A 60948-nucleotide genomic window follows, 5' to 3' on the forward strand; every position below is an offset into this window, starting at 1 on the left:
TAAAATAAGGGCTCTGCGGTTTTGAGGTAACTCCACAAACAAACACATACACACACATATATACAAAATCCCACACCCATGGACACAGTCTGAATGTTGTTTGGCTCTGGTTGACCGTAGTAGAATAAATAACATTTTGATTTTTCTAAACCACATGAAACCAACATAATCATTTCAGAAAACTTCAGTCATAAATGCAGAAAAAGAACATCTGAAAACTGAACAAGAGATTTTGGAATGTTAATAGAATGCCATAGAAAAGAGCTTTAACTACAACCATGCATGTTTGGGTGCTGGAGTCATTGCTATGCAGACAGCAGGCATAGCGTGTGGTTTGTGGTACAGTATGCTCTGTTACTGTAGGCTCTGGCAGATGCTTGAATCAAACAACAACCTCCTCTGGCCACAGGGGAATAAACAATCACTGGAAAGAGGGACCTACCTGGCAACGCTCTGATCCGGAAAACACACCTTGTGCCTACACACACACACACACACACACACACACACACACACACACACACACACACACACACACACACACACACACACACACACACACACACACGCACGCTTGCACAAACACACTCCCACACACACTCTATAGGGGTCCCTCATGGAAAAAGCTTGTTTGTTCGCCATGGCGACAGGGGAAGTGGAAAAGGACATTTGACCTATATGTATAAGACAATACACACACACACATACACACACACACAGGTGTTTACACCTCATTTTCTCTGAAACATTGTGTCCCCCCGTATACGCTGTGACCTCATCTGTACCTCAACTGATACTGTTAGTGAAACACCCAGTCTTCTTCGCTAATCAACTTCTTTAAGATCTGTGTTTATGAAGAATAAGCTTGTAAATAAATTGGAAAAAGCTACAATTATTGGGAAATTGGTATGTCCAGACTCCCCACTGAGTTCAGTGCTTGACAACAACTCTGGACACACACCCTAGAGGACAGTCGGTAATGGGGCGCGATCTTAACATCATCCTTTCATCATCATTACTGCCGAAAGAGACCAAGAGAAGATCTGCAGTCCCAGCTGACTCCTCACACACACAGACACACACTCATGCACGCATACACACCTTTTCCCTCTCTCCATCTCTCTCGCTCTTTTCTTTCTCACTCTCTCCATCTCTCTTTTCTTTCTCACTCTCTCCATCTCTCTTTTCTTTCTCACTCTCTTTCAGGGAGTCTGTCTGGGATGGATCAGTCCCAGTCTTGTGACCAGCTGTCTATTATCATTATCAGGCCAAGCCTCATCCTCATACTCAGCTGTCGGCCAGTCTGGCTGGCTGATTGGACTGTGGATCATTAGGTGCCATTTCATCTTGGCCCATTGGTTAGTTAATGATTCCAGAACCATCCTCAGGGAAATACAGGCCACTTGGTTGGGTGTCTGTCAGCAACTCTGTCTGTGTACACACATGGATAGTGACATCAGCAACTTCTGTGTACACACTGTGGATTTAGCTCATTTTAATTAATGAACATAAAACTTAAAGCCTCACTCTGCGATAGGCTACTTACAGCCGTTTTCAAACCAAGCGGTAGGACTGTCGTTTTGCTGTTTTTCGAATCCTGGATTGTCTCAATAAAGGGCTATTTCACCCAGATTTCAAATGTCACCAGTCGTTAATCTGACTACTTAGCTTGGATGTGATCTGTACAGCAGGACACTGTTCACTTCCTTCAGGAAGGTGGAGTAGAGGGGATGAGAGCCATTACTGCATTAAGAGAAGAATTAAGTCTGAGCTGCTAACCTCTAATAATAATAATAATAATAATTAATAATAATAATCAATGTGGAAGTGGGAGGATACCCATATCATTTACTCAATCCTCTTACTGCTGCTGAGGTAAACGACAACAAAAGCTGCATCCTGGGTTTGAACTCAAATCTGCAACCACCAGAGTAGGTTTAAAGATTAGATCAGAAACACACACACACGCGGTCTCTCACACACACACACACACACACACACACACACACACACACACACACACACACACACACACACACACACACACACACACACACACACACACACACACACACACACACACACACACACACACACACACACACACACAGTTGTTGCTTACAAGCAAAGGTTTGCATTTTAAAGACAAGCTTTTACCTTGAAAAGGACATTGGATGGAAAAGTGGCCTCAACCCCAGTGGTACATCATAAACGCTTTCCAGCTTATACTGTAAACAAGGCTGTGTAAAGTGACATAAAATATAAAAACAACCACAAGGAACAAATCGATAGTTGACCCCTTAGTTGTTCAAGATTTTTCATTAAGTGTATGCTATTATTCTAGGTTGTAACTTGTTGTGTTGTTCTACGAGAGAGAGAGAGAGAGAGAGAGAGAGAGTGTGTGTGTGTGTGTGAGAGTGTGTGTGTGTGTGTGTGTGTGTGTGTGTGTGTGTGTGTGTGTGTGTGTGTGTGTGTGTGTGTGTGTGTGTGTGTGTGTGTGTGTGTGTGTGTGTGTGTGTGGTACATTGAGCCTCGGGTTCTGTCTGTGTGGTTGTGTGATTGAGGTCTGTGTAAATGTTACCCACCCTGACAAACTCAGACCTTGTGAAAATACTTTCCTGCCAACAATTGCTTTTCCTCTCCTGAGTCACATGGCAGGTAATTAGTTTGACTCCCAATCCACACAGACATCCGCAAACACATACACACACCTTCTTACATCACCTGGCTGGCCACATGCAGTATACACACCAGAGGAGGCTGTAGGAGTGCAGGTTCATTGTAATGGCTGGAATGGAATCAATGGAACGGAGTCAAAAGTGGTTTCCATATGTTTGATATTGTTCCATGTACAGTGGGAAGAAAAAGTATGTGAACCCTTTAGAATTACCTGGATTTCTGCATAAATTGGTCATAAAATGTTATATGTCACAACAATAGACAAGCACATTCTGCTTAAACTAATACCACACAAACAATTATACATTTTCATGTCTTTATTGTACACACCACGTAAACATTCACAGCGCAGGCTGGGAAAAGTATGTGAACCCTTGGATTTAATTACTGGTTGACCCTCCTTTGGCAGCAATAATCTCAACCAAACTTTTTCTGTAGTTGTGGATCAGGCCTGCACAATGGTCAGGAGGAATGTTTAACCAAAACTGTTTCAGTTCAGCAATATCCTTGGGATGTTTGGTGTGAACTTGAGGTCATGCCACAGCATCTCAATTGGGTTGAGGTCAGGACTGGGCCATTTTCTTCTGTTGAAGCCATTCTGTTGTTGATTTACTTCTGTGTTTTGGGTCGTTGTCCTGTTGCAATCACTCAATTTTTGTTGAGCTTCAATTGGAGGACAGATAGCCTTACATTCTCCTGCAAAATATCTTGATAAACTTGGGAATTAATTTTTCTGTCGATGACAGCAAGCTGTCCAGGCCCTGAGGCAGCAAAGCAGCTCCAAACCATGATGCTCCCTCCACCATACTTTACAGTTGGGGTGAGGTTTTGATGTTGGTGTACTGTGACTTTTTTTCCACACAGTGTTGAGTGTTCCTTCCAAACAACTCAACTTCAGTTTCATTTGTCCACATAGTATTTTGCCAGTAGCGCTGTGGAACATCCAGATGCTCTTTTGCAAACTTCAGATGTGCAGCAATGGTTTTTTTTTGGACAGCAGTGGCTTCTTCCGTGGTGTCCTCTCATGAACACTATTCTTGTTTAGTGTTTTACGTATCGTAGGCTCATCAACAGAGATGTTAGCGTGTTCCAGAGATTTCTGTAAGTCTTTTGCTGACACTCTCGGATTCTTCTTAATTAACCTAATTGAACATTCTGCTCTGTGCTCCTGCAGTCATCTTTGCAGAACGGCCACGCCTAGGGAGAGTAGCAACAGTGCTAAACTTTCTCCATTTTTACTGACAGTTAGTCTTACCGTGGACTGATGAACATCAAGGCTTTTTTTGTAACCCTTTCCAGTTTTATACAAGTTAACCATTTTTAATCTTGGGTCTTCTGAGATCTCTTTGGTTTTGAGGCATGGTTCCCATCAGGCAATACTTCTTTAAGCGCTGTGTTTGTCTGTTGTTGTGAATTAGATGAAGATCAGATCAAATGTTATGTCAAATTTATGCAGAAATCCAGGTAATTCCAAAGGGTTCACATACTTTTTCTTGTCATCGTATTCCATTCCAGCCATTACAATGAGCCTGTCCTCATATAGCTCCACCCACCAGCTTCCTCTGACACACACATTCTACTCTCTTGCTCTCAACATACAACCACTTGAATATTGTTTTTGCACTATGTCCATGTCAAAGAAACCACCTACAAATGCACTGAACAAGCCATATTCACTCACTGTATGAAATAGTTTGTCACTGCAAGCTAAACAACAATAGCCTGGTCCGAGATCAATTTGTGCTATCTTACTAAATGTGATAGTCATTATAGTTTACAGCAAGACAGCTGGAACCAGGCTAAAACAGTAATGCAACCACACAGCAAATTGGCCAGTGTTACCTAGTAATGATTTTTCAGTGTAACATTTCTAGTGTTACATTAACTCTGTAAGTATTAAATTAACAGTCATTGGTGTAAACAGTTTGTGTTGAGAATCCTTGTTAAACAAAAAAAAACAGCATACTCTATTGCAGGTCGATTTTTTTAAATTGTTTGTTTCAATATCTATGTTTTTGCATGTACATTGATTGATTAATTCATCTTATGCTACTCAAATTTAAATAACATAAATGTTTCTAAACTAATCCAATCTGTTACTTGGGTTTATTGCACCTGTTACTGAAATGGTTGTTCTAGTTTAGATGGTGTAGGTAGTCTCATTTCGTAGTCTTTCGTAGTCATTCTGAATTCAGGTTACAGGTGAATAAAAATTTGAATTGTTGTATATCCCAACTCTGGCTGGATTCCAATAGGAATTACACATCACTTTGCAAGCCATCATAATGTGACTTGCAGGCCTGAAAACCTTGTACTAGAGTAGAACTAGGGTTTTGAAATAATTGTTGTATTCTGTTAAAGAATTACAATATAATTCTACATTAGCTTAGGATCTTAATTGGTGAAGGCCACAGGAAATAAAATGGATGAATGCAACATTCATATCTCTGACACTGTAACACTGAAAAATGCTATAGACACTGGACCAGTGTCCAATTTGACACTGTCAGTAGCTAGGTTTCCATCCAATTTGGAACAGATTTTCATGCAAATATTCTAAAATATGCATAGAACAATATGCGCATTTTTCCACCAAAGATGTTTAAATCGAAATGACTTTTTAAGAATAAAATATTGCGTGATGACGTAGTGCACATAAAAATGGCTTTTGCCGTTTAAATTCCCATGTACCGAATGCAAAAAAACAAGTTAGATGTGTTTCCATTGCATTTTCAACTCTACTGATGGTTTTGTCACAAAAACAGTTGCATTATATAGCAAATGTGCCCACTCTGGTCTTGGAAAATGTGCTTTAGCCAACAGGTCGCAGATACAGTGTGGGTAGGTTACCTAGACTATGAGATTATTATGGATAAGAGCGATATTATTTGCATTTGTCAAACAGCAGCCAAGCATCAAATCATAATGTCACCAGAATAAGACCCTCGATACTTATTGGAAAGGAGCATCAAGCTCATCACCTTGCACTTTCACCACCCTGTGAGGTTCATCATAATTGATTTAATCTGTAGCCTAATAAACTGTATGCTTTCCAGAGTTGTAGTGGGAGGACCACACAACGTATAATCGCGTGACTCCAAGTTTACTTCGATATGATGGTTATTATATCAATATTTGTGCATAAAGGGGTTTCCACGGACATTTCTTGCATGACTCATTTTAAAGACATAAAAAGAAACCACCATGTCGAATGAAGAAATTGTCTGTCGGCATTTGTACCGGCATTCCGGCATTCCATGTTTCCATCAGCCTGGTCGTGACTTCTTTCATCCACATGAAATGGTTGGATGGAAACGTGGTTAGTGTTGAGTTAACACTGGAGAATTTTCTGTGCACCACCAACCAATTTTTCCAGCAACCCTTCACATATGGTTTCCTCCCAGCTCATTACCTCCATTGGAACACACTCAAAGACAGAGGTCCAAACAAGTGCTTTGGCTTGAAGTTCAAACAACGAACTTGATGCAATCACACAGGCCTTAGCCCCATAGGAACCCATCTCCATGGTGACAGGTGGGTCCTCACTTACTTCCTGGGCACATTCACAAACAGGGAGACACAAAAACACCACGGCCTGTATTCATAAAGCGGCTCAGAGGAGTAGGAGTGCTGATCTAGGATCAGGTTCCCCATGATCATATCATCTTATTCATTATTATCTGCAAGGCTAAACTGATCCTAGATCAGCACTCCTACTCCTCTGAGATGCTTTATGAACACAGGCCATTGAGGGAAAGCAGGAGTTCACCCACCCCATCTGGCTGTGGTTACCTAATTACACAGAAATATATTTACTAGAACAGACATTCCCATTTAAGTCAATGTTCTGTAATTCCGTTTCTATGCTTAATTAGGGTCTCTTTTTTAGTTTGGCTCAGCGGCCACGACTACACAAAGCATCAATAGCTAATGAACTTACTTTGGTCACCTTTGAATTCTAAAAAGAACCATAGATGATTCAAAAGAGAACCATATGCCATAGAACTAAGAGACTCCCAACTAGGAGCGGTGCTGCTGTAAGACTGGGCCAAACTCTCTTTGACCAAATGTTCTCAGAGTGGGTTTTGTCTTGTGTTTTTGACTGTTGAATGATCTCATTTCTGATTGAAGAAGAGAAAAGATCATTAGTGCATTCGTACTCTGAGGAGAGAAAATGCTAAGAGTGTAAAGAGAGAAAAAGGGTCCAGGGTCTGTATTCATAAAGGGTCTCAGAGTAGGAGTGCTAATCTAGGTTCAGGCACTGAATGAAACAATGAAATTACTCCTAAATAGTTGCTGAATGGTTGCTTTTCCCTCTCTCCACATCTACTCATGTATTGTCTACTCTAGTCGTAAAACATACCAGCCAAAGCCAACAAAACAATCTTCATAATTCGCACATCCAACTTCTCATCGTTGGTTAACAGCAGCTGGGTGCTGCTACATGGATGGTGGATGAGGTAAATGACAATGTAAAGCACTTTGAGACCCAATGAAAAGGTGCTATACAGTGGGGAGAACAAGTATTTGATACACTGACGATTTTGCAGGTTTTCCTACTTATAAAGCATGTAGAGGTCTGTAATTTCTATCATAGGTACACTTCAACTGTGAGAGACGGAATCTAAAACAAAACTCCAGAAAATCACATTGTATGATTTTTAAGTAATTCATTAGCATTTTATTGCATGACATAAGTATTTGATCACCTACCAACCAGTAAGAATTCCGGCTCTCACAGACCTGTTAGTTTTTCTTTCATAAATGCACGCATAACAGCCAAATGCAGCCCTTAATTAAATTAGGTCTACATTTCATAGTCATGAGGTTATTTTTATTGGAGTAGGCAATAGAGAAACCGAGTGAAGCGATACTTCAGGGTGGAGAAGCAACTTAACGACTATAGCACCTATTCTACTGTCTGACAGTGTGCCATCACTACAGATGTTTTTATAGCACGCACACACATGCACAGACGCATGTACGCACACACACACAACCCTACACACAAACGGCAGGTTGTAAATTAGAGCAGCTCTTGTAGCGGTTGAGTGTAGTGCTTTGTTGTTGTTGTGGGGTTTGCTTCCTGTCTTGCATTATTAATTTCTGATGTTCACAGTTGACTTGTCTTTCACATTATTTTGGTAGACCATCTTTAGATGCTCTACAGACTATCAGAAACATTTCAACTAACTATCTAACCCTAACCTTAACCTTTATTCTAACCCTACACTTAACCCTTAACCTAACCCTAACCCTTATTCTAAACCTTATCCTGCCTTAGCAAGCAGTTGCATATCAACAGACAGTTTGTTGATAGTATGATCATCTGTAGAGCATCTACAGATGGAAAATCCAGGCTATCCAAATAAAGTGCTACCAAAAATAAAGAGGCGTGTGCGTAAAAAAGTGTTTATCATGAAGAAGATAAAAAAAGAAGGGAGGAGGAGGAGAGGGGAGGAGGAGAGGGAGGGCTGCGGGGAGAGAGGAAGGAGATAAGCTAAGAAGTGTCTGGGAAGAGCGAGGTAGACTTCAGACCCAGACACAGTCTGATAAGGAGACAAAGAGGAAGAGAAAAGTTGGAGGCCGTGGAAACTGGGATCAGAGCTCTAGGTAGCTGGAGCATCGGAAGGAGATGAAGAGAGGCGGATGAGATGATGAACTAACAAGGAAAGAAGGGAGGGAGGAGTGGGTGATGAGACGAATGAGGGAGGGAAAGGGGAAGAGAACGAGGGTTGAGAGGGAGGAGTAGAGGAGTGGGGAGTGAATCCCAGGGGTCTAGGATAAGAGGAGCAGGGTTGCTCGGTGAAGTGCACCCCCCAAGGAGAACCTCGACAGTGGTGCAGCTTTTCATTTTTGAAAATCCAGCATAAAATCCCTCCCTCTACCCACACACACACACACACACCAAAAAAAACACAGCAGAGAGAGAGAGCGCAGAGACACAAATAGAGATTAATATAACTGTTGAAAAGGGCATATGCAGCAAATAAAGGGTGTGTGTGTGTATGTGGGGGTTGGGGGAGGTGTGTGTGGGGGGAGATTTTCTGAGATCTCTTTTGTTCGAGGCATGGTTCACATCAGGCAATGCTTCTTGTGAGTAGCAAACTCCAATTTTGTGAGTGTTTTTTATAGGACAAGCCAGCTCTAACCAACATCTCCAATCTCGTCTCATTGATTGGACTCCTGGTTATGTTATGCCGGTGAGTGAGGACCCAAAAGCGGTTTAACAGAAACAGAGTCTTTTAATGTCCAAACACAGGGAAGACATAAATCCTCTTCAGATGTATCGGTTGACAAAATAGACAACCCGCAGAGAGGGCGACAAATAAATCATAAAGTCCTCTGATCTTTACAGGAGAGTCCCCTTCTAGCAGCAGAGGAGAATAGCAGGGTTAGCGGCAACAGACTGCTAGTCTCTCCGGGTAGGCACGGGTTGTAGAGGACAGAGGTACCTGATCACACGTAGCATCTGATGAAGAGGCAGATTACGACAGGACAGGACAAGGGTGAAGCAAACGAGAATCTGACAAAGACAGAAGCAGAAACAGAGAGAGAAATAGAGACCTAATCAGAGGGAAAAAAGGGAACAAGTGGGAGAGAGTAAACGAGGTAGTTAGAGGAGATGAGGAACAGCTGGGGGAAGGAAAGGGAGAGAAGGTAACCTAATACGACCAGCAGGGGGAAACGAAGTGAAGAGAAAGAACAGGAACAAGACATAACATGACAATACATGACAGGTTAGCTGACTCCAATTAGGTTTTGGAGAAGTCATTAGCCTAGGGGTTCACGTACGTTTTACAACCTACACTGTGAATGTTTAAATGATGTATTCAATATAGACAAAAAAGTACAACAATCTGTGTGTTATTAGTTTAAGCACAATATATTTGTCTATTGTTGTGACGTAGATGAAGATCAGATCAAATTTGATGACCAATTTATGCAGAAATCCAGATAATTCTAAAGGGTTCACATACTTTTTCTTGCCACTGTATTAGAAGAACAGATATGGGGCTAAAGCTGAAGAGTGTAATCGGTCCAATGGAATGAGATCAAGAGACCCCTCCAATACACCTGTCTGGGAGTCCCAAAGTCCCAAAGGTCACTTGAGGATCTTACTTATTCAATCGCCTTTCAGCCATGCATGTACTTTGAGATATTACTACGGTAATTTAACAACATACCATTTGTACAGTTTGTATGTTGCCCAAATCAAACCCACAATTCTGTTGATAAAAGCACCATGCTCTAACCTCCAACCAAATCTGAACAATATTAGCGATGTTCACCTAGATTGTATGAATCCAATGAACTCATAATAATCGATGCATTGATTGTCTGTGGAACTTTGAGCATTTTGATAAGTACGTTGGTGATGTGTCTCGATCATTGGAAACTGAGGTGGACTTGGTACATTTGCTGCTCTCATCTATTCTACAATAATTACTACTGCTAATACATTCCTTACAAAATCAAGGAAATGACACAAAGGCTAAGATGTGCTTGCCTTTTCCAAAGCTTTTAACGATCTTGATTGAGGAGAGAAAAAACCTTCAGACCTTATTCATAAGTGCCACTAATTCCACTTTATGTCAAGTGATAAGCGCAATAAACTGAAAAGGTCAAAGATTTTTACTCAAAGTCTCATTCTCAAATAACTGTCTATATTGAATGGTATGAGAAATGGGAAGGTTGAAAAACCCACTCGCATTTGTATTCAAGTAAAATCAAACGCTGTTATATACTCAGCCTTCACCTTCACCTTTAGATGTCTGGATACATCTTGAATGACACACAACGTTGAGGCTTTAAAGACACGTCATCATTTCCCAAGAAATATCTTCACAGTAAGATGTCTCAAGATGTCTTCACAAATATGTCTAAGAACGTCTTAAGGCATAGTTATGGCTGGAAAGAAATCATCAAAATATGCATAGTAACAAAAAGGAGGGAAAGATTCACATGTTAAGTCTTATGTCCCTTCAAAGTGTTGGGATGAAAGATCGACAGAGAAAGTATGTGAAAGACAAATAAATCAGAGAGAAGAATGGGAGAGAGGGGTTGATGGAGAGAGAGCAGGGGGCAGGTGGAAGAGGGAGGAGGGATTTCCCTAAGGGGTCGATGTGTTTGTGCTTGCTTTGCTCTCTCTCTCTCTCTCTCTCTCTCTCTCTCTCTCTCTCTGTCTCTCTCTCTGTCGCTCTCTCTCTCTCTCTCTCTCTCTCTCTCTTTCTGTCGCTCTCTCTCTGTCAGTCGCTCTGACACTCAACGGAATCACACTCAACACCACACTCACACTCACTCACTCTTTTTGACACAGAGGCAGAGACACACACACATTTCCTCAGTGTAACGCGGGGCAAGCACACCACAAACAGCAGAGAATAGGAAAGAGGAAGAAAAGGAAGGAGGGAAATAAAGGAGGAGAGAAGGAAAACATTGAACGGAGTTATCTAACACTTAGATTTTCTCAGAGGCTTTGAAAGGAGATTAGACACAGAGGAGTTGAGAGAATAGGAAAAGAGGAGGAAGACAGCGGAAACCCTAGACACAGGTTCAGTGTCACAGTGACTCAGGTAAGACCTCTCTCTCTCTCTTATTCACACACTGAATTTTTCACACACTTTTAATATTAAGATCCTTTGAAGTATAAAAAAAGATATATACACAATACTTTTTTTTTTTTTTACTTTTAAAATCACTTTTTTTTGTCCATTAAAATAACATCAAATTGATCAGAAATACAGGGTAGACATTGTTATGTTGTAAATGACTATTGTAACTAGATTTTTTTATGGAATATCTACATCGGCATACAGAGGCCCATTATCAGCAACCCTCACTTCTGTGTTCCAGTGGCACGTTGTGTTAGCTAATCCAAGTTTATCATTTTAAAAAGCTAATTGATCATTAGAAAACTCTTTTGCAATTATGTTAGCACAGCTGAAAACTGTTGTTCTGATTAAAGAAGCAATAAAACTGTCCTTCTTTAGACTAGTTGAATATCTGGAGCATCAGCATTTGTGGGTTCAATTACAGGCTCAAAATTGCCAGAAACAAACAACTTTCTTCTGAAACTCATCAGTCTATTCTTGTTCTGAGAAATTAAGGCTATTCCATGCAAGAAATTGCCAAGAAACTGAAGATCTTGTACAAAGCTGTGTACTACTCCCGTCACAGAACAGCACAAACTGTCTCTAACCAGAATAGAAGGAGGAGTGGGAGGCCCCAGTGCACAACTGAGCAAGAGGACAATTACATTAGAGTGTCTAGTTTGAGAAGCAGGCGCCTCACAACGTCAACAGTGAAGAGGCGACTCCGGGATGCTGGCCTTCTAGGCAAACTTGGATTAGCTAACACAACGTGCCATTGGAACACAGGAGTGATGGTTGCTGATAATGGGCCTCTGTACGCCTATGTATATATTCCATAAAAAAATCAGCCGTTTCCAGCTACAATAGTCATTTACAACATTAACAATGTCGACACTGTATTTCTGATCAATTTGATGTTATTTTAATGGACAAAAAATGTGATTTTATTTTTAAAACAAGGACATTTCTAAGTGACCCCAAACTTTAGAAAGGTAGTGTATATTTGATGTTTAATTTGGCCTTAATTGGCTATTAATTTTATTTGGCTATTAGTCCATACAAACGCATTGAATAACAGATTCACTACATGGAAACATACATAGACAGTCCCCAAAAAGTTTGTTCTGAAGTGTCTGTTTAATACCAAAAATAAGTGGTTAAATACATGTAAAAAAATATTTATATAAAACATGTTTGCCGATCTTTACTATATCTCTCAGATATAGGAAAGATCAGGAAACATTTACAAATTATACATGTACTGTATAGTTCCATAAAATGTTTCAACTGGCAAGTACGTGTTTGTGTGTAGGCCAAACTGCTCGGACGCTACAGACAGATGTTGGCAGATTGGCTGTACCGTCTTAAGAGGAGTCCCAAGACGCTTGTGGTGTTCGTAGAGCGTAAGAACACCATTGTGTTCGTGAGAGTCTCATCTTTCTATAGAAGGGTAATTAACCTCTCGGACGCTACATACGATTTTGTGAGAGAACCGTTTTTTTGGGGAAGTCTCATGGTCTAGCAAACACCGCTTTAGCTCTGTCACCACAGATGCATAAGTGCGACATCGGGGGATGCGGTGGATTGAGATGCATCGGTAGCTAAAACAGACAGATTGTTATGTGGATTTTTTTATTATGCTAATTACATTTCTGCAGGGGTCCGGACATCGGCTCTAGGGGTTATCCTAAATTCAATGACATGGTGACATTAATTGAAGTCGGTGGCCAGTGGGAGTGGTCTGTGAATGTCACTTTGGTGTGTGTGTGTGTGTGTGTGTGTGTGTGTGTGTGTGTGTGTGTTCATGCGTGCGTGCGAAATATAGATGCTGGTAGAGAGAGGAAGAGAGAGAGAGAGAGGGAGAGAGGGGGGACAGATAGATGCTCACACAGAGAGAGAGAGAGAGAGAGAGAGAGAGATTTATGACATGGTCTTTTAAGCAACAGCTAGTGGTATGTGGATAGACAGGTAGTGGTGGTGGACACACAGCATGTGTTGTGGGCTGCATATATTACACACCCATAGTGAATCACAACTCCAGCGAAGTATAAACCACAACTGCCTTGGACTCTGAACATCATATTCATGATAGTCATATCCGTCATGTTGTAAGCCAACCTCTCTAACTAATCTGGCATGTGTGACAGTCACTGTACTAGCGGTAGTTCACAACTCCAGGGTAGTGAAAACCAACCACAACAGTCTGATTCAGTATGTGAATATTATGTTCTTGATCCTGTCATATCAATCATGTTGTGAGTAAGCCAACAAACCTCTCGAACTCATTCAAGATTCATTGTAAATCAATTGCCAAAGTAGGGGTTTTTGCCATTCTCTTTTTATGCTAATTTAAAATGAACCCACAAAATGTATATTTTCAGATTTCCCCTTCCCATTTCCAGCAAGCTTGAGGAAACCACCAGCCAAAGGAGTAAAAGTAAAACTATCCAAACAATGTTTGACCTTTGTAATGTTTGGAAAGTGTAGATGTGGTACGAGAGATACGGAGGGAGCGATAATGGGAGGGAGTGACGGAGAGGGGGAGTGATAGGGAGGGGGCGAGATAGAGAGTGGGGGAGCGATAGAGAGGGTGAGAGACATGGTCAGAGTGAATAGAGCCTCTGTCTCTGAATCAGTCACTAACCGGGACAACAGCACCATGTGATGTGAGGAGTTGTGGCTTTATCTTTATCAAGACATCCTGTGGCTCATCAAAACAAAATCCCCACATGGCCGGGTCAAGAGTGCATTATGACTGATTCAGGGATAAACCTTTTACTACGCCAATAGTGGTACCATTAGTTTGTTTTAGCTGTCTTAGAAAGTAATGTAAAAAAAATCACATACAACTGTACTTTGAAAAATAGTTATTTTTATCATACAGAGTGTGCCCTGGTGTACTGTACATTAAAACCTCTCTTCATTCAGACTGCATTCACCTCCTAAGCAGAGTCACAAAGGCACTGTTACATATGGATGAGGTTGACTCTGTCGTAATACCATACCCTGGCTTTGACACACTGTGTCCTCAAGCTAACTGAGTCAATGCTCAGTCAGAAACTATGATGCATGTGTGGGAAAATGGATTGAACCCATATTGATAAAGCTGCTGTTGACATGGAGATATGGAAGCCATAGAGAGGGTGTCAGGTAGCCTACTGTCTCAGATCGTTGAAGAACCCCCTAATTGATCCTGTAAATCACTCTGGATAAGAGCGTCTGCTAAATGACCAAAAATGTTAGAGAGGGACAATGAAGAGATAGGTGATGAGGGGGAGAGGTACAAAGATAAACAGAGAGAGTGAGAGATATACATAAACAAGAGACAGAGAGAGATATACATAAACAAGAGACAGAGAGAGATACACATAAACAAGATAGAGAGAGCGAGAGTAAAAGAGAGAGAGGACAGACAGTTCATACAGTGTGCTTCAGTGGTTATAATTACATACATGAGAGAGAGAGTGAGAGACAGTGAGAGAGAGAGAGAGAGAGAGAGAGAGAAAGTCACCCAGCCTCCCTGTGCACTGGCCTGCACTGTATAAGGGGTCTCTGTCCGTCACTGTGTCACCTGGCCCTGGTCACTGAGTGTCACCTGGTCACTGAGTGTGTGAGTGCAGGCCAGGCTGTGTGGAAACTGTGTGTTTGGGCACATTAGGAGGCATTAGCAGGGGGAGCTTGCGAAGCAGCTGTGAATAATACATGGACATTATTTATGAGCAGAGAGCATGTCCTCTGGAGGGCAATGAGGCGCATGCTACGGCTACACACTCCAAAAAGTTACAGTGGGAGGGGGGACGGGAAGTGTTTGTTTACTTTACACTGTAAATCGATAGAATCGACAATACCTTTCCCAGTATATTTTCTCACCAGAAATAGCCAACTGTTGATAATATGGAGGTCATCTAGCGGAGTGTTATTTAACTAAGTGAGTGTGTATTTAGCTGAGTGCTAACAGTGTGTGTTTACAGGAGCTCAGGGAGAAAGTTCATTCATCTGGCAGTCCTCCACCATGTCAGTTAGAGTTGGGGCAAAGATCCTCTCACCTTACAGTACGGGTGGCACAAGTGCACAATGACCTCAGCTCATCATAGACACACACACACACACACACACACACACACACGCACACACGCACGCACACACTAATCTTTGTGGAGACAGAGTCAGTGTTTGCTAGACCATCACACTCCAGTTGGTTTAAGGAGAGGTGACAGGACCACCCACTGACCACCAGATGGAGGGAGCAGGAGAGGTCCCACATTACACAGACACCAACAGACAGACGGACAGATGGACACACTGACTGTGTTTCTGGGGTTGGGCTAGGTCTGGCTCTTTGGGTCTGGGGTTAGCTCTTTGGGGTTGCTGGGCAGTGGTTAAGATAAAGTGCGATAAAGTGGGGCAGAGAGTCAGGACAGGGAGCTCTGGGTGGGCTGTTTGGGTGGGCCTAGTCTGTGTGGTCATGAAGCCCCTGGGTAGGATTAGGGTCAGGGGAGAAGAGTAGTAGGGTGGAAGGCTGGAGGGAAAAGGGCATCGGAGAGGAAATGCCAATATAGGACTGGACTCTAAAGACCAAGTCCTATAACACACCCACTGACTGAAAGAACTTCCATGCTGTTGTGTCAATCAATCAAATCCAATCAATCCAATTTGTATCATATTTATCAGTTTGTAACTGTAAACTGTCTGTCCCCTAAAATCAGACCAAGGACACCAGACAGTGACATTGGCAAATCTCTGTTGGGCAATACTGTACACTGTACATAGCATTGGTTTGATCTTGATGGTGAAAACACCATAGGAGGGGTTTAAGCTGAAAGCCCAAGGTGGGAGTGAGGGATGAGGGAGGGACTGGGGATCGCACTCATTAATTTCCAGTCACAATGAGAGCCTGAGGACTTGGGGTATGGGGAGAGGAAGGGCGGAGAGGTAGGGTGAGAGGGTGGTGAGCAAGAGGGTGAGGAGGGCGATGGTAATAGTCTTAAGTGCTTGGTCAATCAAAACCCCCACGCTAAAACCCTGAAGTTCTAATGTTTCCACCTCCGCCCCCCTCGTCTCAGTGTGTGTGTGTGTGTGTGTGTGTGTGTGTGTGTGTGTGTGTGTGTGTGTGTGTGTGTGTGTGTGTGTGTGTGTGTGTGTGTGTGTCAGTCTGGAGAAGCAGTGGTGTATACAGCACGGAGGCACACAGGCTATTAGACATGTCACAGAGAACCACTATGAGAATACGAGGGACAGATAGAAGGACAGGAAGCGAGAAGGACACAGAGAGAGAGAGACAGACAGACAGACAGACAGACAGACAGACAGACAGACAGAAAGAAAGAAAGAGCCACCCTCTTCCCTTTTCATCTCACCTGCCGAATCAACTAGCCCTGAAAATGGATGGCGCTGCGGCGTTGGGGCCATACCCGGCCGGGTATATTACTTCTACCACCCCTCTTTCTTTGTCAGTTCCTCTCTCTCCCCCCCTTCCTTCATCTCTCCATCTTAGTCTCATGGTCCCAGGTGAGAGGGTTACAAAGAATGATTTTAGGTCCTTCTCTCCTCATTCCTCTCCTTTTGCTCTCCACCTTACAGCAAATGTTTTTATTTTATTTAATCAGGCAAATCAGTTACAAACACATTCTTATTTACAATAACGGCCTACCGGGGAACAGTGGGTTAACTGCCTCGCTCAAAGGCAGAACAAGAGATTTTTACCTTGTCAGCTCAGGGATTCGATCCAGCAACCTTTCGATAACTGGCCCAACGTTCTAACCACTAGGCTACCTGCCACCACTATCATCTTACTTACTATTTCTCTTTCTTTATTTCTCTCCCTCTTTCCCTCTCTCCTCCTGTCTTCATCTCTTCCGTACCCTCTTCCCATATTAAATCTAGATAGGCAGAGTTCAGGACCCACGTTGGTGGGAAAAGTATCCAAAACCTTAATAGAAAGTGAAAGTCACCCAATAAAATACTACTTGAGTAAAAGTCTAAAAGTATTTGGTTTAAATATACTTTATTATCAAAAGTAAATGTTAAGTATCAAAAGGACAAATAAAAGTATAAATAATTTCACATTCCTTATATTATGCAAACCAGACGACACAATTGTATTGTTGTTTTTTAAATTTACAGATAGCCAGGGTCACACTCCAACACTCATAGTTTACAGGTGAAGCATTTCTGTTTAGTGCTTCGGCCAGATCAGAGGCAGTGTGTGAATTGGACCATTGTCCTGTCCTGCTAAGCATTCGAAATGTAACGAGTACTTTAGGGTGTCAGGGAAAACGTATGGAGTAAAAAGTACATTACCTTCTTTAGGAATGTAGAGAAGTAAAAGTAAAAATTGCAAAAACTATAAATAGTAAAGTAAAGTACAGATACCCCCCAAAAAATACTTTAGTACCTTAAAGTGTTTTACTTGAGTACTTTCCACCACTGTTCACTAGCCCATAATGATATTGACCAGACAGACCTCCCCCATATGTCTACACCCATACGCACATCCCCCAAACCACATACACACACCCTTGCTCATATACAGTACAGTACACAGATGCACACACACCCTGCCCACACACATAGATCCTAATTGACTCTGTCACAGACTCTCGGTGGACACAGACTCTCGGTGGACCCACACACAGACACACACACAGACAGATCAGAATTGACTTTCTCTTGACAACAAACAGCCAGTGAAATGAGTGACTGTAGTTTGGTACCAGGAGCTACACAAGCACACAAGATCCATCACGGTTTATTGAGAAAGAGGAGTAAAAGAGGAAGTGAGAGTAGTCCCCGTATCCTGCTTTCACTCCATCAGTGATCCACGTGTCAAACCTGGTTGTTTATATCCACTGTGATGTAATGTGCCAGATAGTGACAGCAGGCTGTCAGAGCTACAGTACGTTACTGTGTGAAAACCAACATATGTGCTACATTGGACAGTGAGCATGTAAACAAGGGTGTGTGCGTGAGGGGGGGAGTTGTGTGTTTGAGTGTGTGCGTGCACACGTGTGTGTATTGGTTGGCTGATATGTGGGTGAAGGGAGCTGCCTGTATGCATCTGTGCGCTCTTAGCTACCTCTGTGCGCTCTTAGCTATCTCTGTGCACTCTTAGCTACCTCTGTGGGCTCTTAGCTACCTCTGTGGGCTCTTAGCTACCTCTGTGGGCTCTTAGCTACCTCTGTATGCTCTTAGCTTCCTCTGTGCGCTCTTAGCTACCTCTGTACGCTCTTAGCTACCTCTGTACGCTCTTAGCTACCTCTGTGCATTTGTTTCAAGCCTACATCTGTGCATGTAACTGTGTGTGTGATTCAGCATCAGGAGTCAGCGCTCCACACTACACTAGACTGTACCCTGGGACCTTCTGGTGCAGCTAAACAGACTGACAGGCAGCCTGTTATCTTTCTCTTTCTGACTGTCTGTCTGTTTTAACCTATCCAAATCTAAATGGCACAGGCTGCCATGTTAACACACACACATGCACACACACACACATGCACTGCCCTGTGCCAGACTGCCATGAACAGTAAACTCACACTCCAGACATTAGCCTGGGGTGTATGCCAACGCCTGCGCCCAGACACACTTGCATGCCAGAGGCATCTTTAATTAGATCCCAAACACACACACACACACACACACACACACACACACACACACACACACACACACACACACACACACACACACACACTCCCCCGAAACACCCTGTTTTTAACCCAGACACCCCCCTGCCAATCTCTCTGACACACACACACACATACACACATCACCATCCTCATTATCAATGCGCCATACACACACAGACTATAGAGAGCTCTTTTGAGTGTTTGATACGATTGACCCAGATCTTAAAGCGCGAATGGCTGGGGAGGGGGAGAAAAGTGTGTCTGGGGTGGGGTGTGTGTGTGTGAGGGGGGAGAGGGTTGGGCGGCTGGTGTGGAGTTTTTGTAAAGAGTCTAATTTGAAACCCAGTCGGGGATCGGTGGGCAGATTTCTGCAGTCAGTGTCTTTGCTGGAGAGAAGGGAAGAGAGAGACAGAAAGAGCAAGAGGGAGAAGGAGTGAGAAAGAGAGGGGGCAGGGAAACAGAGACTTTCTGGACCCCGATAACAGGCGTTATCTCCAGAACGTCTCCCTCCCTTTCCACCCTCCCTCTCTTTTCAACCCTCATTCTTCTGAAGAACGGGATCTGATGTTCAAACTTAAGCCTGTTCATGTAAAGGAGGAGTACACGCCGAGGGGCTTCTTAAGGCTTTAGGAGTGCCTTTTTGGCACACAAACACACACAGATACTATAACAAATTCAGATGCTGCATGGGCTCAAGAAGACATCATTAGTCTTACTCCTCAAGGTTTTGACCAGTCTGTCAATGAAATAGACGTTGTCATATAGACACATTCCCCCAGCCGCATTCTGAAAAGTCGCACACACAGTTCTTCCCCAGAAAGGGTAGCTTGCCTGTGACAGGAGTTGTTCCTGACCATGTGAAGTGAACAGGAAACACGAGTGTTTACCTAGTCAGGTCATACAATTAGAAAGTATTCCAGATCCTACATTTGACTACAGCTTAAAATGTTCTGTCTTTGTTGTGAAAGCTAGCTTCGTTGTGGTAGCTAGTTTATGGAATAGCAAGAAAATGTTTGAAGTAGTCCCAAACTCATGCAATGAGTATGACAGATTTGTCTCTCTCATGTCCTTGTTGAATTTGTTTATAGATCTCCCTTGGATGATTTTTGTCTATCCACACATGGAATGAAAATATAATGAGACTATATGAAGATTTTCTTTGTCATTTGTGTGTGCAAATACATTATATTGAATAATATGGTTGGGTTTGTTGTGATAGTTGACTGAAAGAATGATAACACATTCACAGTAGTAATATATGACATTTGGCTGAAGGTTTTATCCGAAGCGACTTGCATGCATTTTTCAGAAGGGTGGCCCCAGCGGGAATTGAACCCGCGACCCTGGTGTTGCAAGCGCCACTCTCTGAGAAAGAGAAAGGAGGAGACCGAGAGAGAGAAAGGAGGAGACCGAGAGAGAGAAAGGAGGAGACCGAGAGAGCAACAGAGAAACAAATGGAGAGAAGGAGACAGTAAGAAATAGAGAGAAAGAAACAGACATAAACAGAGAAACAGAGAGAAAGACATAGAGAGACTTTATCTACTGTCCAACAGCCTTGGTGATATGGCTAGGCTGGCAATCAACTGGATTTCACCATGCCACCCCCTACTAGGGCCAATCTCATTGCCTGCGTTACACACACACTCCCGCTGAGAACACACACACACACACACACACACACACAGGGGACAAACACACAGACTACATCTGTCCCCTCCATCCCTACCCGCCTTCCCTCCATCCCTCCCTCTGTCCCTCTGTGCAGGATAATCCCCGACACCCCCAACCACAAATACCAGCACCCACCAAAAGATAGTTCTAAGGCACAGAACGGCAAACAGAGACGTGTGTTCATATACACACACACAAAGAGTAAACACATGCAGATTGAGATACAAAGTAAGAAGCAGCTCACCAAACCATGCAATATTGAAACTAACAAAATCCACACACCCATAAACTAGCCAAGAAAAAGCAAGAGGAGAAAGAGAAAACAGAATAAGCACTGCTATATTATATAGTATATTATCAGTTTTCAGGTATGACCCAGATGCAAACAGTGTCGAAGAAACAAAAGTATATTTATAGTACAGGGGCAGGCAAACGACAGGTCAAAGGCAGGCAGAGGTCGGTAATCCAGAGAGGGTGCAAACGGTCCGGAACGGCAGGCAGTCTCAGGGTCAGGGCAGGCAGGGGTTAATAATCCAGTGAGGTGGGGCAAGGTACAGAACGGCAGGCAGGGTCAGGGCCAGGGCAGGCAGAAAGGTCAAAACCGGGAAGGACTAGAAAACAGGAGCAAGGGGAAAAATGCTGGTAGGTTTCACAAAACAAAATGAACTGGCAGCAGACAAACAGAGAACACAGGTATAAATAAACAGGGGATAATGGGGAAGATGGCGACACCTGGAGGGAGGTGGAGACAAGCACAAAGACAGGTGAAACAGATCAGGATGTGACAGTATAATACATCTATATTTCACAAATAATTAGATTCATTAAAGTTTCCTCTCTCAGCCTAGAAATACTGTTAGTCCATGTGGAACTCTCACAGCCCCACTCACCATGGACAATCTAAGCCTTGTTGTTGTGGTTTTTGCATGGTGCCAAATTGGAGTCACAAGGAGTAGCCTGCTGTCTGCTAGTGGGAGAGAAGCTCTCCTATTGAACAGAGCTGAACTAAAAGCTGGCATGAGCAACAAGACCTCACAAAATTGTGAAATTGACTTCAGAATTCAACGTTTGCCCACGGGAGGTAAAACATAGATTTTTGAAGGTTAAGTTGAGGCAGTCATTCTGGTTAAGGGTTAAGGTTTGGGATAAACAAATAAAAGACATGTGCCTAGCACTGGGATCTGCCTGGGCTAGAGGCCCTCCTCTGACTCTATAATGAAACACCAATCCCTCCCCAATCACTCATTACTGTAAAGTCCACTATTAATATGATAAGTGTCCTTTTTTCATGACTTGACCCTTCATACCAAGTATCTAAAAGTAACTGGATGTGCATACACATACTGCCTCTGAACTCCTCTCATATCAGCCGTCTCTGCCAGTGTTGTGATAAGAGCGAGAACATTCATGATGTACTGTGTTTCGGACTGTTCCCAAAGCAAGTTTCTGCCACTCTATTCTTACCGAAATAAAAAGTTGTGCGATTAGAACATTTCAGGGAACTGAGTGTGATGCAACGTGGGATTGTAGAATGATTCATTGATGAGTAGATAAGAGGTTTCTGTGTGCGTTACCATAGCCTTTAGGGTAATTCCTCAGCTATCATGTATTATATTCATGTCTGCATCTTCATGTGAGAGATATATATATAGGGATATAGGACAAAAAGGAGAGGTGAGAGAGAAAAATGTTGAAAGAGAAGAAGAGAATATAGCGAAATGGGGAACGAGAATAATATTAATTTATAAAATGGCTTTTGTAAAGAGAGAGCGAGAGAGAGGGTTCATTCGACTGGTCAATGATCCAAGGCCATCTCAGTTAATGGCCTACCATTGTGACAATGAGTCATCATAATGCTGCATCAAATGTACATGATCCTAGGGGCATTGGCAAACACAATGTAAGTCACTTAATCTATGTGCCCCTAATTGCACCGAATACTTCTGTTTATCCTACAGCTAGTGTATGCAGTAATCATGAGCCTATGAATCAGAGATACACTGTTAGCACTGAGGCGGTATGCCCTAGTAGGAAGACCACTTTGTGCACCCTGCTCCAAAATAAATTACATGAGTAAGTCTACTTCTGATACGCTTCCCAGTAAAGCATTAAAAACAACCAAGCATCCCAGAAAACTGATAAAAATAGCCCATATATGCAGCTTGAGAAACAAGGTCCATGAAGTCAATAACTTGCTTGTAACAGATGACATTTCTGAAACTCTCTGAATACCTTTGATGATACATTGGTAGCAATACATGGTTACAACATCTACCGAAAAGACAGAAATGCCAACGGGGGCGGTGTTCTGGCCAATATTCAGAACCACATTCATTTACATTTTACATTTAAGTCATTTAGCAGACGCTCTTATCCAGAGCGACTTACAAATTGGTGCGTTCACCTTATGACATCTAGTGGAACAGCCACTTTACAATAGTGCATCTAAATCTTTTAAGGGGGGTGAGAAGGATTACTTTATCCTATCCTAGGTATTCCTTAAAGAGGTGGGGTTTCAGGTGTCTCCGGAAGGTGGTGATTGACTCCGCTGTCCTGGCGTCGTGAGGGAGTTTGTTCCACCATTGGGGGGCCAGAGCAGCGAACAGTTTTGACTGCAGTTTTGACTACATTCCTGTAAAGCTTAGAGACTGTTGAAGTAATATGGCTACAGGTTCATCTGTCTCACCTAAAGCCCGTTCTTGTGGGAAACTGCTATAGACCACCAAGTACTAACAGTCAGTATCTGGATAATATGTGTGAAATACTTGATAATGTATGTAATATCAACAGATAAGTATATTTTCTTGGTGATTTAAATATTGACTTGCTATCATCAAGCTGCCCACACAAGAAAAAAAATCAAACTGTAACCAGTGCCTTCACCCTGGTTCAGGTTGTCAGTCAACCGACCAGGGTAGTTACAAACAGCACAGGAATGAAATCATCAACATGTATTGATCACATCGTTACTAATGCTGCAGAGATTTGCTTTAAAGCAGTATCCAAATCCATAGGATGTAGTGATCACAATATATTAGGCATATCTAGGAAAACCAAAGTTCCAAAGGCTGGGCCTATAATAGTGTATACGAGGTCATACAATACATTTTGTTGTGATCCATATGTTGATGATGTGAAAAATATTTGCTGGTCTATGGTGTGTAATGAGGAGCAACCAGATGCTGCACATGACACATTTATGAAATTGCTTATTCCAGTTACTAATAAGCATGCACCCATTAAGAAAATGACTGTAAAAACTGTTAAATCCCCTTGGATTGATGAGGAATTGAAAAATTGTATGGGAGGGATGAAGAGAAATGTATGGCAAATAAGTCTGGCAACCCAACTGATTGGCAAACGTACTGCAAATTAAGAAATCGTGACTAAACTAAATAAAAATAAACTATACTATGAAACAAAGATCAATTATATAAAGAATGATAGTAAAAAGCTTTGGGGCACCTTAAATAACATTTTGGTGAAAAAAAAGCCTACTTGGCTCCATCATTCATTGAATCAGATGGCTCATTCATCACAAAGCCCACTGATATTTCCAACTCCTTCAATTACTTTTTCATTGGCAAGATAAGCAAACTTAGGGATGATATGCCAGCAACAAACGCTGACACTACACATCCAAGTATATCTGACCAAATTATGAAAAACAAGAATTGTCAGTGTGGAAGAGGTGATTTTTTTTGTTGTTGTCTATCAACAATGACAAGTCACCGGGGTCTGACAATCTGGATGGAAAAAAACTGTGGATAATAGCAGTCGATATTGCCACTCCTATTTGCCACATCTTCAATAGCCTACTAGAAAGTGTGTGCCCTCGGGACTGGAGGGAAGCTAAAGTAATTTCGCTACCAAAGAATAGTAAAGCCCCCTTTACTGGCTCAAATAGCCAACCAATCAGCCTGTTACCAACCCTTAGTAAACTTCTGGAAAAAATGGTGTTTTACCAGATACAATGCTATTTGACAGGAAATAAATTGACAACAGACTTTCAGCATGCTTCTAGGGAAGGGCACTCAACAAGCACAGCACTTACACAAATGACTGATGACAGGCTAGGAGAAATTGGTGATAAAATTATTGTGGGTGCTGTCTTGTTAGACTTCAGTGCAGCTTTTGACATTATCGATCATAGTCTGCTGCTGGAAAAACGTATGTGTTTCGGCTTTACACCCCCTGCTATAATGTGGATAAAGAGTTACTTGTCTAACAGTATACACGTCAACTACTACAGCAACTGAAATGACTGCAACAATTAACAAAGTTGCAGTTAGTTTCAGAGTGGGTGGCAAGGACTAAGTATTTCTAAAACTAAATATTTCTAAAACTAAAAGCAATGTACTTGGGACAAAACATTCACTAAACCCTAATCCTCAACTACATTTTGTAAGAAATAATGTGGAAATTGAGCAAGTTGAGATGACTAAACTGCTTCGAGTACACTAGATTGTAAACTGTCATGGTCAAAACATATTGATACAATAGTAGCTAAGATGGGGAGAAGTATGTCCATAATAAAGCACTGCTCTGCCTTCTTAACAGCACTGTCAACAAGGCAGGTCCTACAGGTCCTTGTTTTGTCGCACCTTGACTACTGTTCCGTCGTGTGGTCAGGTGCCACAAAAAAGGCAGCAATGCTGGCCCTTGGATGTACACAGAGAGCTAATATTAAAAATATGCATGTCAATGTCTCCTGGCTCAAAGTGGAGGAGAGATTGACTTCATCATTACTTTATGAGACATATTGACATGTTGAATGCACCTGTCTAAACTAGACTATGTCTGTCTAAACTACTGGCACAAGCTCAGACACCCATGCTAACCCCACAAGACAAGTCCCTCTTCACAGTCCCCAAGTGCAGATCAGACAATGGGAGGCACACAGTACTACAGAGAGCCATGACTACATGGAACTCTATTCCACATCAAGTAACTGATGCAAACAGTAAAATTAGACTTAAAAAATAGAAAAAACACCTTATGGAACAGTGGGGAATGTGAAGCAACACAAACATAGGCACAGACGCATGCATACACACTAACACACGATGGTATACACACACATACACATGGATTTAGTACTGTAGATATGTGGTAGTGGTGGAGTAGGGGCCTTAGGGCATACAGGGGGGTGTTGAAATCTGTGAATGTATTGCAATGTTTTTAAAATTGTATAAACTGCCTTAATTTTGCTGGACCCCAGGAAGAGTAGCTGCTAATGAGGATCCATAATAAATACAAATACAAATTAGCAGAGTGGAAGTCAAGCTGAAAGCGCTGCGTCTCGACAGGAGGGATACTGTATACTCCAACATACCAGGGAGTCACAGGACACACACACACACGGGAAGCATGCAACTTCCCACTGGGACACAATGGTTGAATCAACGTTATTTCTACATAATTTCAATATATACTGAACAAAAATATAAAAGCAACATGCACAAGATCGCTGAAATAAAAAGATCCCCAAAATGTACACCATTCTAGATGATTCTGTGCTTCCAACTTTATGGCAACATTGTACATGATCACCTTTTTACATGATTTGTCAACTCTGCTTGAAATTGATCAGCTTACATACAGTGTATCAATGAAATGTAGATAATGAGTGGAATATATTGTTATATAGAACCCAGGTAGCCCATTTCAGCAGTGCATTGTACACTACACCATCATTTCTAATGGTAACACATAGTGATTCTTTCCACTTTGTCCCATTGAAGCACACTGGCTGATGGAGAATCTTGTAGTATTTACAGCTTTATCCATATATGATTTCCAACGTATATTGATGTCAAATTGCTACATTTATGAGGTAAACAATATTACAGTGTTCAGCAGTTTTCAAACTATAGGGGTAACTAGGCACTACATGCTTTTGGTTCAGTAGTTATCAGTTTTGAGCAGTTTGTTTAAGTAATAGTTAATTATATTGTTAACAAATGACAAGAAAATCATATCAAAAGTAAAGTGAATATTGCATTTTGAAAAGCAGATACTTAGATTGAATATGTATCCAAATCCAAAGAGTGATTTGATGCAGTGAAAAAATGACTTTGTGAATGTGTTCGTTTTGAAACACGAGCCATTTTGATGATCTGTTTTGATTTGTTTTGATAAATCTAAGCGAGTTACTTGTTACTTGTGAAATTTCACCAACGAGATTGAAAAAAACTGTAATATCATACATTATAGAAAAATACTAGCCAGTAGCCACCACTTTCAGAGTAAATTCTTCAAAGACAAACTAAACGAAACACCAGGACAAATCCTCCAGCCTTCATAGCTGACTTGATGAAGGTAATGATGACAAAAGAGACACCAAGCAGGGAGACTAGACAAACCCTTCAGCCTTGATAGCTGACTTGATGAAGGTAATGATGACAAAAGAGACACCAAGCAGGGAGACTAGACAAACCCTTCAGCCTTGATAGCTGACTTGATGAAGGTAATGATGACAAAAAAGAGACACAGAGCAGGGAGACTAGACAAACCCTTCAGCCTTGATAGCTGACCTGATGAAGGTAATGATGACAAAAGAGACACAGAAGAGCAGGGAGACTAGACAAACCCTTCAGCCTTGATAGCTGACTTGATGAAGGTAATGATGACAAAAGAGACACAGAGCAGGGAGACTAGACAAACTCTCGGGGCGGCTGGAGCAACAACATTCCCCTAAGGTGCAATTAAAAAGGAACACAGGAACCGAACACAGGAACCCTCCCCCCCCCACACACACACACAACAAGTGAATAAATAACTCAGCCCCATCAGGCTGGCCTGAACACAATAACAACAATAGAAACAGAGAGACAATGTCAGAGGAAGGATCATGTTACATGTATTGACACCGCTGTGTAGTGATGTTAAGGCCTGGTGAACACAGCAACAAACTATGTCGTCATGGTGCCTTGACTTTGCAATCGCTCTCTACAAGTCCTCCTTCTGTGACTGGTTGCCTGTCTGTTGAGGACAAGTGACAGACAGAACCACCCACGCCAGGACTGAGAGATACCCCACTTATTCCACCAGATGAATAAGATGGAGACTTATCATCTAAATTGTGTGGAACTGTTCATTCTCTGATGTTAGTCCACATCCACATAGTTCAGTGTCCATCACTTCCATGTGGTTATTAAAAAACAAATTGAACTTGAACATTAGCCTACTTTTACCATTTGACATTGCACCAAATACTTTGTTTTTTTCTTTCAATTAATTATTTAATTAACAATATTGCTCCCCAGAGGGGAAACTGAGTTTGACACATGCAGGGACAATACGCATTAGGGCTGGTATCTTTCAAGGATTTTAGTTAATTCGAAATAATGTCATTGTTCACTAGAATCGTTTTTCATTAATTGGGCTATTTTGTATTTAACAATATGGTCTATATACTAGAAACTAATGGACACATGGACACAGATACAATACATTTATAATATATGAATACAGTTATTAAAATATAAATTATCAAAGTTACAATAGATTGCCATTGATTTTCTTTTAATTGCCAAAATCACTGAAGGTTCCAGTGACTTTATAAATTACTGGTAGCTTTGAAACCCTAATACAGACAAGAAGTTCCAGTCTTCATGAGTTCTCTACCCTAAATGTAGCTCATTTATATGACCTAAAATATGAACTCAGATATTTAAAACTACTTTTGACAGTGGAAAATAACTCTTCATTTGCAGTATCTTCACTGAAGACCCTTGGATCCTGAACCCATTTCACCTAGGAGCCCCTACCCCCACCCTCCTCCTCGCCCCAGCCCCACAGCCTGTGGGTATCTTCCTGTATCTGTGTGTGTGTACCTCCCCCCTCCTCATCCTCCCACCTCCAGAGCCCATAGTCCACCATGCTGTGGACTGTTCTCCTAGCCCTGCTGGTTCTCCTCCTGCTGCAGACCCAGCTATGTGTCTGTCTACGGGTGCTCAGAGTTGCTGGCTATTCTTCCCCCTCATCCTCCCCCTCTCGTAATGCCACCAAGCAGCGACTACCTGGAGCCATCATCATCGGCGTGCGTAAAGGTGGCACCAGGGCCCTCCTGGAGATGCTCAACCTCCATCCGGACGTAGAGGTGGCCAATGCTGAGGTAATGATAAATAGAAACATCATCATGACCATCTCAACTTAAATTGTAAAGCACTTTCACACAATAGACTACTCTCAAAGCTTTAACATAATGGTATGAAAATAGTCATGCAGCATAACAGAATGAAAGAACAAGATAAAATCCTAGAATGCAGACTTTACAGAAGTACATTTTTTGGGGGGGTGGGGGGGTAAGGTATTAAACAACCCTACATACTTTCTTTTTAGGTGCACTACTTCAACGTGGAAGAGCACTACCGACGTGGGCTGGCGTGGTATCGTGCCCAGATGCCCTTCACCCTGCCTGGGCAAGTGACGGTGGAGAAAACCCCTGGCTACTTTTCCTCTCCCCAAGTCCCTCAGCGGGTCTGGGAGATGAACCCTGCTGTCCGACTCCTGCTGATCGTCCGGGACCCCGCTGAGCGTCTCGTCTCCGACTACACCCAGGTTCTCCATAATAGGGTGACCCGCCACAAGCCCTACAAGTCTCTAGGTAAGTTGCACTGAGGTTAGAGTGGTGACCCAGTAACCGAAAGATTGCTAGTTCAAGTCCCAGGCGATAGATAATTGGGGGCGGCTTGTGTCAGATCACCACCATCATTCACTTGAGAAATGCAGTTAACAACAAAAATGTAAATCCATCCAGTGCTCCATACCTCAGATCCTGTTCCTCTTAACCTATATATGTGCCAAGAGTTAGGAAAAAGCAAAGACAATATACATTTCTGCTCTAAATATTATATTATATTCTACTCTATTTCATGTATTCTATTGTAGAAGAGCTGCTGCTCCGCCAGGGCCACATTGACCCGGCCTACAAAGCCCTGCAGAGGAGTCTGTACCACCAACACCTGGACCGCTGGCTGGAAGTCTTCCCCAGGGAGCAGGTCCATGTGGTGGACGGAGAGGCCCTCATCAGAGACCCCTTCCCAGAGCTCCGGAGGGCGGAGAGGTAATGTTATACCTAATGTAATTTTTGGGTGTGTTCCAAAAACACACCCTCTGGTCAAAAGTAGACATTACAAGATTCTGACCTTACGATCACTGATCATCTTCCCTGTAAGGTCGGAACGGCAGGCTGCCCAGGAAACCATGGAGCCGGCATGAGATATAGCTCAGGAAAACATACCTCAATCCAGGGATGGAGATGCTAGGTAGCCAAAGCCACAGCAGACATTTTCAAAGGATAGTCAGTCAATCAGCTCCTTTGTTGTTCAACATGACATTCCATAATGGGATGGCTAGTCAAAAATACTACACTATATAGGAAATAGGGTACAATTTGGGACACAGGCTTATACTTGAATAAAATGGCCTAAGTTAAACTTTATCACCACGCACTTTAACTTGTAGCCTACATATTTAACCAACCGTGCTTTTTGAATACATTTAGCCTCATGTCTATTGTTGGTAAAAATTCACAGAGATGAGCACCCCAAACACAACGAACTGGAAGTTCATTGAAAGGACCCGGAAATAGCAGTCTTCTTCTTATTCATCTTATATGTTATTATGGCGGTCCACAAACACACGTTAGAGGTGCATGCCGCCACCTACTGTACAGGTGGTAAACTATAGAAAAAATATCCATTGTATTAAAGGGGGATAAAAACGACATCATGTAAACAAACAAAAACAGACACAAAAAAAATAACATCACATTACATTTACATCCCTACACAGGCTGAGGGGCATGTGAGGGCAGAGCATCCTTTGACAAGATTTCTTGCAATGCCTCGGCTGTAAACTCACTGAGTCCAAAAAAGCATACTGCTGCACGATAATTCAAATGTTGTCTGATTTCTTCTTTGTTTGTGCTGTGCAGTTTATGACCACTGCAATAAATGCTGCAAAGTCCACCTTTTCTACATGTTATATATCAGGATCCCTTGATTGCCGAGAAACATTCACTGGTGCAGTCTCAATTACCATGGCGTCTTCAACGCCACTTGCTCCTTCAACTCTTTTCTCCACCTCCAGATAGGAGACAAGCTGGACAGCCCTTATTCTCCCCACCTCTGTCTCCTTCACCCTAACAGCGCAATCCAGGGACTAGGGCATATGTTCGCCACCACCAGTGGAGGCTCCTGAGGGGAGGACGGCTCATAATAGTGGCTGGAACTGAGCAAATGGAATGGCATCAAACCATGTGTTTGATGTATTTGATACCATTCCACTTATTCCTCTCCAGCCATTACCACGAGCCCATCCTCCCCAAATAAGGTGCCACCAAACCCCTGTGGCCACCACAGTTGCAGCATATAACCTCGTTATATCCCCCCTATCTGCATACACTTGAGACATGCCCAAATCTTTTGCATTTATTAAACTGGAGGAGCTTAAGAACAACATCTCTTAAAGGTTATTTCATAAAGCCTAGCTTTACACGAGAAGGGAGAGACATTATAATATGGACGAAGTGAGTTTCCTTTCTCCATTCGCCACACAGGTCAGTCATCATGCACTAATCACAGGTATATCATCTGCATCCACTTCATGAGCAACCCCAGAGACAGGCGCCCTGCTTCGTAAATCCAAACACAAAACTGCATTCCAAAATATTTTCAAGGCGCAGAGTATGTTCCACGGACACACAAAAAAACGATCTAAAACCAGAATTTGCGGCTGCCACCAACGCCACCTCACCCAATGCACCCATGAAACTTCTTAGCTTCCATCACAACTTTACTTGTTTCCTTTCTTTTTCATGACTGTTGCCCACTCATTCTCACTCTCATCTTTATCCGACCCGCCATCAGTTTCGAACAGAACATCCGTTTCTGCCATCTTCCCATTGGCCTGAATAAAAAATGGCCTCAAAGAGAAGATCCTTTCATGGCCCACCTGTTACTTTTGTCTGTATGTAACTTATATTGTGTAAAATGCTATTCAGTTGCCTCATTGAGGAGATTAAAGTTTTTAATCTAATCCCATCTAATGTAGGCCGTCATTGTAGTAGGCCATCATCGTAAATAAGAATTTGTTCTTAACTGACTTGCCTAGTTAAATAAAATAAAATAAATTATCTATAGGTTCCTGGACCTGCTGCCCCGCATCACTCCCTCCAACTTCTACTTCAACACAACTAAAGGTTTCTACTGCCTCCTCTCTGCTGGGGGCCATGACAAGTGTCTGGATGAGTCCAAGGGGAGGCCCCACGCTCCTCTCAGCTCCCGGGCCTTCAGGAAGCTCTGCCGATACTTCAAAGAACCCAACCGCCTGTTCTTTGAAATGGTGGGACGTTCCTTCTCCTGGTGCTGACTGTGCATCAAGAAACAAAAGGCCCTTTATTGCTCTGATACCACCTTTAATGGGACAGAGAGAGGGGACAGACAGGGCCAACTGGAGATATTGGCCATAATAGCAAATATTTGGGAAGCCTTTGAAATGGTCACCTGTTCCCTATGTAGTGCACTACTTTTGGGCAGAGTGGGTACCATTTAGAACGTAATCTTAGAGACTCTTCGAGACACTAAGAGCAGGTCAACAGTGAAAAGACATTGGCCTGTGTGAAGTTACTGTTGATTGATTGGACGGATAGATAGATTGGTGTGTTGACTGTCAGGTAAGGGGGTGGATGGGATGAATGGATGAATAGATTGATGTGCAGACTGTTGGGTGTGCGGGTGGATTAATTTATGTGTTAATTGAAGGGTGTGGGTGGATGAATTGACTGAGAGATGAAAGGATAAAACCACAGATGCACACAGACGATTTTAAAGATCTTTAGAGGTGTTACGTTTTGAATGTTCTCAATTGTCTTACTGTCAATGAGCTGAACCAAGCCAGGCCTGGGAGTGAAAAGCACAACAAGCATAGACTGTATAAGATAACTCTCACTGAGGGACACTATTTCTAACTACCCATAGAAATAGATGCTGGGTACATTCAATATGGCAGCTGGTCCACCCATCACGGAACATTGACTTGAATGGGAATATCCATTCTAGTGATCTGTTTTTTTTTTTTTTTAATCGTACTACCTGCTGGAGAACATGAACTGAAGTGCCCATTCTCTAATACTGTATGCCTGGTGGTCCTAATAGCACCTGATCATGACTCTTGCTGGTGCCTGTCATTGTTGGCCTTGGTTGCACAAACTGGAATGAAATCAAGTGTAAGAAAATAATTACAATAAACTGTGCCATACAATTGTATCGTGAACAATCACGACAAAAACAAATCTTGTCATTTTGATGGTCATTAAAATGAGTTTCAGAGCAGATACCATTGGAGGAAATGTATAAGTGTACAGAAAATAGAGGGTAGAAGAATGCTTTGAAATTAGATGGGGCTTATTGTTGCACTATAACTGAATGCTTAATTGCATAAAAGGTCAGTCCATCTGAAGATCTACTGTACCCATATGAAGCTATTTCAAACCGAGTCTGAAGATTGAGACTGCTTACCATTTTCACAAAATCGTTTACCATTGTAAAAAGTATGCCTGTGAGCTAAAATAATGTCCTCATTTAGATAATCATGTGTACTTATCTTGTTATTATTCTAATATTTTACTATCAAATGTTCAATAGAAATGTATATTTTTGGGATTGTTGAATTTAGATTTGAAGGTGTTTGAGCTGTAATGCATTGTAAGTATGTTTTCTAAAATCGTCTTCAATAAATGTGTACTGTTGTACTTTAACCCAGAGAAAATAACTATATTTAATAGAACATAGCGATGGGGGGGGGGGGGGGGTACCAACTAAAATACATTACTAGGCCTAGACAGAACGTATTGTAAAGATCATATTGTAATGTCTGCTTCCAACCCACTCTCAAAACCCTAGATCCCCTGAACGCAGCTCACTCTCCAGATCCCAATCACCTGAATTCGAATCACCTGTTCACACACCTGTATGTCATTATTACACATTATTTTGTTCAGTTCTTTGCCCCCATCACTTTGAGGTATTATTTGTTTTGCGACACAAGTCTATCGGAGCAGTTTTTCCCGTGATTTACTCCTCCCTTGTATGATAGTTTTTGCCTGACTCACTATCGGATTTCCTGTAATCTACCTATTTCCTGATCTCCCGGACAACTAGCCTTTTCACTGCCTGTACTGTTGCCCTTTTGGACCCCTGTGTATGACCTTCTGCCTGCCCCTGGACCCAGCTACCTGCCTCCTCCTGTGGTTCTTTGCAATAAACACCTGCTGCGCTTAAAACCAGCTCTCTGTCTCCTATCGTGTTCATTACACATATGTCCTATCTCAGCAGGTCAAATACATAATAACACGTAGGGCTTTAAATACACATACAGTGTGTTGACTTTTAACAGTTGTGTGTAAGTCTAATACATGTATTAGCTCTACACTTACAACAGTTACAGGTCAGCACCATGTATGTGCTATTCTAAAATATAGTCAAACCACAATCTCTATTATTATTATTATTATGTATGTTCAATCAGGTTCATAATTATTGGTAACCTTGAAAAGATGAGTAAAAAAGTATATATATATATTTTTTTAAAGTGAAATTATATTATTTTACACCAGGGTTGCCCAACTGGAGGCCTGCGGGTGTTTTTATTTAGCCACCCAAGTTGATGATGCTTAACCAGGGCCCCAGGACCAGTGGAAGCAAAATAGCCCCATAACATCAAAGAAGCACCACCATATTTCAAGGGAAAGGGGATAACTAGTCAGTTGCAAAACTGAATGCATTCAACCGAAATGTGTCTTCTGCATTTAACCTCTGAATCAGAGAGGTGTTGGGGGGCTGCCTTAATTGACATCCACATCATCAGTGCCTGGGGAGCAGTTGTTATTCAGGGCCTTGCTCAAGGGAGGAACATCAGACTTGTTTCTACCTTGCCAGCTCAGGGATTCAAACCAGCGACCTTTCAGTTACTGGCCCAACACTCTTAGCCACTAGGCTACCGCAGGTATGAGGTACTTTTATTCATATGCTTCCGTTTTATCAATGCCAAACCCACCACTGGTGTGCGTGTGGCCAAATAGCTCTATTTTCATGTCATCTGGCCATAGCACCGCCTGGAGTTTGATAAATGGCACTGGCACTTGGACTGGAACCCTGCTTTGGGTAAGATGACCTGAAAATAGAGCTATTTGGCCACACACACACCAGCGCTGTGTTTGGTGTTGAAAAACAGAAGCATATGCAGAAAAGTACCTCATACCTACAGTAAAATATGGTGGTGGATCTTTGATATTATGGGGCTATTTTCTTTTTTAGATAGCAGTGTGATGTCTGTAACACCAGCAAGACAATAACCCCAAGCACTAATCAGAATCCACAAAGAAATGGTTAATTGACCACAAAATCAACATTTGGCAATGGCCATCTCAATCTCTGGACTTGAACCTGATTGAAAAGCTGTTTTGAATTGAAGAAGGCACTCCATAAGAGCAAATGAAGTATATCAAGGATCTGGAAAGATTCTGTATGGAGGAATGGTCTAAGATCCCTCCCATCTTGTTCTCCAATCTCATAAAACAGTTAAGAAAAAGGCTTAGCGTCGTTATCCTCGCAAGGGATATTGAAAACGGGTGCCAATAATTTTGTCCCTTATCCTTTTGATATTTACTTGTTAAAAAAAAAATCTCTTTCTATGAGGAATAATATTTGCATAGAATAACATAATTTCCCAATTTTTTGGAGCATACAATATAGCTCAGTATTTGTATAATGTTTTTAAAGTATTTTTTGCACATCTTTATCAAGGGTGCCAATAATTATGAACCTGACTGTGGTTGTTCAAGTGCTTTGATATCTATCTTTGTTGTGACAGTCTAATACTGGATAAACATGTAGACTGTAAATGCAGGTTGACAGCAGAAAGTTCATCTCTGGGTCAGACTCAACAGCGAGGAGGCAGCGGTGTAGTGGAGGCTAAACGCAAGTAAACACTTTTTTTGCTGTACAGTTTACTCACCTTTTGCAGAAAAATGTATTGAAAGTGTAGGAAGTTTACACACCTATTTTTTTTTTTACCACTACCACACTTTGAGTAGGGTAAAGGTCACAAGTGACGACAAAGAAACAGACCTTGCCCAGGTGTGTGTTTGGAGAGAGAAAGAAAGAGAAAGAGAGAGAGGTGTATAACATCAGTAGACTCCCAGGGGTCTTGTCTTAAACAGAAGAAGACGCAGAAGATGTGTCTCAATTGTCACAGAGATAGGGCTTTCAAAGGCTAGAAGTGAAACAAGGGGAGAGGTTTCCCTTCATCTCTCTTAGCTCAGTGGGTGTGCTTGCATTCTGCAGAGAGAGAGAGAAAGAGAGAGATGACATCAATATCACAAGTAGGGTTGTACATTTTGGGGAATATTCAGAGGTGGAAACTTTCTGTGGGAATTAACGGGAATATATGGGAAGGAAATATATGCAAATTAATATTAATACTATTTAAATGTAGATGTTTTTTGCATTGGATATATTTACCATATAATATGGAGACAGAAACATAAACCTTTTACCTTAACATAAGTAGACATAATTGCAATGATTAAATCCTTCCAATAGAAATAAAAAAACAATTTAGTTACAAATTGAACTTTAATTAAATGAGCTGACTCTTCACATGGGATGATTTCACTGAACAACAAAAGAAAGGGAATATTGAATGATCCCCAATGATCCATCGCATCTCCCAAAAACGTTTTCAACATAAAATGTGATGGGGTCAAATTGGGGTCATGATAGGGGCTGTACTAAATGTTAGATGTATTATAATAATTGATTATTCTTATGTTGTATTAATAGAAGGGGAGGGGCTATGGGACCCCTCCTCATCTACATTTATAAGGTCCTAGACTACAGATTAATAATACATATATACATAAGGTTTTAGAATTGTTCCAATCTTTTCTAAGTCTCTGCCTCTTATAAATAAATGGAGTCTGTGAGAAAGCATTACAAAGATGAACAAAGAGCCCTGCAGGGGAGTAGAAGAGATAAGAGGCTAGTCAGACATACCTCTATAAATCAACTTGGAGGAGTGGACATTTACTGCCGAGGCTGTAACTGGAACTATTGTATCTCTTGCAAATTAGTATAGCTGTGTATGCATGGGCTTGGTCTGAGAAGTAGCAGGTAATGACGTATGCAGTGACATCACAGGGGGTTGACTACAGGCATGATAAAAGCAACTTGGACTTTTCCTATGGGGCAGAACTCATGAGAGACATCAGTTGTATGTGTGATGTTTGATCTTTGACTTCTGTCTACAGCTGTATTTTGATTAAAATTGTTATAATTTATAAGTGCACATTTTGAGTGTTCCTTATTTGTTAAGTAAATAAAACGGAACCAAAAAACGAAAAACGGAACCAACAAATGATAGTCTAAAAACTAAAGCTTTTGGTTGTCTTCCTCTCGGGCTTCCATGTCTTCTCCCTGGACCTCCTCAATTTTTTTATTTTTTTTATTTCACCTTTATTTAACCAGGTAGGCTAGTTGAGAACAAGTTCTCATTTGCAACTGCGACCTGGCCAATGTCCACCTCTTGAACATCAGACTCTGAGGCCTCATCTTCACTGTTACTGTCCAACCTTGTTGAGGATGGCTGGTCGTCAGGCTCAAAAAGCCTCAAATCTGCCCGGATGGCCACCAATTTTTTAACCCTTGTATTGGTCAGCCTGTTGCATGCTTTGGCGTGTGTGTTCCCAAACAAGGACCAGTTGCGCTCTGAGGCGTCTGATGTTGGTGCGATTTGGAGGATGATGGAGGCAACAGGCTGAAAGAGCCTCAGATCCACAAAGCCCCTTCCACTAGGTGGCTGATGAGATATGTTGGCATGACTGCAATACAGCATCTCCATCCCAAAGTCATTGCTTGGAAGTGTACTTTGCCAGACTGCCAAGAACCTTACCCTCATCCAGGCCAAGGTGTCGAGACACGATAATGATGACACCATAGACCGTGTTGATCTCTGCACCAGACAGGATGCTCTTGCCAGCACACTTGGGGTCCAATATGTACGTTGCGGCGTGTATGGGCTTCAGGCAGAAGTCCTCACGCATTTGATGTATTTCAGAACTGCAGTTTCCTCTGCTTGGAGCCACAGTGAAGTGGGCAGGGCGGTACAGATTTCTTCTCTTACAGTGAGAGAAAAAAGTAGTTGATCCCCTGCTGATTTTGTACGTTTGCCCACTGACAAAGTCTATAATTTTAATGGTAGGTTTATTTGAACAGTGAGAGAGAATAAAAATTAAAAATAAACGCATGTCAAAAATTTTATAAATGGATTTGCCTTTATATAGGGAAATAAGTATATGACCCCTCTGCAAAACATGACTTAGTACTTGGTGGCAACCCCAGAGGTCAGACGTTTCTCGTAGTTGGCCACCAGGTTTGCACACATCTCAGGAGGGATTTTGTCCCACACCTCTTTGCAGATCTTCTCCAAGTCATTAAGGTTTCGAGGCTGACGTTTGGCAACTCGAATCGTCAGCTCCCTCCAAAGATTTTCTATGGGATTAAGGTCTGGAGACTGGCTAGGCCACTCCAGGACCTTAATGTGCTTCTTCTTGAGCCATTCCTTTGTTGCCTTGGCCGTGTGTTTTGGGTCATTGTCATGCTGGAATACCCACCCGCGACCCATTTTCAATGCCCTGGCTGAAGGAAGGAGGTTCTCACCCAAGTTTGACGGTACATGGCCCCGTCCATCGTCCCTTTGATGTGGTGAAGTTGTCCTGTCCCCTTAGCAGAAAAACACTCCCAAAGCATAATGTTTCCACTTCCATGTTTGACGGTGGGGGTGGTGTTCTTGGGGTCATAGGCAGCATTCCTCCTCCAAACACGGCGAGTTGAGTTGATGCCGAGAGCTCCATTTTGGTCTCATCTGACCACAACACTTTCACCCAGTTGTCCTCTGAATCATTCAGATGTTCATTGGCAAACTTCAGACGGGCATGTATATGTGCTTTCTTGAGCAGGGGGACCTTGCGGGCGCTGCAGGATTTCAGTCCTTCACGGCGCAGTGTGTTACCAATTGTTTTCTTGGTGACTATGGTCCCAGCTGCCTTGAGATAATTGAAAAGATCCTCCCGTGTAGTTCTGGGCTGATTCCTCATCGTTCTCATGATCATTGCAACTCCACAAGGTGAGATCTTGCATGGAGCCCCAGGCAGAGGGAGATTGACAGTTTTTTTGTGTTTCTTCCATTTGCGAATAATCGCACCAACTGTTGTCACCTTCTCACCAAGCTGCTTGGCGATGGTCTTGTAGCCCATTCCAGCCTTGTGTAGGTCTACAATCTTGTCCCTGACATCCTTGGAGAGCTCTTTGGTCTTGGCCATGGTGGAGAGTTTGGAATCTGATTGATTGATTGCTTCTGTGGACAGGTATACAGGTAACAAACTGAGATTAGGAGCACTCCCTTTAAGAGTGTGCTCCTAATCTTAGCTCGTTACCTGTATAAAAGACACCTGGGGGCCAGAAATCTTTTTGGTTGAGAGGGGGTCAAATACTTATTTCCCTCATTAAAATGCAAATAAATTTATAACATTTTTGACATGCGTTTTCCTGGATTTTTTGTTGTTATTCTGTCTCTCACTGTTCAAATAAACCTATCATTAAAATTATAGACTGGTGATTTCTTTGTCAGTGGGCAAACGTACAAAATCAGCAGGTGATCAAATACTTTTTCCCCTCACTGTACATCTGCAAGCAGAGTCTGAACATCAAACAGGATGGCATTGTCTCCCTCAATCCGTGCAATGGCTACTGCAATAGGTTTCAGGAGTTTCAGGCTGCTTACCACTCTCTCCCAAAATACATCATTCAGGAGGATCCTCTTGATGGGGCTGTCTATATCAGCAGACTGTGATATGGACATTTCTTGGAGACTCCTTCCCCTCCAGGAGACTGTCAAACATGATGACAACACCACCCCAAAGTGTGTTGCTGGGCAGCTTCAATGTGGTGCTCTTATTCTTCTCACTTTGCTTGGTGAGGTAGATTGCTGCTATAACTTGATGACCCTTCACATACCTAACAATTTCCTTGGCTCTCTTGTAAAGCGTATCCATTGTTTTCAGTGCCATGATGTCCTTGAGGAGCAGATTCAATGCATGAACAGCACAGCCAATGGGTGTGATGTGAGGGTAGGACTTTAGACCAAGCAGCCTTCATGTTCGTAGCATTGCCTGTCACCAGTGCAAATACCTTCTGTGGTCCAAGGTCATTGATAACTGTCTTCAGCTCATCTGCAATGTAGAGACTGGTGTGTATGTTGTCCCTTGTGTCTGTGTTCTTGTAGAATACTGGTTGAAGGGTGGAGATGATGTAGTATGCTTTTGTCACTTCTAGGTTAGACTACTGCAAACTACTAAAGCACTAAATAAACTTCAGTTAGTGCTAAATACGGCTGCTAGAATCCTGACTAGAACCCCAAAATGTGATCATATTACTCCAGTGCTAGCCTCCCTACACTGGCTTCCTGTTAAGGCAAGGGCTGATATCAAGGTTTTACTGCTAACCTACAAAGCATTACATGGGCTTGCTCCTACCTATCCTTCCCGATATGGTCCTGCCGTGCATACCTACACGTACGCTATGGTCACAAGACGCAGGCCCACTAATTGTCCCTAGAATTTCTAAGCAAACAGCTGGAGGTAGGGCTTTCTCCTATAGAGCTCCATTTTTATGGAATGGTCTACCTAACCATGTGAGAGACACAGACTCGGTCTCAACCATTAAGTCTTTATTGAAGACACATCCCTTCAGTAGGTCCTATGATTGAGTGTAGTCTGGCCCAGGAATGTGAGGGTGAACGGAAAGGCACTGGGATTCTCTGCCTCTAACCCTATTACAGGGGCTGAGTCACTGGCTTACTGATGCTCTTCCATGCCGTCCCTAGGAGAGGTGCGTCACTTGAGCGGGTTGAGTCACTGACGTGGTCTTCCTATCTGGGTTGGTGCCCCCCCTTGGGTTGTGCCGTGGCGGAAATCTTTGTGGGCTATACTCGACCTTGTCTCATGATGGTAAGTTGGTGGTTGAAGATATCCCTCTAGTGGTGTGGGGGCTGTGCTTTGGCAAAGTGGGTGGGGTTATATCCTGCCTAATTGGCCCTGTCCGGGGGTATCATCGGATGGGGCCACAGTGTCTCCTGACCCCTCCTGTCTCAGCCTCCAGTATTTATGCTGCAGTAGTTTATGTGTCAGGGGGCTAGGGTCAGTCTGTCATATCTGGAGTATTTCTCCTATCTTATCCGTTGTCCTGTGTGAATTTAAGTATGCTCTCTCTAATTCTCTCTTTCTTTCTTTCTCTCTCTCGGAGGACCTGAGCCCTAGGACCATGCCTCAGGACTACCTGGCATGATGACTCCTTGCTGTCCCCAGTCCACCTGGCCGTGCTGCTGCTCCAGTTTCAACTGTTCTGCCTGCGGCTATGGAACCCTGACCTGTTCACCGGATGTGCTACCTGTCCCAGACCTGCTGTTTTCATCTCTCTAGAGACAGCAGGAGCGGTAGAGATACTCTCAATGATCGGCTATGAAAAGCCGAGTGACATTTTCTCCTGAGGTGCTGACCTGTTGCACCCTCAACAACTACTGTGATTATTATTATTTGACCATGCTGGTCATTTATGAACATTTGAACATCTTGGCCATGTGCTGTTATTATCTCCACCCGGCACAGTCAGAAGAGGACTGGCCGCCCCTCATAGCCTGGTTCCTCTCTAGGTTTCTTCCTAGGTTTTGGCCTTTCTAGGGAGTTTTTTTCTAGCCACCCTGTTTCTACACCTGCATTGCTTGCTGTTTAGGGTTTTAGGCTGGGTTTCTGTACAGCACTTTGAGATATCAGCTGATTTAAGAAGGGCTATATAAATACATTTGATTTGACGTAGTTAATTATTCCTAGCCCACGAACATTCGACCACCCATCAGAGATGATTGCAATACAGTCTGCTTTCTCTAATGATTTGCTTGACATTCACTTGAACTCGGCATCCAGCAAATGAGTAGATAAATCATGTCTGGTTGGAGGGGTGTATGCTGGGCGAGAAACATTCAGAAATCTCTTCCAATACACGTTGCCTGTGAGCATCAGAGGTGAACCAGTTGCATACACAGCTCGAGCAAGACATTCATCATCATTTCTCAGGCTACGTTCCTCCATTGAGTAAAAAAAACGTTGTATTCCAGGAGGACCAAGAGCTGTTGCTATCGATAAGGTGTCTGATTAATAATTTTGAGTAAATGAGTAAAAAAAATATATACAATTCCATGTACAGATAAATAGTCAAGCAGTTAGATTAAACAACACCTTCGTAAGATAAATGTATGGAAACAGGTGAATTAACACATTCAGTTAGAAGGCTCAAGCAAGCTAAAAACCCGCATGGTAGCAAAAACTAAAGCTAAAGTTAGAAATGATGTAAACACACTTTGCCGTAGGCTACTGTTTACTAGTTAACAAAAAAATAATGTATATCATGTAAAATATATGTAGTCCTTTTGGCTCAGACAGTGTAGTAGTGTGGGCTTAATAGCATCTCATTAGTGTGCAAGAATCAGCTGTACATGTGATTGAAGAATGCACTGTGCATGCAGAGGGTTGCAATTCCATTGAATTGGGGATGGTTTAACCAAAAAATGTGTATCCCACAAATAAAGGTAATAAGCTAACTTTTTAAATTAATTTAAGCCAAATTCCCCAAATTCCCGGGCTTAACTGGAAAAATTCCGGGGAAATTCTGGAAATTTACCAGAAAGTTTCCGACTCTTTGCAACCGTAATCACAAGTCCCTCTAAACACTGACACAATCCCCTAGTATTATGAATGTAATTAGCCCCACCTGCTATTACACCCCCATAAAAGAAATGAGAATTAAAAACAGGTTCAGCCCCTGGTTCGACTGTGATTTACTTCACCTCAAGTATTCCATTTGGCAAATCGCTTAGCATACGCATAACTCAGGCTAACTGGCTCTCTGGGGAAGGAACCAAAGGGAGTGACAAATATAGGGAAGGTAATCAGGGAAGTGATGGAGTCCAGGTGAGTCGGATGATACGCAGGTAAAAATGGTGACAGGTGTGCGCCATAACAAGCAGCCTGATGACCTAGAGGCCGGAGAGGGAGCACACGTGACAGTACCCCCAGGATGCCGACCAAAATGATGCCAGTTCAGGCAAATGAGAAATAATTGCACTCAGGCTATCCGGAAGGCCAAAGTTAGTTACTTTAAGGAACAGTTCTCTCACTGTGGGTCTAACCCCAAGAAGTTCTGGAAAATGGTTAAAGACCTGGTGAATAAACCCTCCTCCTCACAGCTGCCCATGTCTCTTAATGTTAATGATGTGGTTATTACTGACAACAAACACATGGCTGAGCTCTTCAATCACCACTTCATTAAGTCAGGATTCCTATTTGACTCTGCCATGCCTACTTGCACGTCCAACATTTCCTCATCTACTACTCCTTCTAATGCGACTATCCTCAATGCTCCTCATTATTTTCCCCCTGCCCGCTACAAAGTTTCTAACTGCAAGCGATCACTGAGTCCGAGGTGCGAAAGGAGCTCCTTAAACATGACCCCTAAAAAACATCTGGGTCATATCGTTTAGAGCCTTTCTTCTTTAAGGTTGCTGCCCCTATCATCGCCGAGCCTACCTCAGACCTTGTCTAGGCCCATGTCTATGTTGCCCTGTTTATAAATATATGGATGAGCGATGACCAAGCGGCATAGACAAGATGCAATTCTGCAAAGCAGTTGTGGCTGCATTGTATTGGTGTCTCTACCTTCTTGCCCTTTGTGCTGTTGTCTGTGCCCAACAATGTTTGTACCCTGTTTTGAACTACTACCATGTTGTGCTGCTGCCATGTTGTGTTGCTACCATGCTGTATTGTCATTTGATGCTGCCATGCTATGTTGTTGTCTAAAGTCTCTCTTTATGTAGTGCTGTGTTGTCTCTTGCTAAAAGGCCTTGTGCCTTTTGGTTGGCTGTCATTGTAAATAAGAATTTGTTCTTAACAGACTTGACTAGTTAAATAAAGGTTAAATAAATAAAATATAAGCTACGATATGAGGTCCTAAACTTAGCATGAAAGTGCATCCTTGTAGCTGTGTGGGTCAATATAGCCAAAACGTTTGCCTGAGCCAATGGCCACCAACCCCATACAAATTATGATTCATAACATTGTCATTTTTACACATTGTGTCATGAATATGAACTCAAGATAGCATTTTTATTGGTACAGAGCAGACATAATCATGCCCTATGTGTACAAACGTAAAACAAGCAGGGGTCTAGCCACCCCTTGAAGTTCTTGAGAGAGCAGCCAAGGAAGTGAAAGAAGGGAATGAGTCCTTTCGAGCAGCATCAAGTTATGAAAAAACAGACAGGATGACACTAAAGAGGTACATTGACAAAAAAGAAAACAAATGAAGGACTTCTTCGTGGAAGGACTTCTTTGGAAGACAATTGGAGGTCTACTTGGAGTTAGTTGCAGCATGTTTAGCAATGCATATACAACACATGACCAACAGTATGAACATCTCATTCCAAAATCATGGGCATTAATACAGAGTTGGTCTCCCAGGGAACGTGTTTACACTGCTCCAGATTCCAATGGCGGCGAGCTTTGCACCACTCCAGCCAACGCTTGGTGATCTTAGGCTTGTGTGTGCGGTTGCTCGAGCGTGGAAATCCATTTCATGAAGTTCCCGAAGAACAGTTCTTGTGCTGACTTTGCTTCCAGAGGCAGTTTAGAACTCGGTATCAAGCACTTACAGTTGAACGGGGCAGATCTAGCAGGGCAGAAATTTGACGAACTGACTTGCTGGAAAGGTGGCTTCCTATGATGGTGCCACGTTGAAAGTCACTGAGCTCTTCAGTAAGCCATTCTACTGCCAATGTGTGTGTATGGAGATTGCATGGCTGTGTACTCAATTTTATACACCTGTTAGCAACAGTGTGGCTGAAATAGCCAATGCCACTCATTTAAAGGGGTGTCCACATACTTTTGTATATACTGTGTATTATGGTACAGCTACATGGAACGATGTCAGATATGGATTCTGGTAGTATTGGTAAGAATGTATAAATTCAGGGTGTCTAGCAGCTTGGTCATTATGGTACTTTTTGGTAGTACATTTACAGGCATATATTATGGTAAGATTAATTGATACTCGTCCCACCATTGTAAGTGGTGAAATAAGTACAGCTAGTTATAATTGTAATGGTTTAGTAGATTATAATAAAGACTAGCAGTCTTTACCTGGCTAAAAGAAAAGGAATATAATATTATTTACAGGAAACTCACTGTACAATTACAGATTAGGTTGTATTGAAAAATGACTGGGAGGGAGAACTATGTGTGTTATGGGCAAAGAACTAAAAAAAAAATGCAATTTTTATCTGAACACTCCAAGAGTTTGTTAGTGATGTGTACACCAAGGAACTTGAAGCTTTCCACCTTCACGGTCATCTAAAACAATTCCAAATAGAATAAGTAAAAAACAAACAGAAATGAGTCAACTCTGGTTCATTAAGACCGAAGACTGTAGTGGCCAAAAAGCAATTTTAGCAGGGACATTTGAGGGCTTACTCCATTTTAAAGTAGTCAACCGGGTGGAGATTCCTATGGGTTGTAGCCTCAATGGCGCTGCCCATGCTGTCAGACGCTATAATGGTATAAAGATGAGTCCATCTCTTATGGTTCGGCCATTCCTATGGGCGAAAGGAATTGGGATAAAATGCGGAAACATTTCCATGGTTAACAGGCTGAGGAGATCATACGTTCTCTCTATAAGATTATCAGTTAACATGACTTTCATGAATTATGAAGCCTTAACGTACTCACTTGGATTACATAAAATGCTTCAAAATTCACAAAAAGTGACTAGCTGATTCTCATAGGAGATTTATTCTAAGCCTGCGTTTACCAGACTATTTTTGTGGAGTTCATTATAAAAAAGCCATTAATTTCTTAATTGGCCAACTCTTTATAAACCTTGAAAATTAAAAAAAAAAAGTTTCCAGTAGTATACCCACTCTAGCCATGATAGTCTGTTGGAACTGTTTGCAAATAAAAACATTACAACACTTATCATAGCATAACGTGCCGAAGTTTCATAACACTACAGGATATTCTAAAAATTTAGCCAAACAAATACAGAAGAAAACCACAATCAGCTTCGTTTTTATAAAAATGAGTTTTAATTCCATTTCAGTATAAAACATTTATGAAGCCCTGCCAAATCTAATTCAACTGTCACAATCTGACAAAGGTATGATTATTTCCTCTGTCCTGCCCAACAATCTAAAATAGCAGACAAATTAGGGCTGAGCGATCTAATTAATTTGAGCGATATTTCAAATGCCTATATCGCAAGAATCAATGTTTGTATTTCTCATTATGAGTGTTATGGTCTGTTTGTTCTCATGTCTTTTTGGTCTTGACTTAGTCGCTCCTTCCCACTAACACCAGAGAACTGTATATAAATGACTAGATGAACGTCTCCACCCTAAAAATGGGAGATGTCCCAAAGGCGGGAAGGCATGTGACAAGTTTAAATCCAAGCTAAACTCAAACCATTGGGCTCATTTTGGACAGATCTGACAACAAAAAAGTCACTATTTACAATTAAGGTTTGGTCCATCCAAAAAATATATCATATGGAGAATTTAGAGAAGTTAACAATACCTCCATCCAAAAAATATATCATATGGAGAATTTAGAGAAGTTAACAATACCCTTTGTCTGAACTACTGAAATTGCAAACACTAACAAAAATGTATGCTCAGTTGGTCACATGCAGCATTGCACTACCAAGTACAGCGAGCAGCATTTTAGCAAAGACGTATAGTAGTGGTCTAGTCTTGAATCTGCAATAAGGATAAAATAATGATTGCCAATGTCTCGTTCTGATTAAGTAGGCCACTAAATTTCAATCTTAACAAAGTACAGGATAGCATACTGTTTCAACAGTTGAGACAGAAGGGTGTGTTCATAACTCCACTGTTCTGCCTTGTTAGCTAGCAAATAGATCCAAGATTGCAAAACCTGAAATATAAAGATTAGCTGGCTACCTACTAGCACGTGGGCTTGTGCTTGAAACTGGTGTTAATTTTCAATGCCTGCTACAATTAGTTAATTATTAGTGAATGTATATTATGTATGCTTCTGGTTAAATTGGTAAGGAAAGGGAATTTCCATAACCTTGATCAGTGATGGCAAAAAGCATGTTAAACTACTTTGATAAAATAATTAGTGTGTTGTGGAAGGCTTATATTTAGCCTAGGTATAATTTCTCAAGCCATGGATTAGATTGTTGCTCAACTTTTTTTTAAATGCAGTGTATGACTTAATTGTACAATAACTTTTAAATTACATTTAGGAACCGCCCATAAATTCAATTTTTTTTTTAACATAACAGATTTTTAGACCATAATCGCCCAGCCCTAATACAAATGTGTTTGTCTTAAGAGTTCTCATTATGGGAAATATTACAATAATGAAAAAAAAAAAAAAAACTTAATCACTCATCGTTAGCTATAATATTAATAAAATATCAAATGTGAAGTTCTGGTCAGTCAAGTCAGTCTGAATACAAGTGTCTCCGAACACAGTCCAGTCAGAATACAAGCCTTCACAGTCAACAAGATGGTCTGTCTATGCAGTCTTCTGCTGGCCCTTCTTCCCGATCAAGGACTTATGGATGTGAGGGATCACACCTAGAAAAAGCAGCAAACAAGAATACGATTGAGTGTATGCATGTTACAAAATTAATGTCATTCACTCACACGATGTGTGTGTGTGTGTGTACTACACACTACAAATTATCCAAAAACCGGTGCATGTTGTGTTTGTCCGTATAACGGTGTGAGAGCAAGTGATCTAATAACAGTGTGCCTTCTAAACTCACCTCCTCCAGCAATGGTGGCCTTGATGAGGGAGTCCAACTCCTCGTCTCCACGGATAGCGAGCTGCAAGTGGCGAGGAGTGATGCGCTTCACCTTCAGATCTTTGGAAGCATTGCCCGCCAACTCCAGCACCTGGAAACAAATCAGCAAACCTCAACTCAAAATAACAATTCAGAGGTCTAGTATTCAATAGCACTCTTAGAATATCTTTCCAATCCCACAAATGGATACTTTTGTTTACATGACAGCAAGTCTAATCCAACAGAATGTAGTGTCAGATGGTGTGTTAGGCTCACCTCAGCAGTGAGGTATTCGAGGATGGCAGCACTGTACACGGCCGCTGTGGCTCCTACACGGCCATGGCTGGTAGTACGAGTCTTCAAGTGCCTGTGGATACGACCCACTGGGAACTGGAAGGAAGAAACCAGGGGGGAAAAAATTAGGATGAGTGGCTTTTTATACATAGCAATATTAGGTGGGGAGACAAGTGGGAAAAACCTTGAAGGACAGACATAGGGATTTAATCTCATCTGTTGGACAGTTGCCAGGGAGTGTTGCCACTACACCAAGGCTCTGCGCAGAATGAGTGGTTTCTAGTAATAGGAGCACTGAGACATGAGAAACAAAAAAAATACAAACCAGTTGAATGAAAGTTATTTTTAATACCAGGAACATGCAAAACAGCACTGCTACTCTTGCTTTGAAAACAGAACACCACGGAAACTCAAGGTCCATTATGAATGAATGACAAGGTGCATATACAGTGCATTCGGAAAGTATTTAGACCCATAATGACAAAGCAAAAACGTTGCATTTTTTTGCACAAAAAATCCCTGAAATATCACATACATGTTCAGACCTTTTACCAAGTACTTTGAAGCACCTTTGACAGCCTCAAATCTTCTTGGGTAGAACAAGCTCGGCACACCTGTATTGAGTTTCTCCATTCTTCTCTGTAGATCCTCAAGCCCTGGTTTGATGGGGAGCGTCACTGCACAGCTATTTGCAGGTTTCTCCAGAGATGTTCAATTGGGTTCAAGTCTGGGCTCTGGCTGGGTCACTCAAGGACATTGACACTTGCCTGAAGCCACTCCTGCATCATCTTGGCTGTGTGCGTAGGGTGGTTGAAAGGTGAACCGTCGCCCCCAGTTCAAGGTCCTGAGCAGGTTTTCATCAAGGATCTCTGAACTTTGCGCCATTCATCTTGACTAGTTTCCCCAGACATTGCTGCTGAAAAACATCCACACAGCATGCTGATGCCACCACTGTGCTTTACCGTAGGGATGGTGCCAGGTTTCCTCCAGACATGAGGCTTGGCATTCAGGCCAGAGTTCAATCATGGTTTCACGGTCCGACAGTCAAACTCCAAGCGAGCGGTCATGTGCCTTTTGCTGAGGAGTGGCTTCCGCCTGGCCACTACCACAAAGGCCTGATTGGTGGAGTGCTACAAAGATGGTTCTCCTTCTGGAAAGTTCTCCCATAGCCACAGAGGAACTCTGGAGCTCTGTCAGAATAACCATTGGGTTCTTGGTCACCCTCCTGACCAAGGCCCTTCTCACCTGATTGCTCAGTTTGGCCAGCTCTAGGAAGTGTCTTGGTGGTTCCAAACTTATTCCGTTTAAGAAAGAAAAAAAAAGAGAAAAAAAGTGTTCTTGGGTAACTTCAACGCTGCAGAAATGTTTTGGTACCCGTCCCCAGATCTGTGCCTTGACAATCCTGAGTACTACGGACAATTCCTTCAACCTCATGGCTTGGTTTTTGCTCTGACATGCACTGTCAACTGTGGGACCTTAGAGACAGGTGTGTGCGCGCCTTCCCAAATCATGTCCAACCAATTGAATTACCACAGGTGGACTCCAATCTAGAAACATCAAGGCTGATCAATGGAACCAGGATGCACCTGAGCTCAATTTCAAGTCTCATAGCAAAGGGTCTGAATAGTAGTGTAAATAGGGATCTACAAATGACTTTGCCAGTACCGATATGTTCCTTGCAAAAATAACGTTTAAAAAAAAAAAAAAAAAAAAAAAAAAAAAAAAAATGCAGCCTTTTAACTGTACTAGAATGCTTAACACACGTCTAAGGCACTGCATCTCAGTGCAAGAGGCGGCCTTACAGTCCCTGGTTCGAATCCAGGCTGTATCACAACCAGCCGTGATTGTGAGTCCCATAGGGTGACGCACAATTGGCCCAGCGTTGACCGGGTTTGGCCGTCATTGTAAATAAGATTTTTTTCTTAACTTGCCTTGTCTAGTTAAATAAAAGGTTACACACACACCGACCAAAAAGTAAACATTTACATATGTATTGCCAGTAAAAACCCATTTCTTTCACTTGCTATGCGGTTTCGTTCAGTCGTTTCATTCTCAATCAGGATTTCATCATACATGTCAATTAGGGGTGAAACAGTTCACAAAACTCAGTTTGGTACGATACAGTAGTGGTGTCACGGTTCGGTATTGATACATTGACAAAATAAATGCCAATTGTATTTAGATTTTCCATTTATTGTAATAGAAACATAGGTAGCTTGAATACCCAGGAGCATATGGAAACAAAGGGACAAGAAAAGAAAGTGCCTGCCTTAATTAAAACATGAGTCATTTAAACAGAACTTAGAGTGCATAGTCCAGCAGAAAATATAAAAAATAAGTCACATAGCAGTGCCTTAAATAAGACCACGAGACTGGTTACTTGAATTGATGTTTGTTTAAAAAACAAATCTGATTTAAGTTTCTTTAACTTCTTAATATAGGGGGCGCTCTTTTAATTTATGGATTTAAAAAAAGTTCGTTTTAAACAAGATATTCTGTCACGAAAAGATGCTCGACTATGCATATAATTGACAGCTTTGGAAAGAAAACACTGACGTTTCCAAAACTGCAAAGATAATGTCTGAGTGCCACAGAACTAATGCTACAGGTGAAACAAAGATGAAATTTCACACAGGAAGTGTCCCAGATTTTGAATGCGCTGTGTTCCAATGTCTCCTTATTTGGCGGTGTATGGGTCACGAATGAGCTTAGACTTTGTAGTTTCCCCGAGGTGTCGACAGCATTGTGACGTATTTGTAGGCAAATCATTGGAAGATTGACCTTAAGAGACTACATCTACCAGGTGGCCGCTTGGTGTCCTCCGTTGCAATTATTGCGTAATCTCCAGCTGCGTGTATTTTTCATTTGCTTCGAGGAGAAACACAGCTGCCACGAATGATTTATCATCGAATAGATATGTGAAAAACACCTTGAGGATTGATTCTAAACGTTTACCATGTTTCAGTCGATATTATGGAGTTAATTTGGAAAAAAGTTCGGCGTTATGACTGAATTTGAGTTTTGGTAGCCAAACATGACGCAGAAAACGGAGCGATCTCTCCTACACAAATAATATTTTTGGAAAAAAAATGAACATTTGCTATCTAACTGAGTCTCCTCATTGAAAACATCCGAAGTTCTTCAAAGGTAAATTATTTTATTTGAATGCTTTTCTTGTTTTTGTGAAAATGTTGCCTGCTGAATGCTATGCTAGCTATCAATACTCTTACACAAATGCTTGTGTAGCTATGGTTGAAAAGCATATTTTGAAAATCTGAGATGAGTGTTGTTAAAAGGCTAAGCTTGTGAGTGAATATATTTCTTTCATTTCATTTGCGATTTTCATGAATAGTTAACGTTGCGTTATGGTAATGAGCTTGAGGCTATAATTACGCTCCCGGATACGGGATTGCTCGACGCTAGAGGTTAAATTAATTAAGTTCAGCCACATTACCCTGCAGTGAGCAGAGATCGGCTTGCTGTGACAATGTCAGCTGCTGTGGAGAATACCCTCTCGCTAGGGACAGAGGTCCCAGGCACAGCCAGGTAGTGCCTTGCTAACATGAGGGTATATTAACTCTTTGGTCTTCCTCCATGTAAGTGGATCAGCATCCAGGGGAATACAGTCTACGTCCCTGAGTGAGGTCACCTCCTCCATGACCTTTGACTTGGTTCCCTGCGCCTGGGTCGTGAAAAGCTCAGCCATAGCAGACTTCTGGAGGAGAACCCCTGTCGTCTGCAGTCTCTGGAGAGGGGTTGGTGCCTTTGGCTTGATACTGCAGAATTATATTATGAAAATTACTACCTCTTAAGTGGCATTAAAAATATGATTGTTGTTAGAAATAGACACGGACAATTACTTTATGACCAATATACAACAGGTATTTTATTTATAATCTCTGCTGTTAAACAAGCAGCAGCATCCAGGTGCAGCAGGGACTTGAACCGGGAGTCCAAAGCAGTGCTCGTGTAAGAAGCTGACACCAGGGTCAGCATATCTAGGCTCCAAGTTTACTCTGATAGCAGTCTTGACATCCCTTACTGCGGGGGATACCGCCATCGATTTCTGAATCATTGTTTTCAGGACCATGGAAACTGATGGAATGCTCAGTGCTGTGACTGTTTTGAGAAGTTTGCCCACTGATAAGACTAGCAGAAGAAGTGGTCATTTTTCCAGTCACAATATCTTTGACATTCCTCACAGCTTGCTCAGTCGGTGTAGAATACACCGCAACTTTCTGCGTCTCTCAACCATGCCATGGCTTGAATTCCATCTAGTAGGGACATCTTGGATTAATTTATGGTTTGGCAGCTCCAGCATCTCCTGTTGTCTTAAACATGTGCAGCAAATGTGTTTTTAATTAAAAGGATACCACCTTCCTGGTCTTTGCTTGGAGGCAAGAGATAGTCTCTCAAAAAGCAATGGTCGGTGAATCGTCTAGATTAACCTCTGGGATATTCGGGACGGTAGCATCCCACCCCGCCAACAGCCAGTGAAAGTGCAGGGCGCCAAATTCAAAACAAAAATCTCAATAAAAATTCCTCAAACATACAAGTATTATACACCATTTTAAAGATAAAATTCATTAATCCAGCCAGTGTCTGTTTTCAAAAAGGCTTTACAGCGAAAGCACCAAACAATTGTTAGGTCTTCAAAAAGTCACAGAAAAACAGCAATTTTCCAGCCAAAGAGTCACAAGTAGAGTTCAAATTAATCACTAACCTTTGATGATTTTCAGATGACACTCATAGGACTTCATGTATGTTTTGTTCGATAAAGTGCATATTTATATCCAAAAATCTCATTTTACATTGGCGTGTTACATTCAGTAGTTCCAAAACATCTGGTGATTTTGCAGAGAGCCACATCAATTCACAGAAATACTCATAATAAACATTGATAAAAGATACAACTATTATACATGTAACTTTAGATAAACTTCTCCTTGCAACCGCCGTGTCAAATTTCCCAAAAACTTTACGGAAAAAGCACACCATGCAATAATCTGAGTATGGAGCTCAGAGACCAAAACAGCTAAAGAGATATCCGCCATGTGTAGTCAACATTAGTATTAGAAATATTCACTTACCTTCGATGATCTTCAATCAGAATGCACTCACAGGAATCCGTTCCACAATGTTTGTTTTGTTCGATAAAGTTCATAATTTATGTCCAAATACCTTCCTTTCTTAGGGCGTTTGGTAAACAAATCCAAACACGCGTGCAAGTCCAGCCGAAAGGTCGGACGAAAAGTCCAAAAAGTTCCGTTACAGTCCGTAGAAACATGTCCAACTAAGTAGACTCGATCTTTAGGATGTTAACATAAATCTGCAATAATGTTCCAACCAGAGAATTCCTTTGTCTGTAGAAAAGCAATGGAACGAGACTGTGAGTCACTCACAAGAACGCACGTCACAAGCTAAAAGCATTCTGCCAGACCTGACTCATTCCCCTCTCATTCGGCCCCACTTTACAGTAAAAGCATCAAACAAGGTTCTAAAGACTGTTGACATCTAGTGGAAGCCTTAGGAAGTGCAACATGACCAATATCCCACCATCTTCAATATTTCCCACATCCACTTCCTGGTTGGATTTTTTTCTTCAGGTTTTCGCCTGAGTTCTGTTATACTCAGACAACAGTTTTAGAAACTTCAGTGTTTTCTATACAAATCCACTAATGATATGCATATATTAGCAACTGGGCCTGAGTAGCAGACAGTTTACTCTGGGCACCTTAAATCATTCAAGCTACTCAATACTGCCCCCCAGTCAACAATGTGAACAAAGCATCCTCTGTGGCCCCAATCCAGCTAGTGTAAATGCATTTATAATATTTCTAGCGTTGTCAAAGGGATCATTATATTATATCTCCCCAACTTCCACACTGCAACTACTTCCCGTAGCTCTACAAGTTTACATTTACATTTAAGTCATTTAGCAGACGCTCTTATCCAGAGCGACTTACAAATTGGTGCGTTCACCTTAAGACATCCAGTGGAACAGCCACTTTACAATAGTGCATCTAAATCTTTTAAGGGGGGGGGGGGGGGTGAGAAGGATTACTTTATCCTATAAGTTTACACTTATCACTACTCTGAAGGGGACGTGTTTGAAGGACATGGCTTTTTATCTCCCACTCTGCTGTAATGAAATGTGCCGTTACAGTAAGGTAGCTCTCGACGTCCAACTGTCTGTTAGAGTGACAGACCGCGTTTGACAACTCGCTCGCAAGTTGTTTTGTAGAAGGCATGTATTAATGTCTGGGCAAAATGTGTCCGGGAAGGAATAGTGAAGTGCGGCTCGACCACTTCAAACATGTTCCTGAACCCTGCATTCTCTACAATAGAGAAGGGTCTCATCTGCCGCTATGAATTTTGCTATCGCTGCGTTGCTTTCTTTAGCCATACGGGAGTCAGCCGCATATTGTTGCCTGAAAGCTGTGGGGAGAAGTGGTTGCTGTTTCCTTTTTTCGCCAAATTGGAACTTCAGGGTGATGTTCGCAGAAATGAGTAGTCATGTTACTCGCATTGCCACTCAAATAGACTATCAGCAATGATCAGATCCTACATGTTGTAGACGTTATATCCACCACTCGTTGGCAAGCCCTGTTATAGTTTACAGGGAAGCCGAAATGTTACCAGACCTGAATGATTTTGGGCGTTTTCTAGTCCTGGCTCGCCAACGCGTGCCATGTTGCTCCTTTGCATTTAGCTAACTGCTAATTCCTTCATAAGCTAATTGCTGCTACGACGGTCTCAGCTCTGTTCTCACTGGAGCTAAATAATTAATGAGCGGAGCCGCACACAGCTAAGAGAACTTTAATACTATGTGGATATTTTTCCCACGTTAAATATGCAATAATATATACTTTATTTTTCTATACAATATATAAACTCAGCAAAAAAAAAAAGTGTTCTCACTGTGAATATTTGTATGAACATAGCAAGAACCAACAAGTGAGACAAACCGAGTAAGTTCCACAGACATGCGACGTGACCAACAGAAATGGAATAATGGGTCCCTGAATAGGGGGGGGGGTCAAAAGTAACAGTGAGTATCTGTGCATGATGGACCCGCCACGTCGATCCAGCTCCAGAGTACAGGCCTCGGTGTGACGCTCGTTCCTTCGACGATAAACACGAATCCAACCATCACGCCTGGTGAGACAAAACCACGACTCGTCAGTGAAGAGCACTTTTTGCCAGTCCTATCTGGTCCAGTGACGGTGGGTTTGTGCCCAAAGGTGACGTTGTTGCCGGTGATGTAAGGCAGGTCCTCACCAGACAACAGGCCTACAAGCCCCCAGTCCAGCCTATTGCGGACAGGGAGCACTGATGGAGGGATTGTGCGTTCCTGGTGTAACTCAGGCAGTTGTTGCCATCCTGTACCTGTCCCGCAGGTGTGATGTTTGGATGGACCGATCCTATGCAGGTGTTGTGACGTGGTCAACCACGTCAATCAGCTGTCCGTTCTGTCTCCCTGTAGCACTGTCTTACACGGAACCCAAAACAACTGCGCGCATCATGTATAGAATTATTTTGTCCCCCTACACCAAAACACGACACGCAGTTTAAAATATCAAAAACAAACTGAACCAATTACATTAATTTGGGAACAAGTTGAGTCATTAAACATTTATGGCAATTTAGCAGGCGTTTCATTGCCATGACAGAGGGTATCACGTCTGCTGCAGATGCATTTGATTAGCTCATTTCTTGAGTCAGTTGTTGGATTGGCACTAGGAACATGTTCATGTTTCCAAGTTAAACGTTCTCAAATGCCATCGAAATGGCAGCAGTGGTATGAGAACCAGCACTTTCTTGAGCGAGCAATACAGCTTTCCTCTGTACGAAATCTTCATCGACCCACTGTGCCAGACTCAGCATGCTCATGGGGCTGATGTCGCTGGTCCAAATGTCAGCCGTGAAGCTAATAGCAGTGACACCCATAGATGCACAATATTGTTGAAATGCACAACTGCAGTAGGGAAACATCTGGAAAATAGCAACTACTTTGTAGTGTGTACCGGGGCTCGAGGTGCTCGACCAGTCGGTGGAAGCCAACATCATCCATGACAGAACAGTTGATTGTAAAGGGCAATGAATCTCATTATCTTGGCGTTAATGGATTTCGCCTTTGAGTTCTCACTGAAGTTCTTACGCTTTCAAATGACTGCTTAACTTGAACTTGTTAGAAGTGTGCGCCTAGCATTTCTGCTTTTGTTCTGATTAGCACTATTTTTCATGGCATCATCTACCGATGTTATATAGGTATGCACCTCAGCTTTGACGCCGGGCCGATGCTGGCATTTTTAGCCAATAATCGGGGCGATTACGATATATCGTGCATCCCTAGTAAATAAGGAACTTAATAAAAATATATATAAAATCACATTTGCAAACATTACTAAACCTGTTTTCGCTTTGTTATTATAGGGCATGGTTTAGACTAACGAGGAAAAATAACTATCCATTTTGGATAAAGTCAGTCTGAATTACTATCCCAATCTCCTGTACACAGAGAGAATAGAAAGGAAACAATTTCAAAGATTTTACCGAGTTACAGTTCATAAAGGAAGTCAGTCAATTTAAACATAGTGAACAAATATGAAATGCAACTTGTAAAGTGTTAAGCAGTGCTTCATTTGTCAAATCGTGAGGTGCCAGCCCAAAGTGCACATGAGGGGAGGGGGGGTGACCTGGGGAGTAAAATGTTTATCAGCTTTATAATAAAGCATTGCATGCATAGTCACATTTGCGTCATGGTATAGATCAGTAGAGGGACTTACAGATGTGGCACAAATGGGAGTGTTTTTAGTAGCCTAGGGTCCAGGAAAAATGTGTTCTTTTATAAACACATTTCATGGAATTCGACATAATTTTACATGACTGGAGACTTTGGCAGAATCTTTAATACCGCACAAATGATCGGAATGGCAGGGTACTTTGACACTGTCAAACAGATCAATAAAAACTACCATGCCTTGATTTCATCAATAGCCTACGTGTATGGAGATGTACTGTAGGCTACAATAAGAGGGGGAAATTAAGCTGTAAACCATTTTTTAGGATTACCCAATGATGGGCAGCTCACTCGCTGGTGATTGTCAAAGCTCTCGTGCCAAAAGCCTCTCGTTAAACAATATTTGGAAGTGGATCAAATATTTTAGTAGCCTACAGCATACTCTTTCCTTTACAACGCGTTTTCCCTTAATTGTATTTGAAATCTTGCGAATGGGCTGTTGTCCGCATTGTTTTCACTGACAGATATGCCACACATTCCTGACTGTAGGCTATTCCTTGTTATTGGGCTACAATACAGCTAGACCATTTCCAAAGAATATATCTATTAATCCCCTGTGGCTAAATTATAGGCCTCATGGTGTAGTAGGCTATTCTGAATGATTTAATTTCTGAACAGACAGCAGTAATTCTATAACTTTGGCAAATGTGTTTACAATTATCAGGGGTGCTGCAGTTCGTTCAGAACCCGTCATTTGACTATCATTCTATAAGGAAATAAATAAGGAAATGCAACGCTAAAGAGATGAGTTGCAGGCTCACGTCTAGCAGAGTAGAGAAATCATAGAATGTGAATTTCATTCTAGTTCTGAGACAACTGGAGTGCTTCACACAGCCACGTGTTGGTCTCAAACACAAGTTACAATGTTGTGCAAATCAACCCAAATAAACTTAGAATATTGGGCCCAGCTTGAAAAAAAAAACTCAGGTGATTTGAGTGTGTGTATTAATTAGAGGCAACTCAAATGAGCTTTTGTTAGAATCGACATATTGCAAAAAGTGAAAATTATTCTTCATGCAACGAGAGGATCCGGCCAAATGCACAACAAAACAGCCCCAAACTGAAAGGTGCCAGATCCTGTTCCAGCAGGATCCGGCTCATATTAAGCACTGGTCCCATGTTTCAAACTGAAATAAAAGATCCCAGAAATGTTCAATATGCATGAAACGGTAATTGCTCTCAAATTCTGTGCATAAATGTGATAATCCACCCACCTGACAGGTGTGGAATATCAAGAAGCCGATTAAACAGCATGGGGACAATATAAGGCCAATAAAATGTGCAGTTGCCACAAAATGCCACAGATGTGTCAAGACTTTAAGGGAGTGTACAACCGGCATGCTGACTGCAGGAAAGTCCACCAGAGAAATCCACATTCAAGTCTTTGGCAACAGCTCTGATGGCCATACCTGCAGTCAGCATGCCAAATGCACACTCCTGCAACTTGAGACATCTGTGGACAAAACTGCACATTTTAGAGTGGCCTTTTATTGTCCCCAGCATAAGCTGCACCTGTGTAATGATCATGACATTTAATCAGCTTCTTGATATGCCACACCTGTCAGGTAGGTGGATTATCGTGGCAAAGGAGAAAGTCTGGTCAACAAGGATGTAAACATTTGTACACAGATTGAGAGAAATAAGCTTTGATTATGGAACACTTCAGGATAATTTCTCAGCTAACGCAACCAACACTTCAAAGTTACATTTATATTTTTGTTCAGTATATAAGGTCTCTGTAGTGGTATTCAAATCTTACCTGCAGTCCAGCTCTCTGGGAGCGCGACACCGCTTTCGCCTTAGCTTTGCCACTGTCTTTCCCTGCCTTACCACCAGCCTGGAATAGATGGTGAAAGACACAGCATTACAAAATTAGCCAGTAGAATGAGACTTGAAACCATGTGATTTGCATGCATTATTTTTTAGTCAAGTACCCCTTCCCCAAATGACCAGATAAATCCTAACTCTTGTTAATTGGCCCATATTACATCTTCAGACAAAGTAAACATTTTGACATATACATTTTACACACAGCATTCACAACAAAGATTGTTTTTATGCACAAATGTATACCGTAAATGTCTTAGTGTTACCAGTAATAACCATTAACCTTGAGCTTTTTAATCCCAGCCCATCTACCTCAGACCACCCTGTTGATTTCCATGTGCCAACTACTTTACCTGTTAAATTCATTTCAAACCTTTAAAAAAATGGCATAGTATCCAGTGCAAGTTAAAGATACCTTTTCCTATGAGTATTATTATAATATTGTTGACTGACGATGCTTTCCAAATCACCCAACACTGCTATTTGTAGGGTTCATTTTAAATGAGTGTTTTTCAGCCATTCCTCAACCTGTGATGAAACAATCTACATTTGGGGAATAACAGTAAATTATCTAATGATTGTCAGAGGCAAGAATTTTTAATTAGAATTTAAATAGAAAAACTTTTGAATCAACCATTGTTCTGTTTATCAATTCCTACACCATCAACCATGGAATTCGTACAGCGATAATCTCTTCACAGCTATTTTTGCACGTCTGTCAAAATTTGTCATCAAATGTCAGTGTTTCTTAAATCCTTGGGACCCAAAGGGAGCCCAAATAACCTGACTGTGTCCCAGGTCAGCAATCTTCACTTGCCTGGCTGACATAGCTAACGTTACCTAGACAAAACTCAAGATGGATTCATATGTCCATATATAAATAACTAATTATGAAGATGGTTAGCTAACTAGAAAGCCAGGCGAATCACCCCATTTTGGTTTACGTTTCCCGCCAATTCTTGACAAGCAACAACTCAACTGGCATCAAATAAGAAGGCTAACTAAGCTGGATAACACTATTGCAAAGTGGAGCGTTACATAAACTAATAGAATTAGCCATTTGCTGAAATTTACTGCAATGCTAAATGGCTAATTATTAGTATCTAGTTAGAGCACCTCGACAGATTTTGCAATATTGACATGATACAGAACTGCCGCGGAGCAACCAGACCAGCCAACACGAAAAAAATAGCTAGGCTAACGTTAACTATCGAAATTAGTTAACGTTAGTAGCCTACTTGCCACATTATTTGCATGCAGAAGATGTAATGCATGTGGGAAATGTAACACTAGCAATTACCAAACAGAAAATAAAGTTAAAAAGTCACTCTTAACTAGCTACAGTAACGTTAGTAGCTAGGAACCCGACCATGCTAAGTTAGCTGGTAAACGCTAGTTTAGCGTTGCTTTTCAGTCAATTTGAAGAAGTAGCACGTAATGCTAGCGAATGTACAATTAAACCATAAACAAATTCTATACGAATCTGTAGTTAATAATAGTATCGCTACAGATAATAAACACATACCATTTCGTTATTTGGTTGTGGAACTGAGGAGATCGGAAACAATTTCGGTTCAAGACCGAGAGAAAAAAAATAGAGCCCTTAACAATACTATACCCGGGACTCCTTGCGAATGGATGTTGACCAATGGGAATTCCTGTTGTTTATTTTAATATTTTTTTCTGACCAATCACAGCGCTGCTTGTACAGATTTCTACCCCCCACCCCCCAAATCGGCGTGTCTTTCTTTGCCCACGAGACCAACAAGTAGGCGGGTTCGCTGTGGCTAGAAAATGCCACTCTAAATGTATGCTTTAACAAAAAAATTGACGCTCAATATAATTCACTTGCTTGACTAATACAATTCTGAAATATACTACGTGCATGTGCATAACTGGAGATTGCATTCACAACTCGTCTTTGATAATGCATGCATATATGTAGCCTAGGCAGCCGATAGCGTGCGTTAGATCTACACCACAGCTATTAACAATGAGCTAACAATGGATGGGTTAGTTATAAAAAAATTCTCTGCATCTAGTGTTGATGTGCCCAGCCGGTATACCACAGACAGAACAATGAGACAGATATTTCACGGATGTATAAAAGTGAAGCTACCGCTTGGCGTTTCCACTCAGTGAGAGAAGATGGATTTGCCTTCCCTACGGGAAATATGCAGATGTTGCTAGAACGCGCAAATAAGATCTCGCTAGCTCGAGCTTGGTTCTGCCCACTTTGACTGATTTGTTTCAATTTGAAACGACAGGCTGTAGTCTATCTTGGTTGAGTTATACATTTTCGGTCAATTTATGATGTTGCACATAGCGTTCAGCCAAGGTTGTATAACATCCTAGATTGTCCGAAAATGGTGGTGGAAACATGTGTTTTATTAAGACAGGAAAAACAAACAAAAAATGTGTACTAAGGCCCGCCATTAAAGCCAGTTAATGAGAGAAATGACGCCTTTGCAGCC

The 60948-nt window shown here is 41.8% G+C and overlaps 2 protein-coding genes across 2 annotated transcripts; one reads left to right on the top strand and one right to left on the bottom strand.

Annotated features, from left to right (window-relative positions):
* The first annotated feature begins 10930 nt into the window (after positions 1 to 10930).
* Positions 10931 to 33863, top strand: LOC115111929 (heparan sulfate glucosamine 3-O-sulfotransferase 1-like). Its single transcript, XM_029638477.2, has 5 exons — positions 10931 to 11255; positions 28288 to 28688; positions 28916 to 29180; positions 29465 to 29639; positions 31720 to 33863. The coding sequence occupies exons 2-5, from the start codon at positions 28452 to 28454 to the stop codon at positions 31946 to 31948; spliced, it is 906 nt and encodes a 301-aa protein (XP_029494337.2). The 5' UTR covers positions 10931 to 11255; positions 28288 to 28451; the 3' UTR covers positions 31949 to 33863.
* An 11937-nt stretch (positions 33864 to 45800) lies between these two features.
* LOC115111930 (histone H2A.V) lies at positions 45801 to 60111 on the bottom strand. The gene is made up of 5 exons (XM_029638478.2): positions 60000 to 60111; positions 58407 to 58484; positions 47827 to 47940; positions 47533 to 47662; positions 45801 to 47341 (listed from the first exon to the last, which is right to left on the bottom strand). The coding sequence occupies exons 1-5, from the start codon at positions 60000 to 60002 to the stop codon at positions 47280 to 47282; spliced, it is 387 nt and encodes a 128-aa protein (XP_029494338.1). The 5' UTR covers positions 60003 to 60111; the 3' UTR covers positions 45801 to 47279.
* Between the last annotated feature and the right edge of the window lie 837 nt (positions 60112 to 60948).

This window comes from Oncorhynchus nerka, linkage group LG27, assembly GCF_034236695.1.
Source record: "Oncorhynchus nerka isolate Pitt River linkage group LG27, Oner_Uvic_2.0, whole genome shotgun sequence".
Taxonomy (NCBI): domain Eukaryota; kingdom Metazoa; phylum Chordata; class Actinopteri; order Salmoniformes; family Salmonidae; genus Oncorhynchus; species Oncorhynchus nerka.

Bases quoted from the DNA above. Each gene is read 5' to 3' on its own strand.
- LOC115111929 (XM_029638477.2), top strand. From the start codon at position 28,452: ATGCTGTGGACTGTTCTCCTAGCCCTGCTGGTTCTCCTCCTGCTGCAG. The intron at 28,689-28,915 runs GTAATGATAAAT...CTTTCTTTTTAG, and splicing joins TAGAGGTGGCCAATGCTGAG to GTGCACTACTTCAACGTGGA. The intron at 29,181-29,464 runs GTAAGTTGCACT...ATTCTATTGTAG, and splicing joins CAAGCCCTACAAGTCTCTAG to AAGAGCTGCTGCTCCGCCAG.
- LOC115111930 (XM_029638478.2), bottom strand. The intron at 47,941-58,406 runs GTAAGATTTGAA...TCTTCCTTCCAG, and splicing joins CCCAGAGAGCTGGACTGCAG to TTCCCAGTGGGTCGTATCCA. The intron at 47,342-47,532 runs GTGAGTTTAGAA...TGCTTTTTCTAG, and splicing joins GGCCACCATTGCTGGAGGAG to GTGTGATCCCTCACATCCAT.